The 71,681-nt window shown below is 48.7% G+C and overlaps 1 protein-coding gene across 1 annotated transcript; it reads right to left on the bottom strand.

Moving 5' to 3' along the window:
• Nucleotides 1-25,667: 25,667 nt before the first annotated feature.
• On the bottom strand, nucleotides 25,668-28,220 carry ZIC3 (Zic family zinc finger 3). Its single transcript, XM_086470181.1, has 3 exons — nucleotides 27,173-28,220; nucleotides 26,363-26,526; nucleotides 25,668-25,850 (listed from the first exon to the last, which is right to left on the bottom strand). The coding sequence occupies exons 1-3, from the start codon at nucleotides 28,218-28,220 to the stop codon at nucleotides 25,668-25,670; spliced, it is 1,395 nt and encodes a 464-aa protein (XP_086326307.1).
• Between the last annotated feature and the right edge of the window lie 43,461 nt (nucleotides 28,221-71,681).

Genomic DNA, 71,681 nt, shown 5'->3' with positions numbered 1-71,681 from the left:
GAGCTTCCCAGAGAGCGGGACAACACTGTCTTTTCTTCAGCAGGAAAGGGAAGTGATCCAGACAGATCACACACCAGTGTAGAGACTCCACCTGGGACTTCCTATTTTAACTCAAATGCATGCACAGCACACTGCTCTGCTAAAACAACCCTACCTGAGTGGGGTTGGTTTTTTTTTTTCTTTCAAGAGAGTTGTTTATTACCAAGTCTCTCAGGAAGAGCAGGACCCACGCTGTAACAAGGTCTCCAGCAACACCACAGAGTGCTGCTTTAAGCAAGTAGCCAGCCCAGGGAATCAGGAACCATTAACTATGTCACAGAAAAAACAGGGAGTACTTGTGGCCTCTATCAGCTCGAATTTGGGATTGAGCTCCTTTCTACACATTCTGGCTACTTCACTTACAGTACTCAAAAGGAACAAGGGATGCAAGGGCTTAGGGATGAATACCGTTACTCACCTTCTCCAAGGACCTGCTGGATGAGACACAACATACCCCTTCCCTTCTATTTTTCAGGTTTTCTCCTTCTGGGCAGTGCAGACACCAAATCCTTTGCACAGAGCTGGCTTTGTCAAAGGAAACAGGCAAAGCACAGAGTTCCACATTCACCCATTGCCACCCTCACAAGCAAACCTCATCTGACCCTCTGCCCACCCTGTGTGGCCTGAAAAGACAGTTGCTTGCTTCCAAGGAACTACAAAACAGGAGAAGGTCCAGCAGAGCAAGGTGCTGCAGGTCTGTGTTTCCAAGATGCCCCTACAGCATGACTACTGCAGTCATACAGCCCACTTACCAGGGATGGATATACAATCCCAACTGACATGTTAAAGGGGGTGCACACGGGACACACACGCACACACCACATCCGACAGTGCCAGTTGTGGAAAGGAAGGAAACACATTTAGCCTCTCAGAAATCCCCTCTCTGAGTTTTTACAGATAAAAGCAGACACCTTGGTAAATACAAGTATCTTCAGAGCCAAGGTTACCCTCATTGTTCATTTGTCTGTTGGATGATTATGTAGGCCCAGAAGAGCATAAATCCCATGACAGTAGGACCACAGGTGTGTGAATATGCAGTGGGAAAGATACATAGCAAACTGTAGCAGTTCCCTCAAAAGTGATCTCCTAAAACCAGCCCCTTAGGCCACTTACTGTTATCCCAACAGAGAAACATTAAATTGCAGTTTGAGGGTGGAGGCAGACATGCAGTAAATACCCTATTTTTTTTGTTTCTTTCATGATGCAAGTCACAGTTTGTTTAAACAAAGAACATTTGTCTTTGGTAGTGTCACTGATTCAGCATCTCCCCTTCACCTTATTTCTCTGCTAGATCTGGGCACTCAAAAGGAAGGAGGCTATTTGCAGCAACACAGTTGTGAACAGGAGGCTGAATTTCCACTTCATAATACGATATCCTGAAGTGACAGCAAAGGATAATGAGTTGCTACTAAAACAGGAGATCAGGTCCAGTTGCCTCCAGTTCACAACAACACATGAACTCTGACCTCCTCTGGATGAGGTAGGAAGTGGTACTTAACTCTCTGGAAGCTAAACTACACCCTGAAGTTGTGTCCTTCTTAGCTATTTTAGGTTGCAGACAGGATCACTCAGGAAAGCCAGCCAGAATACATTTAGCATTCACACTTTGTTTCCCTTCCAACAGAGGGGGGGCACACACAAGTCCCTTTTAATCAAATCATGGAGATGTTCCTGGGCCTGGAAAGGTGAGACTCCTCCACAGTCCCACCAGCATGAACAGAGCAGAGCTGCAGGTCCAGTGGCCACCTCCTTGGGATAGTCACAAGAAGCCACTGTACTTCCATCCACTTACAGATCGGCTGAGTCTGCCATCACCCTACTATTACCATCCTGCTTATTGCAATGAATAAATATATCAATAATTAACAGCAAGTAAGAAGATGATTTGCACTTCTGTAGGGCCCTTCCTCCAAGGAGCTCGTTAACAGCACAACAGTCTTGCAAGAGCCATTGTTCACTCATTTCACACAGAGGCCACTCCACGTCCAGCAGTGGAGTGCACCTCCTCCAAGGGCCCTGGAACAACCCACCAGCAAGGAGAGGCTGATGCCAAATGCCCATGCTCTACCCACTAGGATGCTCTACACTTAGACGGAGAAAATGCCAACAGCACAGTCTGCATTCCCAACCACCTTACAAGCAGTGATTTCCTTTAAAGCCCCTTCCTGTGAGAGAAGCAGGTTACTTTTTGTTGTGAAACACTGAAAAGACAAGATTTTTGGGATGATGAGCAAAGTCGAACACAAGGGGAAAGTGGTTATTTCTAAATAACCATATAGCCATGCATGGCTTGTGAACCATGGTTAATTTAATACCCACATGTGCTCATTAGAGCTATTCATACGCCCACTGCAATCAGCTTGTTTACACACTTATCAATGACAACTCTCAGATTATTACTTTAATTAAGAAAAGCCCTTCATTCGTTGGGATTGTATTACCAACACACTTTCTTTTCCACTGGGGGAAAACCAAGCACTTACAGGAAGACAAGAAGCTAGCCAGTACAGCTGCCAGTTGCTATGTGGAGTTCATGCTTCAAGGAGAAAGAGACACAGGGAACCAACATCAGATGCCTCCACCACAAACAGCGGAAGACAGGACTGTGATAAACGAGGACAGGCCAGTTGTCCGTTATACAACCTGCAGTCAGGGCCCAGTTAAGTTCCACAGCAAATCCTGTGGGACTCGCTCAATTCTGAAGGAGTATCCTGTCAGGAGAGGGCCCACAGCATCTTTATACCAGGCCCTGGTGCTGCTGGTATTTGCCAGGTGCCCTACAGCAGAGTGTCACAGAAATGCTATGACTCAGGTACCCCACGGCCAGGCTACTGTCCCAGTGTGCAGGTCTGGGCAGGACACCAGGGAGGTGACAAGAGGAAGCTGCCCTTAAGCACAGTCACCCTTGAGGCAGAGGCCCCACAGTGCCCTCACGGACCAGGTGGCACAACACCATTGGTCGGAAGGGCACCACTGGCAACTGGGGATTGGCCGGCCAGGACAGATGCTAGCATGGGATTGGCCAGGCATACCCAGCGCCTCTGCAGGGCTCAGAGCCTTTGGGCCCAGCCGCCCACATCCTCACTGGCTCCAAGCGGAGCAGCTCTCCCGTATCCCCTCCACACCCTGCAGAGGGGACTCATCCCAGACAAGTGCCCACAGGCGTGTGGGAGCAGCAGTGACCCCCAGGCCTGGCCAGACCCCGTCACCAGGCTCCCCACAGCATGGACACGCTCCCTGCCCTGTGGGGCGAGGAAGCAGAGACCAGGCCAGGCCCAGACCCCATGACCTACAGAAGCACCTCATTCCCACCAGCCCCACAGAAGTTGGTATTGGAGCAGCAGATCCTCAAAATCTGTTAGAGATACTTCCCAGAGGTCTCATGCCCTCCAGTAATGGCAACAGCATCGGGCCTGTGAGGAAGGCGGCCTGCAGCCATCAGTGCCCAGCACCAACCAGGGCTGCTTGCTCAGGCCCCACACAAGCACCTCAGCACCGACTGCCTAGTGACCTGCTGGTAGATTAAAGTTTATTACAAGTTGACCTCATTTTACCAGAGTAATAAAGTAATTCCTTACAGATCTCCTTAGACACCAAGATCACAACAAAATCATCTGCAAATCAAAATTATCACTTGATTATCTTCAGTTCAGCTGCAGCAAGACTCAGCTGCAAATGAACAACTGATTAACTCCACCAACATTTCATAACATTCTCAAGTACTACAGCAAGACATGTGACATTATTTCCCGGGGGGGATTTTAAAATTGTTACCATTTTATAGAGCTAAAAAGGCTGCGTTAATAAAATGCATAATTGAAATTTACCCCTCTTTTAATACTAAGAAGCTATAAAACTTTTGCACTGTCCTAAATATTTTTTTTGTATTCTACAGCTATAACTGTTTCCCCAAATAGGTTTTAAACTGAAACATAAATCAGTATCTCTTTAGCAGCTATTTCTGTAAAGGCAATCAAGTTAATCTAGGTTATGGCATCTGACTAAAAAATATCCTACAGATTACTTTTATACATTTGCCAAATACTTTCCAAAATGTTGCATGGAATAAGTAACAGATAAAGAACATAAACTCTGAAAAACACTAAAAAATAATACTATTTGTCTATTTTTTTCCAGCTCACCAATTCTTCTCTGTGTTTTTTCCATACGTAGTTCCAATTTTCCAGTATTCATCTGAAAATCCACTTTCACCCGCCCTTCTTTTTTAAAATTAAAACCTCAGCTAGTGACATAGAGGAGATTCTCTCACACTCTCAGCAGACTGTAATAACAAGTTGTTGAAAGAAAGAACCTTGTACAAACTGGTGTGAATGAAGGCACCCAGCTCTTAGAGCAGGCGCTGCACAGTCTGCGTATGAGCAGTACTCCAGCCAGCCACCAGTACCTCTTCTGTCTGATTTTCCTCTACATTATCCAAGGTTTGTTCTACAAGCTAAGGGACAGAACAAGCTAAATAACTTACTCTGTTTCCACCCCACCCCCCCCGTTTAATTTCAAATTTGTATTCACCTCTAATGCTGGCACAAAAATCATTGAACTGTCTGGGCATGTCGTGCACACTGCTGTCCCAAACCACAACAGCTTGGGTTTGGTAGTAAAACAACCCCTGATTTCAGCAAGCCTCTATTTCTCTCCACACAGAGTCACTGCTCCAAAAAATTCACATCCTGAGGGAGTGAGCTAGCGCCCTCAGAGCATCAATTTCTGGAGCAAATAACTTTGTATTAATAAGAATCACATCTATTCTCTGTACAACCAAGTCCTGTCAAAACCCCATTCTAGGTTACTAGTAGGTGGCCACAGAGTCATTTGTAAATACATGTCTACAGGAATAATTCTGAAGAGGAGATCCTGAAGAAGCCCACCAGAGATAACAGGTCTGTAGCAAGGCCCAGAGGAGAGGCAGTGCTGCCTTTCAGAGCCAGATCTGACTTCAGGAAGCATCCTGGACCTATTAGCTCTAGCCTATGACCCAACCAGATATTAAAAAAAAGTTATTTTAATTTCAAGGCTCTGTCTCCAAGCACCCATTCCTGTGATCAAGGCCTTGCCCTGTACATGCAATTACACATATACCCCCAGGTTAAGGAGCACTGAGTAGGGGCAGGAAACCTACAAAGCCATCTCCCCTCTGCAAGGCAGGAACTTTGCACTGAAGATCACCTGCCTGCTCTGGCATGTGCTGCCGGGAGGGCTGGCACCCAGCTCTCCTGCTGCCAAGCTGCTGTTCCTGCAGGAAAAGGCAAGAGTTTTGTGAAAAGACAAGATGCACTTGCTGGTATTTTATGCCTACAGAGTCCTCAGTAGATACAGAACTTAAGCATCTTCTTAAAACTTAATTCTTTGTCTGCCAGGTGGGAGAGGAGGAGGGATGGGTTGTCATGACCACATTACAGGAGTCTTGATAGAAAAATCCTTCTTTGGGGAGTTCACTAATTCATAGAAAACAGCCCAGGATCTGTAATTCTGGTATTGTAGCTTCCAAAGGGTGAAGAAATACCAGTATGAAGACTCTGATAGACAGAACAAAACAAAACATAAATATAACCGACATTCCACAACAGAACCACCCAGAATAGCCTCCGTTGATCCAGCCTGCTTCTCTCACTGCCAATGGGAGCTCCGCCATCCATTTGGATGGGATTAGGGCTGAGCTCTAGATAACTAGCTCAAGTGTAAGCCACAGAACATTCATTGCAACTGGAATTACAAGGCAGATATAGAAAGCTATGGGCCAAATTCTGTCACCTTTATTCAACCCTCCTTCCTCCACCTCAAGCAAGCACAATCCTGGCCACTAAAGCAGCCTGTTTGACACCTGGACGCTTGATACCCAGGATTTACAAGTCATGTTTAGACACAGCAATCAGTCTCTAGATAGGATCACACAAGGGCAGCCCAAGCAAGGCAGCCCAGTACTGATGACACCGATCAAGAAGGTTTACTCAGAGGAGAGAACAAGCAGGAGACTAAACCAGTGCTGGCACAGCACTGGCACCAATGCCAAATGCATCAGGAAGACTAAGACTCAGTGAGCTCCCCCAGCATGAGAAAGGTTAGATGCTCTGGGCACTTGCAGTGCCCCAGATGTCAGAGCAGATCAGTGCCGGGGGTAGCAGGGGCGCTGCGATCCTGGGGTAGGGCTGGATAACAATGCAGGGCACAGACAGAGCAAGGGCTGGTCATTAAAGCTTGAATAGGCAGAAAGGAAAAGGAATCTCCTAATCATTTCCTTTAGCCATCTCAGCTCCCCTCCCATCCTTTCCCCCCTCCTGGCCTTTTGAAGATGCTTGCTAATAAGTGTTAACGAGTTGCCTTACAAAGGAGGAGGGGGGGAGGTGGAAGACACTAGTGAAGAAGAAAAGGGACCAGACAGAGGTCTGTGAATGCCATGGTGGATTCTGGATGTAAAGGATCCCCGGGACAGGACCCCCACCCCTGGCAGGCTCATTTCAAGACCTGACCTCTCTGACTGGGGTTTTGGTTTTGTTTTTTATTCATTTTTCTTTTGCACACCACATGTCTCCTTTCCTTTCTTCCAGCCCATCTGAGACATGCCCGCAGCACGCACACACCAGCTCACCACTGTGTCAGTGCTGCCACCTTCTCCAATTCCACCTCTTGTTTTCTCTCTCTCCCTCCATTTCAGACCCCTCTGATGTGAGCCAGGACACAGCTGTGCACACTAAAACACCCTGGGCTGCCCTGTTTACCCTGTCCTTTCTGCCAGCCACAAGAAGAACATGACTCTCCCACAGCCCAGGCAAAAGACTCCCAGAATACTTTCTGCATTTTCCAACCATGTCTACAGCAGATGCTCTTTTCACCTTAGAGGGTTCACCATCTTTGTCAGATTTACCCCTTGCAGCCTTAAAGGCTGGTATTTCCATTCACCACAGCACTCACCCTTTGTACGGAGGGGCTGTACCTCCCACCAGAGCTTCCCTTTGGACACAAGATGCTGCTATTCTTCTGCCCCTCTGGGAATCCTTCATATACTCAGTATTTCACATCACTTTTGCACTGGACTAGCAACTACAGAAAGCTGCAAGAGAACAGCAAATCAGGCCCAGCATCTCTTCCCATGAGAGAGTTTATCTCAGCCAGCTTCTAGCACGGTGCCATCACCCAAGCTGACTAGCCTGCCTTCTCAGTTGAGAACTGCAGCACCGAAAGGGGATGCCACACAGCCTGAGGACCACAACCACTTCACTCTCACCTTAAAGAGGGCAGCCCTTCATTGCAGAGCAGTACCTAGACCCTTTTGGAAGTACCACTAGGACTCTAAAGAAAGTGCAAAGCATAGCTTGCCTCACCCAAGCCTCTAATAACAGCCTGAGATACAACTCCTTGTAACGAAGACCCTCAAGCAACAAAGCCGCCTCTAGGGGGCTCTTCTGCTAAGGCAGTCTTTTATACAGCCCCCACCCCAAAGCAATCAATTAATTTCTCCCAGCTGGCCCATCTCTACTGTCCTACAAATCACTACCTGCTGCACAGGCCTTCCTTTAGTTGGTACTATGGGGCTGATTAACTCCTTCCCTACCAGCCACTGGAGGTTTGTCTAGCTTATCTAGCTCCCTATCTGTATTTCCTCTTCCCAATGCCTCTAAGATGAAAAAGGTCCCTCCCTGCCACAAACACATACGGGGTCCTCGTCTATAGAAGAAGGTCATCTGGCTGTTCACTTCATTAGGAAAATCATTGCCCTTATTTATATTCTTAAATGCAAATCTGAGCTTCCAAACATATGAAGTGGTTCAACTTGAAATCTCAGCCCTGAGGAATCTCGCCCACCTGCAACCGTCCCTATTGACTACAGACTTCTCCCCATTTCTTGTGCCAGTGGAGAGAACGTGAAGCCAGACTCACCCCTACTATAACGCCATCAGGAGATATTTGTGCCAGCTGAATCCAACTTCAATGGAGTTACAGAGTAAGTTAATTTGACCCATAATTTTGTTTCCCACAAAGTACAACTGAGACCCTCAACATATGGGTATTTCTTAAGGAAGTTATTTTCCGAGAACAATAGTGAACTTGAAGAGACTGACAATGCCTCTTTAGCGGTTTGGCTAGTAGAGGAAGGTTATCGAGTCATCCCAGGGGAAAAAAAAAAAGTGAACTCTGAACTAGACATGCAATTTTGGAATTGCCAGAAAACCATTGATTTAATATCTAATCAGATCATTGTGTTTTTACTCATTCATGCTCAATTCATCGAGAAAAGCGGTTCATTAATCTAAAGAACTAGGCACAAAATTTATACATCAACTACTCTGTTTTATTGCCAAAGCCTACTGTATTATACTTCAGTTTTATGTGTGTGATAATAAAAAGCATGTGTGAATTCTTATATTTTAAAACAGTTGTGCATCCGTGTGGTTTGAGTTAATGCTTTTGAAAACATAGCCTCCACATGATGCTATCTGAAAATAGAATCTGCCTATGATAAAACTTTAACTCTTGAGATGTGGTACAATAGCAGTTTGTGGCAAAAGGAAATCCATCTTTGGAAAAGGGACTTTAGCCATGTGCTCTCAAAACATTTTTAATTATTTTTTTTTGTAATTTAAAAAAAAAATTCTAAGGAGGCAATTCACTTCAGTACAAAACAATCTCAATTCCACTGAGGAGAAGAAATACTTCGGACACTACAGCATGGGAAAAAAATTGGCAATCCCAGCCAGGTTGAAAGGCTAGAGAGTACATCCGTAATTAATTCTTGTATCTTACCCAAGAGGGGAAAAAAGAAAATTTCAGCCCAAGTACAAGTTAACATTATTATACAGTCGCATGTGACTACTATATACTGGGAAACTAGAAACATGCTGTGGGCAAATGGGAGAATTAACCTCTGTATTCTTCATATATAATGAAGTCTGCAGTTGCAGGAGGATTATGAAACAAACATTTATTCTCATTGAACTGAGTCTATTTATCAACAGTAAATATCAGCAGCAGAGATAAGAATAACATCCACTTTGTATTTTCCAGGACACCATCAGAGAACAAGACCTCCTGCGATTAACGAAAAGAAGATGAAGGTAAATGAAGCTCTAAATATTTGTGCAACATAACATTCACATTACTTACGTGCTGAAGAATAGTACTTATGTCAAATGATGGTATGATTTTAACCATTTGTATTCCCATATTTTTTAGATGAGCTCTGTGTACTTCAAGGATGTGCTAATGCAAGAAGCAGCATGTTTACAACGCTTGGTGTCTGTCATATAAATAGAAGTGATACACCATCTTCGTTTGCTTCACTGGTAACAGGTGCTACCATCTCTAGTCTTCACCAAAGGTCAAATGCAGCTTTCTTAGAAATACTGAGCACTATTATGCTAACAGACTTAAATGCAAATGGTTTTTCTGCTAAGGGAGAATTCTGTTTAACAATCAATGTCACAATATGGCCTATTGTTAGAACAAATTACCCAGTGCATTAATTACACAGCTCTCTTTCCAACAGCCAGAAAAAAATACCCCCAATTACATACACATACTAAGTAACCTGTTGTTGCAGTATGGGCAAAATGAATGGTGATGTAAAAAAATCGCGTAAGTCCCCTGGCTCTCCTGAAGTTAAATCGACATGCTTTTGGCCCATTTGTCTAAGGAAGGCAGCAGTCTTCTTGGGTGACTGACTTTTGGTGACAATTCATAAGTAGTTGTCATATTCGGAAGTTGCTCACCCTGCCCTCCAGGGACAAGAGGCCTGCTTGAATTAGTATTTGTGGCTAAGCAGTGGGAGTCTGACTCTGTTGCCCTCCTGCCCTGGGGTACAGAACGAGTGCCAAATCACCACCCTGATAAGCTTGCTTGGTTGTAGCACCTAGACATTGTAGTCATGGACGTCCTTCAGCCAGGCCTCTGCTTCTTAACTCTCTTTGTACGTAAAACAAAAATTCCTGTAATTAAGGACCAGAACCTGGAGCTTCCCCTTCCCAAAAGAGACACCTGGGCTTCTGACTCCACACTGGATCACACCCTGAGGCTCCAGCAAAATTTAGAGGTATTACATTAATGAACTTCTTAGCAAACCATCCATTGAATGGTGACAGGAACTCCAGTCCCTGGTGACTTTGTGTCAAAGCTTCAGTATGCTTCAAGTGGGTCAAAATGACACTCAGCCGTAGAAAACACAGTCACAAAAGAAATAGCTAGTACCATACAACCTTTTTTTGTTTCCAACTGTTAGACTTCATTATTCTAACCAAACAGCTGCTAAAAGGAACCTAAGGTTTTGTATAGAAAGAGCAGCACAGAAAGTGGATTACAATCATTGGAAGAATGGGGACCTCATGAAAAATGAAAAATGAGTGTATGGTTCCCCCTGTGACAAGATTTGAGAACTAAAGCAAAGCCTGTAAACCCTTCTGTCATATCTGGTTACCTCTGCTGCATAGTATGTCCCTCAAAACACGTTCCTCTTTTGTGCAAATGGGAAATCTTTACTCCTAAATGAATCTAAGGCAGTATCTAATGACACAGTCAAGCAAGCCCAGCACTCCGCTTTCCACAGAGCATTCAGAGCAAGATGAACATATCAGTGGTATGTCTGCAGGAAGAGGCACAGACAGACACACCTTCTCCTACCCTTCAGACAAGATTACTAGCTGAGACTCAGCACCATGCTATGTTAACTCTTCCTGACCAAGGCTGTCCCAGTTTTAACCAGCTCAGAACAGGTGGCCGGAAATAGGGCTGCCTGCGTATGCCCTGAGGGATACAGCCAGTTTCTAACAAAGACTGCAGACCATATCAGATCTGCATTCATGGGACTGGAGCTTCCAAAGCGGCAATGGAGAAGCAACACCTTCCTCAGACCATCCTCACCTGGGCTCACATTAAAAAAATCAAATTATGAAAAAAAGCTACAGAATATGATGGCTCTGATGTTGGTTCCCTTTGCAGCCTCTCTGGTTAAATCCTGCTTTTATGGTTTGTTGTTCACGATTATGACGCAAATGATTTGTGGGTGTGTATTTCAGCCAATCCATTGCAACAATTATATGAGAAGATTTGCTGTTCACAGAGAACTACTATGCAGTGAGTTTGGAGACATGTATCACAGCACACTGCATCATACCTGAGCAGTAAAAATAAGCTCCATCAAATACCTGGGTTTGTCTTGGTTAATACGCCAACTCAGCAAAGCAAGGGCCATCAGGGAGATTTAAGCATATACATAAAACTAAGCATACATCTAAGAGCTTTACTGAACACACGTCCCTTGCAGCCTTGTGATAATCATGTATGTATCTTCGCAGAAACAAAATGTTAATGAGTATTCATCAGAATCCTTTTTGCTTCACATTAAAAATATTCTTTGTGCAAGTGTTCCCAGGAGAGCAAGGAAGAGAGGATGGAGATTTCACAGCTCTCTGAAGGCTTTCATACAGCATTCATCCTATTTTGTCCAACTCAATAGCGGCTTCTGCCTCAACCACAAGTATACGTCACCATTGGCACTAACCCCTAAAAAGGCAGATATGGATTCACACTAAAAATGCCTGTGATGAAGACAAACTTGGCTGAGTATCATCATGTAAAAGAGGGACAGAATAGACTGAGTGAAGGCTGTAAAAGAAAAACAGTGGGTGACCAAGAGTACAGGCACAGAATAAGAGCAGAAAGCCAAACCCATTTAAATCAGCCCAAGGACAATCTCAGATAGCGATTGCTATTGGGTGGGGTCTGGCTAAGAGGCTTGGAGTGGGAACAAAAACTGACTCTTGATGTTTTGCTTACTGCAGTGTCCAGGAGCTGGTGCATCTTCTTGGTGAAGATGTAAAATCACATCAAAGTAGTTTCTGTTTCCCCTCTTACAAGCAAACAATCTGCATACCCCAAATTTTGACTAACCACCTGATTCAAAAGCAGTAAGGCTCCAGAGCAGGCAGCCAGAGTGGCTGTTTTCCCTCAGGGAGCAGAAGTGACATTATGACTGAAGTTAAAGGCACTGAGGCCAAAGAAAGTCTGCATCTGGACTTCAGGTTCATGCTCATGCTTTAACAGGTTTCAACGCAAATTTAAGGACACATGGTGTCCTTGACTCCAGGGAGTCAAGTTTTACGAGATGGTCTGTAGTGTGACACCATCCCCCAGCACTCAGCCACATCCTGGGGCTTTTCAGTTCTTCTCAGACATTTGGGTCCCATAAACAAACAGAAACGCTCATTAGCACTGGCTGTGGAGGCTCCCTGGGGAATGCCCTCCATCACCCCTCCCATGGTGGGCACCCTGCACTTTTCAGCTCCCCCAGCCAATGGATCTGGAGTTTCAGGCTTTGGGTTTGAATTAATGGCCATGACTTCCCACTAATTCTTCTGTGACAATCACTTGGGGAAATGCACCACCGGAGCAAACACTTCCCCAAATATTCCAAGGGCTTTGCAGCATCTCCTGACAAGCATTAAAAATACGGAAGCTTGAAAGTCAAACTGTGCCCTCAGAAAGAGTGGCCGTTCTGCTGTGATAATGCCATGCAGGCAGAGTCTCTCCATACCGCCTTTCATGCAGTCCCAGTGGTGAAGCAGGACACAGATTCCCATTATTAGCAGCTCTCCAAAGCACAAGAGACAAATTATTGCCTGGTAATAATTATTAACGAGAAGAGTATTTTGTACTGTAAGATTTTTGTTTACAATCTTGCATTGAAAAAGAATTTTGAATAATCTCCTAGCCAAAGGAGCAGAGACACAGGTACTAATGCGGCACCAAAAAGCGCCCGTTTGAGCCAGACACAGCTCAGATCCTAAAGGCTGTCACCATAGCACAGTGCAAGCAAAGCCACCAACTCACTTTGTACAAATCTGCTTTTCAAACACAAGAAGCCCTGGCAGTTCAATGGCAGCCACCACTGGAGTGATTTAGCAGTGCTCATTTGCTGGTTTACGTCACTCCCTGAAGCCAGGGCTTGGACTTCCCAGGCCTGTCTCCTAACTGCGGGAGCGCGGTGCCCTCCCGAGCCCTTCCCACCCCTCTCTCAATGCCCTAAACTGACTGACGGAATTAGATTTGTGGAGTGAACCCAGTTGCTTTTGATCTCTATTCAAGGTGCCATCAAGGGTTCTTAATAGGTAGTATCTTAGCAAACGCTTTAAGGCCTGAAACCGTCATTAAAGAAACTCCTGATTCTCACACTTGTCTGAAAGAATAGAGGAGCAAGCTGGCTTCAAATGCCAGTTGACAGATGGGAAGACATATGGACTATAGGACTGCTGATCTAAAGAGTCAGACCCATGGTCAGGCTGAGGAAACATACATCTTTATTTTGATGTTGACCTCAAAGGGAAGCAGTCTGAGCCAACAGAAAGGGGAAAGGGCAGAAAATATCACAAGTCTGAGGCCAGGATTGCTTTGAACTTGAGGACAAATATACTAAACGGTACCAAGTTGACAAAAAGGCTTCCTGACACTCCGTGTCTACACATTTAGCAGTCTGACCCATATAGCTGCTTGATGCATTTTCAGTAACGAGCCGAGTGAGGATCAGTAACGCTGATGCAATCTCTTGTGGCACCCAAGAAGTTTGTAATTTCTTCCAGCACCAGCTATTCACAAAGCCCCAGCATGGAGCGGGACGGAGGCACATGGGGGCACTTTGGGTTAAAGCCCCCGTGATCCTTCTGCCAGTCTTTGGAGGGGCTACAGAAGCACAGGATTACCCCAAGCCACAGATCATGGATCCCTGCAGATCACTTCTCCTTGAGTCCTGTATTTGTTTCTGTACTGGCTCTATATGGAAAAACGTATGACCCCCATCCCAACCCATTAACATTGCACATAGCATTTTCTATAAAACTCCCCCTGGGACACTTAACTGTATTCCTTTCCAGCACTGAAAAAATGCTCAGGATAAAGTTCAGACGTTTGGAGTCTTCTGCTGAATTTAAACGGCTGTGCAAGGAATCCATGAAACAAATGAAGGGACAGATATCCTATTTTCTTCCCAGAAAAAAGCAGGGCCTTTTAGTTCACTGTCTTTCTTCATGTCGTCTTTTTATCACAAGTGTGCACTGATGAAACTACTTTAATGCAGTCTGTTCCAAGAGATTAAATTGAATGTCTGTGTAGAGTTTCAGGGCTCAGCAGCATAGCATGGCAGCTTCGTTTCACATCTCCAGGACACTGGGCAGGCATAAAAATAATTGCAGACTCTGAAACGATCAAGGAATGTATCCCGGCTGCAACAGATGCTGTATTAAAAGGAAAGACAAAAGCCAAAGTGCATAATGAATTTTAAAAGATTTCTTTATCAAACATGTCATTTGTTTGAAGGACTGAATTGCTGGCATCAGATGTGGCAGATCAGCTTGTTACCAAAGTGAAACATGAGGACTGCTATGCAATGGCAATTGATGAGTCAATTGAAATCACTGATGTTGCTCAAATGCTCATCTTCATTTAATATGTCAATGGTCAGAAGTTAACCAAAGACCTTCTGTTTTTGTCGCCACAGAAGCAAACCAAAGGCTACAAAATATGGTGTGCTAGCACTGAACCTCAGAGGCCCTAATATATTTAATGGGAGCTGACACTCCAACTACAGTTGTCTGTGAAAAATAATTTCTGACATACCCCTAACAACTGAACTCAGGCTCGTGAGCATCAATGCCTTGTCCATCAAACTGTTCTCTGAGCTCCATTAAAAGCAAGATATTTAAATGGCATTAGATTACCCAGAAACACAGTCGTCTGTCTAAGGCTGACACCTATTCCTTGTGCTGATTATTTCAGCTTTCTCTTTATTGGAATGTTGTTGAAGGGAACAGTTTGCTAAGTACTCATGTGGTTTGTTGATTGATAAAAATACAAGTAATGCTTGGTAAAAAAATAGAGAAAGCTATTCGTAAAACTCTTCCCTACTCCAAAACAAAACAAAGCAAAAAAACCCCAAACCCAACTATATTTCCTTCATCTTTCCTAGCCATTTCTCAGCTACCTGGGCAGAATTTCTTGGTCTTAATACAAGAAATCTAAATAATCTTGTTGAAAAATCTTTACAAGGTTGAATTTTCATACTTCTGAAACCCAGAGGGAGAAAGCAGAAAGGGTGACTTTATACAAGCCAATTTTCAACAGAAGCACCCATCTGGATTTTTCACTAGAGGAAATAGCAAACTGACCAAGAGAGTGTAAAATCTCTCACAGGGTCTTTGGGACATATTTTGAAGATTTTACTGGCAGCGAGGCAAGTCTCCTCTGAGCTTGGTAAATAAAGCCCCGGCTAAACTTGCTGAGAACATGCAGGCAGATTTAACTAGTCGGGAAAAGTTTTCAGCGTGGTTTGCTCTACGGGCTGCACTGCTAACTGCTTTTTTCTGCCCTGGTATTTCCATCTCCCCTGCCAATGGAGGCAGATGGGAGTGAGAGGTGAGCAGCCTGGGGGTCTCGTGCTGGCACCCACGAGGCTGACCTGACAGCGTGAGAAGTTGCTCAGTGCCTAACAAGACGGAGAAAAGGCCCCACGCCTCTGCCCACGACCAGCACGCAGCCTCAATCCAGCTGCAGCGTGATGCCTAGTAAACACTCTGGGATTTGTTAAAAATTAGGCTTTTCTAATACACTGAAGACGACAGACCTCAAGTTGTCATACATTAAAATGGTGCATACATTCCTTCCTCCAAGTAACCAATAATGGGACAAAAATCCTTGCCAACTCCAGTTTGTCCCTCCTGCCAAGGATTGTTTGAGCTCGGCTCATCCTGAGTACCCCCATTGGGATCCAGATATAGATTAACACAGTTTTGAAATGCACAAGGGCCACAATCATGCAAGGCTTGATCCAACCCAGACTGGAGTCCATGGAAAGGTCTGCATTGACGTAAGCAGATAGAGAGCAGCACCATCATGCCTGCTGCTGAGAAACCAGACCCAGTCCCTCTGCCACGGCTGTGGCCTCCAAGAACAGAGGGGAGCATGGGAGAACAGGAGGGCAACAACAGCTCCCTGAGGGTCCCTCTGGTCCTCAGCCCAGCGGGCACAAAGCTGTCTGCAGGAAGCCAGACTACGCCTTCCCCCTTGCAGCTCAGGTCCGGATTGCCAACGGGCTCCGTCACCAGCCATGTCCCAAAGCCCCAGCACAGGACTGGCACCGTGGATGCCCACACACTGCACCCAGCCGACAGCCATGCACAGCTTTATCTCAGGAGCCAAAACTTAGGTAGCATGGAGGGTACCTCACCCCAAGCATCAAACGCTGCTTCCCACAGGACAAGTCCTGTGCATGTCTCCAGAGACTCACATACTTTTGTGGGGGCTCTGCCTGAACAGCCTGCAAATGCAAAAGGCTCAGCTGGACATAGTCACACACAGGAACAAGGAGCAGCTCCTCGCTGCTGCACCAGCCTGGCTGCCTTTCACTCCCCTATTCCTCCTTCGCCAATCCACATCTCTTTTGTTTGTCTTTTCCTCATTCCCACGTTTTTGTGCTGCCCTCCCAGGCATCCCTTGCTTTACCCAACAGCCTGTCCTTCCACCCTCTTCTCCAAGTTTACTTCTCAGCCATCATTTCTGTGCAATTTGCTGCAGTCGCAGGAGCAAGAATCAAAATGGGGAAATAGCAGCCTTGGGGCCCTCTCCCTGGTACTGGTATAGTACTAGTAGGAGACAGTACCAAGGCAAGGGGGGCAGCATTCATGCATGCACTAGCCCCCAGCTTGGGGCCTTCTACTCTATCACGGCAATAAAAAACTGCCCATTCAAGTCCTTTGTCTTAAAGATTTCCATCCTGGATACAGCAAGTGCAGATTTATTGGTGGGAGCAACTGCAGGAGGAATAGTAAACAGCACACGCGTGCGTGCCTATGTGCCAGCGCATGGGATGCCGTGCCTCTACTGAGCGCGGCAGAAACTCACGACAGTCAAGATTAAATATGTGACTAATATAAAATGGGTCTCTTGGTGCACTAAAAAAAAAAAAAAAATCATTTGGCATCTTCTTTCATAATATACGCGGCACAGTCAGAGCATTGTGGGGATGCACTGATGGGGGAGAACCGAAGCCAAGGGATGGCTGACTATGCTGCATCTGAGGAATCAGACACCTGCCTTATTATGAATAGTGATGCACAGCGTGGCCTCTGCTTTCTCACAGGCCTCCACTCACACAAGCTAAATTGCACAACCTGTATCCGCTGCTGCCTGCTACTGTCCTGTTTAAAGGCACAGCCTCACACCCGCTGCGAGAGCCCAGCCAAGGGGCAGACCCCAGCCAAGGGGCAGACCCCAGGCTTCCCACCCCAAACTTCCTACTGCAGCGTCCCAACCCTTCCACAGAGGCACACAGAACGCTTTAACACTTGTTGACACGTCAAAATAATACGTTAATAATGATAAAATCAGCAGCTGCATCTTTCGTTGACTTCTGTAGGAATTTTGCCTCAGAAAGGATGGCAGGACACGACTCCAAGCACGCTGAGTGACATCTTACGTTTTCCAAACCATCCTTAGATTTTTCATAATATCTAGCAAGCAAGTTGCTGACAGAAGCAGGATGGTTGCCTGTTTGTTGAGCAAGAACACTTTGCGATGCAGTAGAATACCAAATTTGGTAGAATGTCTTCCACTTTGGTAGAAGATATTACAAACAACTGTGCATTTTAACACGTTTTCGCATTACACATCATTCATTCTGGGGAGGGGGTGGTGATCATTTTCTGCAGGCAGCTAGCAATGCTTCCAAGAATGAAAATGTTCATCGAAAGATAATGAAAACCAGACATTTAGTAACATTTTCATTTTGCATGTTTAAATATTTATAACTATGTTCATAAAACCACATGTTTGCTCTCCTAATGCTCTAGTGATTGTGTTTATGAAATGCAGTATTTCTCCAATGCCCCTTCCTTGCGTCAGCTTCTCTGCCGAGCGCGATTTACTCACGCTGCGGCACTGACGACTAGCTTTTATGTAAAAGACTGTCCGAGATTAAGAACAGAAAATTACTGAAAAGAAGAAAACATATTTTCAGGACATTAATGTTTCACTGATGCACATGTGATTTTAAACTTTGTAGGGGGCATTTATGCTGGCTTAATTCTTTCTCTGCAATTTATTGTCAATCTGGAAGGAAACTATTTCTTAACCTACAGCAAAACAATGAAATCTAGAAATATAAGTGTGATAAAACTAAGATGCTGATATAAATGATTGTTCTCTCTAGAACACTTTTTTCTTTCCCTAGCTTGGATGAAAATCAAATGACAACAAAGAATTTTGCTTTAATACTGCAGTTGCTTGAATTTGTGTTATGAATTTCTAAAAAGCTGATCAAGTGGCCACAGCCTGAAATTGGGACTATTACACTTAGCAGACTCAAATGTGGGCCCACTGTATTCTTCTCTGTCCTCCGATTACAGACATCATGATACAGCTTACATGGTCTGTTCTGGTGTATTCAACGTACAGAAAAAACACAGCTGCAAGGCAAGGCTTGCAGAGCGCAGCTGTACAGCTCGGGACCCAGTGCAGGACCCAGTAAGTACTTTATCAAACTGTAATTCTTAAAATGCCTGGTGTCAGCTTGCTATTTCGAAAAGGAGCTAACGGGTACATAGGTCTTTTTTTTTTTTTTTTTAATTTATTTTCCTTTTTTTTTTTTAAAAAAATATCTCCAACCTGAGATTTTTGAAAGGGTCAGGGAACTCCTCTGAACTCAAGTCCTCATCAACATAAAGTGAGCACCAACACCGTGTTTTTATTTTAATCTCAGCCCAACGTCCTCCCAAAGGTACAGGGAGTATCTTCGAGGTGCAGTTTCAAGTCCTTTGGTCCTTTGCCTGCCTTCTCCTTCCACATCAGCAAAGGACGAAAAAGGAAACAGAAAAAAAGTAACAGATTGCAACATCACAAGGGTATCTCATTTTAAAAACAAAATGATGGTGCAAAGCCATTAAAGTAAATCACTCCATTTACTGCATTATTTTAAAATACTTCTACAAGCCACGATTAAAAATTAAATACATATTTTACTGCTGCAACATTGCCAACTTGTACAGTATTATCAATAGCCTCATTTTTAAAAATATAAGTCAAGTTCCAGAATCAGGCAATTACATGAAAACTCGAGCTCCACTTTAAAACACAGGTATATGCCCCTTTGGCCTTACAGCTGTCACCAAAAAAAGAAAGGTAAAATAAAATCTGGCCAGTGAAGCTCACAGCACTGAAAAAAAATAGCAGAAAAAAGAAAAAAAAGTATTTATTCACTTTTTTTTTTCTGAATCTTGTCAGATTAAGCAAGTCCATTTCAGGGGTGCCTGGAATGTGATTTTTAAATATTTATAATTGATAGTGTCAGCAAGTACCTGCAGCATCTTCTTTCTAGTAAAAATAAATATTATGGGAAAATTGAGTATTCTGGGGAACATCTGCCTTCCTCAGCACCAGGAGCCCTTGCACCAGCGAGGTGCAATCAGAGTCCAGTCCTTGCAAATTCCGCATGCATTGGGGGAACTTTAGTCACATAATCTGCTGCACAGAGATTTTTCTCTTAATTAAAGATAGTATTCGAGTCCAAATTCAGATTTTTCCTATAGTTACAACTGAGTTTCTCTCACTGATCTCAACACAAGTTTTACTTTTTTCTTGAGGTTATCAATAATTACTAAGAAGCTCAAGTCCGTGGATTTAATAGGATGCTAAATGCAAACAAAGGAAGTGTTTATTTTCAGTAAGAACACAGTGAAGTGGTAGAAACCCTAAATTCAACTGCATTCTACTAACACAGGTAAAAAAGCAAACACAAAATAAATTAAAATAAGGAAAAAGGTGAACAAAAAGAACAATATCATCTTCTTGCCCAAAACAGTAAAAGAATTATGCTATGTAAGCTACAGAAATCAGCAAAAATACTTAAAAAAAAAAAAAACCAACAAAAAGAAAACAACAAAAAAAAAACCAACAAAAACCAAACACAAGATTTTGTACTGGAATAATGTCTTAGTGGAACTGGGAGGCATTTAAAGAAGAGATAAATAAGTAGGTCATTTTATTTAAAGCAAATACTATACGCTGATTCACTGCCTCTCAAGCCTTTCTGGCTGTAGCTATATTTTCCAAAGTGGTTATTCTCCGTGGCATACAAATGCAGCAAGCCCACGGCCAGCAGAAACTAAAATCCTGACATTTTCTACCCTGCTGTGACCCTGCCAGCTCAAGGCCACGTCCCAGCCTGTGAATAAAGCGCAACACTCATCTCTGCTCCAAAACCCCACTCCGCTCCCACTGAAGCACGGCAAGCGGTGACAACCCCACACCTGCCTGGGCATAGCCCTCCGCACAGGCTGCAGAGCAAAACACTTTTTCCCCCCCATACCAAACCCTGCTGACGTTCCACTTTTTTCTAGCCCACAGACCAGTTTCTGCCCGAACACCAGAGACGGAGATACTGGAAGCCAGGTAGGGTACAACCTCCTCAAAAGCTTCGGGATCTCTGCCCAGCCCCTGGCTCCACTGTGCCAAGTGCCCAAAAAACCCCGCCTAAGAGCCATTTTGTATCTGCGGGACTACCACAGGCCCAAACTGGGATTCTAAGACACTCTGAAAAAGGACAAAACCATGGGAATAGCCCTATTTGCACGCATCCTCTGTGCTCCTCAGCCATTAAGCCTCTCCAGCTTCCCCAGCCTCTTTCCAGCCTGTAGGACAAGTGGTGACTTTTCCCCTCCCTGAGCTTCCCAGCTGTCCCAGATCAGGCTACCTTGCCCAGCATGCACAGGAACAAATCCCCAACACGCAGGCTGAGTATTCCTCCAAAGGACCTTCACGTATTGCCCATTCAACCATTTCAAAGTCAAGCTTTGGCAATTGCAAAGCTGCCACTATTGAACAAGTTGCCAAAACAAAATCATTCAGCTAAACTCTTTTGCCCCCCCCAGCCATTTTTATTAAAGTTTCTTTTCACACAAACGTTTGAAATGGAGAAACATTACCAAAGTGTCAGCTAAAAGAAAACCTAAGCAGCATACAACCTTCTTTACTGAGAATAAAAATTAGCATGTTAATATTAAAATATATCTGTGCCTCCTTAGACAACTGCCTCCCCCAGTTTCTGCAGAGGGTTTTTCCACGGCCAGTACAAAACAGATGTCTGTAAAGCCATCCTAAACCATCTCCTATCAAGTCTGCAGGGCAGGTCCTTGCTTTGCCACTCTCACTCACAAGCTCTTACACATGCATTTTTACTGCCTGCAGTTACATTCAGGTGAGCAAGCACTTGTAAGCCACAGATTTAGTATTTTTAACCCATGTAAACAGCATGGCCAAGTTAACCAAACCTTTTAGTTCAGGGCATGTACAGATTAGTCAGTATGATAGAAATTATTTGCTTTTGCACACTCCACAATAAAATCAGATTTCTGCAATGAATTTAAGGCTTTCTTTAGGGTTTTACCTCTCCAAAACAAGAGCGCTCTGCAGAGATGTTTTCCGCATAGCTCAGTCATACTAACAGCATAAATAACAGGAATGGATTATCAAACAGTCATGAAAGTTACCCTCAGCTAAAACAGCTGGTGTTAGCGTGTGGTGCTTTTAATCTGGGAACATTATATTAAAAAAAATGCAAACACATAATACTATATCCTATCCACTGCTTGGGAGCTTTACAGCCAACAGAGTTACTATAGGAACTTAATTCCTGGTGCTGTAACACGGAGACACTTGAACACAACCTGATCAAATGCCTTCAGGACTCTACTTTCACACTGTGTGCAACCACTAGCGGCTAATGGCACACACAAAGCTTGGAAAATAAAATAGTATTATTTTCATAGGATTACACCAGACACAGAGACAGATATGCAAAAACAATGACACCAAAGGAATCAAAATATTCATGGCTCATAAAGCGTGGTAGAGAAGGAACAGCTCCAGCTCACTGCCTGCCTCTGCTTAGATTCCTTATAAAGAATCTAAGCACATTGAATCAACATTAGCCCTTTTAGAAAACCATCCAGAGTTCTGTTTATTTGGGGACAAATCCACCTAATCCCACTCATACAAGCAAGCACAGAAACTTCAAGGGAGCTGCCAGTCTGGAAGAGGACAGCAGAATACTGTCCCTTTTTGTGAACAGTCCTGGGACTCTTCTAGGGTGCAACACAAGACCTATTATTAATGACACACTAAAAGCTGAGCTAACATGGCACCTGCTCTGCCAGCACTGTCCTGCCCTAGCCACCTCTGTAATGCCCAAGCTGCAAGCACAGGGAATGCCCACAGGTCCCCACTGCCAGGCCCTGGCATTGAAAATCAAGAGCTGTCTCACGCCGACTCACAAAACCAGCCTAAGAAATGTGAGAAAAATGATCTTCCCCGCTCTAGGACTCACCACACCTCCCTGCAATGGGCAAGGAACAGAAGGTTTTGCTTCTTTTTACAGAAAAAAAACCTTCTTATTTGTCCATAGCAGCAGGTCTCGGGGCCAGCAGCAGCCGGTGGGGCAGAGGCGCTGTGGGAACAGCAGCACCCACCAGCACAGCGTGCCATCCACAGGGCACACGGCTCTCCTGCCCTATCCCACAGTGCTAGTGCTGGCCCCCGTGCTCTGCAGGCATTTCACAGCCAAACAGCTCCCCAGCCCTTTTCACACCCATTCCTCCATCCCAAACCATACACACACTCCACCTCCAGCTGCCCCTGTCCCATCCATGCTCCATTGCGGGGGGGGGGGGAGGGCGGGGGGGGGGGGGGGCGGCGATGCAGGGTGGCCGAGGAGGGCTCCTGACCTCAGTGGGGTACAGACAACAGTTTGCTCCCCCTTTCCCCACACTGGGTGCAAGCCCCAGCCGGATGGGGAGGCCATAGCATTGGGGCCCGGGTGGTTACCCAGGGAAGCCAAATGATCCAGGACGCTGGGTTTAAGCTCTAGCTAAAAAAATGGCTAGGGCTGTGCTGCCAGCCTAAGGAAGCAACTGCGGGGGCAAGCAGGAGGGCAGGTACGCCAGCACAGCCCGAGGGGCCGGGGGACCAGCCAGAGCCGCTGCGGGGCCGGGAAGGGCCCCCGTACCCAGCCCCCGGCGGTGCGGCTCCTCCAGGGGCCCGGAGATACCGCATCCTCCCGGCCGGGGCTCCCCAAGCCGGCCAACCCCGGCCACAGCAGAGCCCCCAGCTCTGGAACGGCGTTTCGGGGACCGACAGTAGTGGACGCCCCGGCGGCACCCATTCCGGGGCGCTCCGCCGCCCAGCCCTGCGCACCCGCGGAGCCCTGCGCACCCCGCGCCTCCCCAGTTCCGAGCAAAGCAGTAACGAAACCGAGCCTACCGGCACGTTTCCAAGCCTGACGCTGTCCGGAGCGACGCAGACTTGACCCAAGTGCGCGTCCGAGAAAAGCCCGACGGCCCCCGGCGGCTCCGCTCCTCCTCGCCCGCCGTGGTGCGGGGCGGCCCCGCTGGGCTGCCGGGAAGGGCCGGGGCCGGCAGCGCTCGGCGTCCAGCCCCCAGGCTCGGCTCTGCGTATAGCGAGAGAAAGACTTCACAGCATAGAACAAGCGGAGATCCATGTCTGGCCGGGGCATCTCGGAGGGAACTATTTTGAGGGGCCAGGCTGGGCGGTGAGGAGCGAGAAACCTGCCTGCACCACTGCGATTGGGTTTTGTTTTTTTTTTTCAGATGTGCAGGCACAGAGGCTGCAATCCACCTTTCTCCTGTCTTTTTGTGCCCGATAAACTTTTTTTTTTTTTTGAGGGAGGAGAGGGTACCTTTGTTTAAACTTAATTTTTAAAGCATGCATGATTTTTCGGGTTGCTCGCCCAAGCGGGCCCTGCCGCAGGCTGGAGGGGATAGGCTGCCCCGTCCTCCCGCACTGCCTCAAGTCAAGTTCAAGATGAGCCCGTCTGGGGTCTCTCCTGGTCAGCGGAGGTGCGGAGCCCGTGGTGCGGGTCCCTATCTCCCCCCGGAGCTGGGGCCAGCCCGCGGTGAGGTCCCCGCGGTCTGAGGGGGGTTGCCGTACGCCCGGGCTGGCCGCGCTCCACCGGGGCAGGAGGCCGACTGCATCCCCGCCGGCGCTCCGACAGGCCCGCCGGGGCCACGGGCGTCTCCCGTCGCCGGGGGCACGGACGTTTGCCGAGGCGGGGGGATGGGGTGGGGCGGTTTCCACCGTCACTCCGGCTGCTTGGGGCTCCTGGGCGGCGCTGGAGTAGAAGTTTCTCGGGTGAGATGTCTTTGCTCGACCGACCCCTTTTCCCTCCTGAGGACGGGGAGGCTTTTCCGCATCCTAGTCAGAAATAAAGGGGGGGAAAAAACAACACACAAAAAAACCCAAACCCACAAAAGCAGACGATAACGGAGAAAGTCCGGCACGCCGCCAAGTCGCCCCCGGGCCCCTCAGCAAGCAGCCCCGTGCTGGTCCGGCTCGGCTTGCCCGGCCCCCGCAACCCCGCGATGCATGCAAGGGGTGCCGGGCGCCGCCCCGGTACTCACCGTCGGGGCCTCCCCGTCGAGGTGGCCCCGCTGCCCCCGGCGCTCCGCTCCCTCGGCGGCGCCGCGCCCCGCACTCAGTCCGCTCGGGAAAGTGGCAGGGGAGCGAAGCCGTTGGGCGGCGGAGGGCGGGGACAAAGGGACAGGGGAAAAAGCAGCGACGAGGAGGAGGTTTCACCCAGCACCGCCAGCCCGAAAACAACGGCCCATCCCCGGCGGCAACGCCGAACCGGGCCCGCGGCGGCGCCCGCGGCTGCCCCGTCCCCCGGAGGAGGTCAAAAACGGCTCTTTCCAAAACAATAAACTTTTAATGCTAAAGCGGTTATAACCAAAAGCTGTACAGAGTTGGATTTTTTTTGTTGTTTGTATTTTTTTTGTTAGAAAACAATTTTTTCTCCCCCATAAATACTGTTCAGTTCCCGGCACTTTGTATCAATAATTAAATTACGAACGATAAATATGGCATCATGGATATGTATTTACAAAAAAAGTTATTACAAAAAAGGCAACTGTTATACTAAACGTCACAATCTGGGTAGAATAAACACCACATCCTCATCCTGAAAAATACTGACCGACCCCATCAGACGAGAATACATTCACAAGTGTAATGCTTGGAGAGAGAGAAGGAGAAAGAGGAGAGCAGAGAAAGAAGCAGCAGAAGAGCTAGAGAGGAAAGTTCAAGACATAACAGGACTTTGGCACGGTTTAAGACTGTAAGTTTTAAACAATCACCACTAAGGCGAAAGAGAATTTTCATCCTCATGTCAACATCCCACCGAAAGAAGGAAAACCGAAACAAATTAAGAATTAAAAAAAAGTGGGGAATCGGAGGAAGAGGGACTTGGGCAAGGAGGGGAAAAAAAAAAAAATCAAAGAAACGACTGTGACTGCAAAAAATGACGATTAAAAAAAAATCCAATCCTGAGAAAAGGACATGGCGACATGGCTAGTCCAGCATCTGGGCTTGCAAAAAATAGTAATAATTATAATATAATAATAAAAGACACCCCCCCCTCCGGATCCTGGCAGTTAACTAGGTATAGCCCTATGCGGTCGTCGATGTGGAAACTCCATTTCCGTGGGAGCAAGCTGCCGTTGGCTTGGTTTGTCCTTTTTTTAATCTTGTTCCCAACGTGTTTGGTCCAGTCTCTGGCAGGGCAGCAGCTGCCTTCACACATACCACTCATTAAAATTGGGGGGCAGTCCAGGGTTGTGGCCAGGGTTACTCTGAAGGGTGGCCGGCGGCGTTTTAGTGGAGTCCTTACTGCTGGCAGAGCCCACCGCAGGGGGGGTGGAGGACTCGTACCCCGAACTGGCTGCAGGGGAAGAGTCCGACCCCTGGGATTCGTGCACCTAAAACCAAGAGGCAGAGATGGGAGCGAGCTCGGGGTCCCCACCACCCCGCTGAGCTGTGCTGGGATGCCCCCCATATAGAAGGGACACTGGGGTCCAGTGGGCTCGACCCCTGCCCAGCAAGCAGGCAGTTCATGCCTTGTCGGCCACCCTGAGCACCGGCGGCAAACGCCTGCCTCGGCTCCCAGCCACTTCGCTGCAGCATCCCAGCGTGGGGGGGCTGCAGCCACAGGCCAGGCTGCATTTGCCAAGCCCTCCAGCACCGAGCCACGCTCTGGAAACCGGGCAGCACTTGTAGCAGTGGGAGCACAAAAAGAAACTACGCCATTTCCCTGGGCTGTGCTCCAGCCATGGCCTAGACACTGGGGACTGCTCGGGCCATGCGGGGAGCGCAGAGCGCTGCGGCAGGCACCGCTCAGCTCTGCCCTGCCCCGGGAAAACGAGCCCTGAGCACGCCAGCGACTGAGCATCCTTGCTCAGGGAGGAAAGGGCTGGAGCGCAGGGTTGATTACCTTCATGTGTTTCCTAAGTGAGCTGGGGTGGGTGTAGGATTTGTCGCACACCTTGCAGATGTAGGGCTTGTCCGAGGTGTGGACGTGCATGTGTTTCTTCCTGTCGCTGCTGTTGGCGAAGCGCCTGTCGCAGCCCTCAAACTCGCACTTGAAGGGCTTCTCACCTGTGAAATTCAGAGAGGGTGAAGGAGGGCCATTCCCCTCTCCATCCCCACCTGCCTCCTCCCAGGACAACCTCTGCCCCGCTTGCCCCACCTTGGGGATGCACAAGCATCACAAAAAATGAAGGGAAAGACGGTCACCAGGGTTTGTTACGTATCGGATAAATTTGGGTCAGCCTTTATTATTTTTAATTCACCTCCTGCCAGGCCCGCGCTGGGGTCCAGCAGGGACGGCGGCTGGGGGAGCCCTGGGAGGAAGAAGACCGGAGATAAATTCAGCGGCTCGGGCAGTTTTACAAGATGTACTCGAGGACACAAGCCAAAATACGTTTGCTTCCTGCCTTCCCCCTCTCTTCCCTCCACCCGTGCGGAGGGCTGAAGGGAAGATGGGACTGAAAATAAAAATACTTTGACAAAAGTATCGTTGATTTAATTAGGAGACACGCCAATCAGGCCTAAAAATAAAATTAAAAGGAGCGGAAGTCACCGAAAACGAGATTTCATTAGCATTTCTATGGTTCCCTCCGCAGAGGCGCGCAAGCGGCCGAGCGCGGCGCCACCGCCGCGCCCCCGCCCGCTCCGACAGCCGCCGGCCCGTCCCCGCAGCCCCACGGAGCCCCGGGCGCGGCAAGGGGGGCACGGCCCTTACCTGTGTGCGTTCGCTTGTGAATCTTGAGGTTCTCGGAGCGGGCAAAGATCTTGCCGCAGCCCGGGAAGGGGCAGGGGAAGGGCTTCTCCCCCGTGTGCACCCGAATGTGGTTCACCAGTTTGTATTTCGCCTTGAAGGACTTGCCTTCCCGCGGACACTCGTCCCAGTAGCAGATGTGGTTGTTCTGTTCCGGCCCCCCGACGTGCTCCATGGTGACGTGGGTCACCAGTTCGTGCATGGTGCTGAAAGTCCTGTCGCAGCTCTTCTTGGGCCGGCTGAGCTGGCTCTCGTCGAGCCACTTGCAGGACAATTCTTGCTTGATGGGCTGGCGCATGTATCGAAAGAAAGCCCCGGGGCCGTGGTGGTGATGGTGGTGGTGGTGGGCCGCCACGTTCATGCCCATATTCATGTTCATGTGGTTGTAGTTGTGGAACTGCGCGCCGGCGTAAGGGTCCGTGCGGGGGCTGGAGACGGCCCGGTAGGGATCCGGTCGCCCGAAGAGGTCCCCGCGCAGCCCCAGGTGCATCTGCCCGTTGTCCACATGCCCGTTGGGGGACGTGTGGCTCGGGCTCTGCTCGTGGAGCCCCGGGAAGAGCAGGTAGCCCGGGGTGTCCGGGATGCCGCCGGGGCCGTGCAAGCCGCCGGGGGAGCCGCCGAAAAGCCCGTGTTGCGTCGTGCCGGAGGCAGCGTCCGCGATGCCGGAGCCGCGGTTGCGGAAGAGAAAGTCGCGGGTGGAGTTGAAGGCAGCGGCCCCGCCGTAGGAGGGCACCTGGCCGGCGTGGTGGTGGTGGTGATGGTGGTGGTGGCCCAGGGCGCTGGCGTAGCCCGGCGCCTGCGGCGTGAACGCCGAGCTCTGCCCAGCGGCGAGGTCGTGCGGGGCCGCGTTCAGCTTGAAGGCGGCGGCGGCGTGCGAGGAGTCCCCGAAGGGGCCCAGCCCCATGCCGGCGGCGGCGGCGTCGCGGCCCGGCATCTCGTGGTGGCGGGGCGCCGCAAAGCCGCCCACCCCCAGCGCCGGGAACTGCGGCCCTCCGTCCAGCAGCATCGTCATGGGCGCGGGGCCGTCGGCGCGGCGGCAGCCTGCCCTGCCCTGCCCCACCCCCCCCCCCCCCCCGCTCCCGCCCCCTAAAAAGTACGAAACCACCCCAAAACGCACCCCCCGCTGCGGGCAGGCGCGGCCCCCGGCCGCGGGCGGGCAGACTCAAGCACCCCCCGTCCGACACAAAAACAAAACAAAACAAAAAAAAACCCAAACCCAGCCCCAAAAAGCCACCCGCCCCCAGAGGCGCCCGCCCCCCGCGCCGGGCCGGGCCGGGCCGGGCAGGGCAGGGCGGCGCAGCAGGGCGAGGCGCAGCGCGGCCGCGCTCCCGCTCGGCGCCGTCGGGGCACTGATGGGGCGCCCGCCCGCGCCTCGCACATAAACCAACTCCGGGGCCAGGCCGCGCCGCGCCAATGGGGAGCCGCCGGCCGCCGCGTCACCTGACCCGCCGCCCGCCGTCCCATTGGCGGCGCGCCGCTTGATTGGCACTCGCCCCGCGCCGCCAGGGACGCTGATTGGGCGCGGGCGCCTCTCAGGTAAAACGGAGGGGGGGACACACGACACGACACGGACGCGACACCCACACCCCACACGGGACGGGACGGGAGGGGAGGGGACGGGGGGAACGGTGGGCCCTGGCGGGGCGGCCGGGGGCCAGTGCGCCGTGCGAGGAGCTAGCGGGCACCCCCGTGGGCGCACGGTGCGTATCCCCGCGTCCCGCTGCGGGGTCCTCCTGCTGCCACCGCCGCCCCCCCCAACCCCCCCCGCTGGGTCGTCTCCCCCTCACCTCCGCCGCCCCACGCCGCGCCGGACGGTCACTCTGGGCGGCGGGGCGGGGGGGTGGTGGCGTAAAGCCGCTGCAAAGCCGCCGCGCTGCTTCAAAAATAAAACCCCGTTAAAACTCGACCTGGCGCCTTTGGGGTGGTTTGTCTGTTTATTTTTATTTTTATTTTTTTCTATTTCTTTTTATTTTACCGACCAAACGCGGGGGCAGAAGCGCCCCGAGCCGGGCGGGCAGAGCCCGTTCCTGCCCCCCAGCCCCGCGGGAGGCGCGGAGCGCAGCTCGCCCGGACCGGGGCTAACTTGGCCGACCCGAGTTCCGCCGCCCCTCTCCTCCCTCGCTCCCCGGCAGGGGGTCGCACCCCGCTCCGCGGGCAGCGGGACTCCGTTCCCGCCGTCCCCTCTCTCCCCGCCGGCCCGCGGAGCACGGCCGAGCAGCGCCCGGCACGGCGGCTTCTCCGCCGTATTCTTCGTACACTCGTTTATTTTTTTTTTCCCGCCTTCTCTTTCTTTCTTTCTTTTTTTCACCTCTCCTTTTCTTTTTAATTTTATTTTGCAAAGGCAACGTTCTGCCTTGGAACAATTATCAGTTGCAGACAGCGCTATAAATCCACTCATTTTCTGTTCTGGAAAGCATTTGCAAAGAACTATGGGGAGTAAGAATGGAAATAAAAGGCAGAAAGAAAGATGGCTGTAATTGTAATATCCTGAGATTTGCTGAGCCCCCAAGTCTGGCTATTGGGCAGGTCTCAGGCTCGCCGCCGGCTCTCTGCAGGAAACGTAAAATCTGATCAAGTTCAGAGACGCATTGAGAGCCCGCTTCAAGCAGGGCTTTATAACCGCGGCCCTTTCACATCATTCCCCCCAATGAGCCCCGGGAAAGGCTTCGCATTCTTTATTTTAGGGTTTAAGGGGGGGGGGGGGGGGGAGAGAAAAGAAAAGAGAAAAAAGGCCACCGATATAAAATCTCCCCGAGAGGTAACACCGGTGCCCGTCAAACACTCAAATTTCCCAGGCCACGGCCGCCAAGAACAGTCCCAAAGTTGGAAGGTGAGTCCTTCGCTGCCGTTAGTGCACGATCGCAGCAGAACTACACGAGGCGGGAGCGGAGGGTGCCTCCCGGGAGGGTCCGGGGCTGCCTGTGCTGCGCCCCGCGGCTGTTGCGCGGGGAGGAACCGGCAGGATTGTAGCCCTGGAGCTCGGGGGAGCCGGGACAGGGCCGGGGAGAGCCGGACACCGAGCTCCGGTCCCCGGGGCCGCGCTTCCCCCCCTTCGCTGCTCCGCGGCGGCTCTACCTGCCTGTCTCCGGAGGACAGCGGCGGGGTAATTAATTACCTTCCGCACGTGTTGGGTTTTCTCGGCAACAACCCCCCCCGCCCCGGAAAAAAAAAAAAAAAAAAAAAAAAGGAATGAAAAAAAAAAGGCATAATTCAATTAGCCCGTCAGCTGAGCGCCGGGGAGGGCAGAGCCTCTGAAGTCGCCGACCTGGGGCGACCGAGGGCGACTGACCCCTGCTTGTGCAGGAGGCCTCACGTGTGGCATTGTCTGTCCCTAATGGGATGCGCCGGGGCCGGGCCGGGCCGGGCCGGGCCGGTGGCGGGGAGGCGGCAGGCAAGCGGGCGCCGCGCTGCCCGCCCAGGTGCCCACGCCACGGGGCTGCGGCTGAGAAACCCTCCGGCTCAGAGAGAAGGAGGGAGCGTGGCTCCAGGGCGGGAAAAGCTTTTTAAAAAAAATTGAAAAGAAAAATTAACTTGTTTTTTTCGCTTAGAAAAATCCCTGCGCGCCGGCGGCGGCACGGCGGGGCTTCGGAAAAAGCATCCCGGGGGGGGGGGGGGCGGGTAAAAGAAGCGATCGTAGCTTTGGCCGAGGACTCGCCGTTTCGGGGAGGGCTTGGTGGCTTTGCAGCAAGCGGCGCCCGCAGCCTTGCCATGCCGCAGTGTACTTGCGGATCGGGCTACACCAATTAACCTATAAATCTTATTTTTTATACGTTTCCCGTTTCTACTCTGCCAACTTTGCCTGAGCGTGTGAGCCCAGCAATATCCGTACGGGCGTACGGGCACTATTTACACCCGCTCGCTTCCTGGCTGGAATTTGCCGGTTCCGGGACCAAAAATGGCATAAAACGCGTTTATTCTTTTTTAAGGGTATTGTCGGTATGGCCTATGATTCCCTCGCCCTCCGTCCCTTCGTAATTAAAAAAACCCCCGTATCATATATTTTATACGTATTTTACTGCTTCAGTAATTTCCATTTTTATTCAGCGGTATTTCTGGCCGATCCCAAGTTATTTTCCAGAGGCGGGAGAACATCGCATCTCTCTTCCTTTTTAAATCTATCTCAATTGCAAACGTGCAAACAACAGCAACTGAAAAAGTAGTCTCGCAGGCTCTCCTTCTCCTGTCGTGCTCCCAACGCGAGGGGAAGGCGGAGAAAGACCCCCTGCTTTACGTCAAGAACAGATACTAGTGTAATTCCCCTCCACCACCTTTTTTTTTTTTTTTTTCTTTGAGATTATTTGGGAATTTAACCTCCACAAAAATGTAAAACCCCTGGAAAGCGGTGCCGGTCCCTCCGCGCGCGGAGCCACGCCGATGCCCAGTTCCCGTGCCTGCCTCTCACGGCGGCGGCCCCGGACCTCCCTGCCGGGACCTCCCTGCGGGTTCCCCCGGTTCTGCCCCCCGCCCTGGCTCGGGAACTCCCGGGGCTTAACTCTGCCCCGTACCAGCACCCCGGCACGGTGCCGGGAGTTTTGGCAGGGGGAAGACCGCAAGGTCTGGGCCCTGCAGCGTAGGAGGAAAAAATGGTCCCCAGTGGGTGCCCACCCGATACGGCGGATTTCGCAGCGAGGCAGGGGCAGGTGAAGTTTCGACAACGGCCCCAGGAGCGGGGAGTCGGCGGCTCCGCGGGTTTCCCTCGTCCCTTCCACCGAGGGTGCGAGGAAAAGGCGAAACAAACCCCGGGAAACAGCAACAAAAATCCCCCGCGCCGACCTGCGAGCCGGCCGGCGAGGGGAATATTTCATACGCTCTAAATAGCTTTTAAACGGCGTCGGATCGCGGATAAATGAATATCCCTAACAAGCGTAAAGACAAGTAGTTTTTCTCCTGCCATAAACATATTGCATCTCCAGTGTAATTAAATGCAAACCAGGAGCGAACGAGACATTTCCATTGTAGCTGTCACTCAGCGGAGGGGGAAGCACATGTACATTTGAACTTCAGAGATACGGGCTGGAGTAAACAGGTCTGAACTTCGGCAAGGGGAGGGGGTGAGCAATATCAAAGGCTAGGCGGAGGCAAGTCGAGGAAATGTAGGTTCCAGAGGACACCGTCCTGCAGCCCAGGGATCTGGGCCGGCAGCGGCGTCCTCGCCCACGGGCCAGTGTTTATCGTGTGTTTGGTGGTGATGGGGAGAAGTTCCGGAAAAAAAAAAAAAAAAAAAAAAAAAGAGAGAGAAAAGTGAAAATCACCATGCAGCTGCCATGGGAAATGCATCGGGCTCGGAAACGAGTAGGAAAAACATGAGGATGAGTTAGAACTCCTGCAGAATAAATGGCCCCTGTTGCCCCAAAGGGGGCCGAGTCAAACCCAGGGGCAGGGGACAGCGGACAGCGAGGGGGGGGGAGGTCGCAGCCCTGCGGGGTGCCGAGGGATCCCCTGCACCCTGAGATACCCACGCACGTAGATGGCCATGCACCGCAGTGACCCCGGGGAAGGCCAGTCTGTGGAAGGGGGGAAAAGCCCCCTGCAGAGCGGGCACGGTGCGGAACCGGGAGCAGGCGGAGGAGGAAGCCGGGCCTTAGGCACCCCGGCCCGGCCAAGAGCATCCTCTCCCTCCGGCCGCCCCCTTGAAAGCTCCCCGCGCCTCCGAGGAGGGGAGGGGCGGGGGGGGGGGGGGAAGTGGCGAATATCTCAATCAGCGAGGAGGTGACCTGTGACCCGGAGGGTGGCTCTATTGTCCCTCTCTTGCGGGGGACACAGACTTTAGTCAGCCTTTCTGCGTGACTGAGCCCTGAGGGGCAACCGCAAGCCCCGGGCTCCGGGGAGGCATCCCGGCCTCGGCAGCCGCCAGCCCGGCATCAGCTGCCGGGGCAGAGCCGCTCTTTCCCGGCGTACCGGGGCCGCTGCCCCCGCGTCCCGACCGTTTCCGAGCCCTCACCCGGGGTACCGGCCCCCTCTTGCCCCGGGTCTTTCCCTGGGGACCGGGCAGAGCCTCCCCACCGACGGCGAGCCAAGGCGGCGGCCGGGTGTCTCCGGCCGTGCTCAGGCTGGGGTTTGACCTGCAGCGAGGACGGCGAAGCTCTGAAGGGTCGATGGGGATAACGGAGGGGAAGGGCACGGCTTGTGCGCGGATCCCCGGAGAAACCCCCGCCCCGCCGCCTCAGCCCCCCAGAAACCTGCCGGCCCCGACGAGCGGGGCTGGGAGCGGGGCTGTGAGTGCCGCCTCCGCCCGTGCCCGCCCGGCGGAGGCTGCCGGCGGGGCCCTCAGCGGAGCGGGCACGAGGCGGCGCTGCGGAGCGGCCCGACCCGGCCCCGACGGCTGTCGAGGCCCCGGGCGGCTCCGGACACCCCCCCGGTGCTGCCCCGCGCCCCTGCCCGGGCACGGCGAGGTCCCCTGCACCCTGCCCCGTAGCCCCAGGCGCACCGCGGAAGACGGGGCAGCCGGGAGACGTGGGGTTCCGTCCCCAAATCAACCCCGGTGCAGCCCGTCCCGGAGTCCCGCCGCTGCTCGCGACATCGCTCGCCTCTCCCCACCCAACCGCCCTGGGGCCTCGCAGCAGGTGTAAACCCCAGTAATAAACCCCTTCCCCAGGTGCAAATCGTCCCGTTTGAACCGGCACCCTCAGGGGCCGGAGACAACGGTCTCTACCTGCCGAGGGCCAACAGGAGGGAGCTGCTGGGCCCTGGGAGGAGGCCTCGACCCCGCCTTGGGGACATACCCCAGCCTGCAGCAGGTCCCTAGGGCGGCTGCGGGGACACCTGCGCCCGCGACACTGCGAACCCCGGGCTGTGCCGGGCCTTGGGCTCTCTCTCCGCTTCGGGGAACCCCGGGGGGGAACACGGGGTTTCCTCTCGCTTCCAGCTCTTCTTCAGCACTGGGCACAGCCGCGGCCCGGTGCTGGAGGATCGGCAGCGAGAGACCCCACGGCCCCGGGCTGGGAGCTGAGACGGGCCGGGACTCCCCGAAGCGACGGCGTCTAGTGCCGCCCCGGCGGCGGACTGCGGAGCAGAGGCCCTCGGGGGAGCCGCAGGTGGGCTCTGGCCGAGGGGGGCTGGGTCGCTCGGGCCCTAGCCCGCGGGGTCGGGCCGTGGCCCAGCATCGGCTCCAGCAGCGCTGTCCCGACGGGGACACCGGCGGCGACACCGGCGGCGGGCACCGAGGGTGTCTCCTGCCGCCTGGCATCCTCTAAAGACGGCGGGGACACGATTTCGCCAGCCCCTAGGATGTATTGGAACAACGTGTTGAACGATTTAAAGTCTCTATTAAAAAAAAAAAAAAAAGAAAAGAAAAAAAAAAAAGCAAAACCAAAACGAGCGCTGCGCCGTTTCTACCGCTCGCTTTTCACCATCCTCTCTCCGGCCGCATCGCCCACCGACTCTTCCCTCGGCCACCAGGGGCTTTCCTCAAGGTGCCGAGGAGAGAACCGAGTCCCCCTCCGGCCCGGGGACCCGTCCGTGCTGGTGCCTTTAGAGTAATCTGCCTGTTCCCTGTTCCTCTCGCCTTTTTTCTCCCCGGGAAAAGTAGTGCCGCCTCAAAGCAGCGGGGTCTGACCCGCGCCGGCTCCTTTCGCCGCCTGCCCCACTCCCTTCCCCAAGGCGGAGAACGAAGCGCTCCAGCGGCGCCTCCAGCCCGCAGCCCCGACGGGGTCCGGCCGCCCCGGCGGGCCGCGGGCAGCGCAGGCTGGGCGGCTGCGGCTCCCAGCAGGAACCGGGCTCAGCCCTCGCCCGCGGCCGTGGGTTAAATGGCCCCGCAACGGGAGCCGCTTTCGCCGGTAAAATCCCGCTCGAAGCCTTGGGGACAAAGCGGGGTGAATAATAACAGCGGGGCGTGGGGCGGGGGCTCCTGCCCAAATGCCCCCCCCCTCCCCCCCCATCCCGGGGCCAGGTTTGCCCCAGAGCGATTCATCCTCTGCCTGCGACCGCGGGGCTCCGAGGAGAGCCAGCTCCTTTCTTGCTGCCGAAATCCCCAGGTTTCGGGCCGATAGACGACCCCTCGCTGGTCTGCTCCCCGCTTCTGTATTTTTGCTATCGAATACCCCGAGGCAGCGCTTTTCCTCCGCCGCCCCGCGCAGGCCCCGCGCTACGGGACGCGGGCGCGCAGGGAGCGCACCCCAGGCGCGGGGGGCAGCGACGATCCCCCCCCCCCGGAGCAATTAACCCCCCCGGAAACGGCATGCTTGCCACGGGGTGAAGGAGTCGATGCCTTTTAAAGGACTTTTATTCCCCTCCCCGGAGGATCAGTTCCGTAATGAGAACATTGTCGGGCAGAGCCGGAGGAGATCGAGGTGGAAAATGTGCCTCAAGTGAGCAACCCCGGAGCGGGGGGTGCCGGGGGGGGAGGGAGGTCTTGCGGTAAGCTTGCCTTCGATGGGGACAGCACTGAAAAAAAAAAAAAAAAAAAAAAAAAAAAAGAAAAAGAAAAAGGGGGGAAAAAAAAAGGATAAAAAGAGAGAGAAGACAAACCAAACCAAATCCAAAAAACAACCGAGCAAACAGGAAGCCCCATCGCAGCCCTTCAACTGTGGCTCCCAGCTGAAAGCAGCTATGTGCCCTCGTTCCTTTCAAATTCCCTCGGCAGGGCTGCGAGCCCGCGGGGCCGGCGGGTGAGCGTTGCGGGCAGGGCTGCGGGCAGGGCTGCGGGCAGGGCTGCAGGCAAGGCTGCCCGCGGGACTTCACATCCTCTCAAGTTTTCAAAGCCAGGAAACAGCCATTTCCCGCTACCTTCGCCCATTCCCTGATAGCTTTCAAGGCGTCCACGTTTATTTTAAAAACTCTTCTGAGAGCTGCAGCAAATTGCGTTTGCTTGTAGCTACAAAGGAGAAAGTTAAGCATTTGTCTCTGCTGTTGTATAGGCAGCCGGTTGTTTTAATTAAAGGGTGGGGATCCGTGATATATACACCAGATAAAAGAAAATGCACAGAATAAACTAATTAAAACATTGTGTTTGGAACACATTTTATTTCTTTTTTTGATCTTAGTTGTGTTTTAAAGAAATGTCAGCGCACTATAAAGCAACCTTATTTCCCTTATAGTGTGCGGCGCTTTTCAAAGGCTAGTGTGATATATTTTAGAAAAGAAATCCCGCTGTGAAAGCTTGCGTGTCTTCTCTTTACCAAACTAAGCTCTTGTCAATCATGCCAAGGCATATCCAATCACCAAGTCCCTTTTTGGAAAGCAGCTCATCCCGCTGTGCTTTTATATATCACACCGCAGCATGTTTAGATGCATTTTTACTATCACTTCAGGAGCGGTGACTGATGAGAGCGCAGTTACAGTACCGGCTTCCCCAAACGCCGGAGTTGCTAACAATTTGCCTGGCTATTGTGTGCGTGTCTTTTTCTCCCTCCTCCCCCTTTCCTGTCTCACGTTGCCTCTATTTGTCATGGACACCAAAGATGCAGGGGAATATCGGGGCGCGGGGGTGGGGTGGGGTATGAGCTTCCGAGGTGCTCATCACCTGCCTGGGACACGGTGGCAGGAGGCTCCGTGGCTGCCCCCGGGGAGGGAGAAGCCCCGGCGGTTTGGGGTCCCCCCGGTGGCACTGCGGAAAAAACAATTGAGGGCACCCCACCTTGCAACGACCCCCTCCCGCCCCACCACCGCACCCCCGGCTGAGGTCCGCAGGGACCCGCGCTGCAAAGCGCCCCCCCGCGCGCTCCCGGAGCCGGGTCTCCCCGTCCCGCCGCTCCCCAGCCCCACGGGGTCCCGCGGCCCATCGGGGGTCCGGCTCCGGACGGAGAAGCCCTTTCAGGAGCGAGGGGGACGCGGCGGAGCACGGCGAGGTGTGTGCCGGGGCATGAGACACCGGCGGGGCGGGCGCGGGCGCGGTGACCCGGGCCGCGCCGACATAGATCGCGACAATACCGCCTGTGTTTTCTCTCTCCTTTTAACGCGAAGCCCTGGGCAGGGGCGCCGCGTTTACCTCTTGATCCCGACGGCAAGTGAGGAAAAAAAAAAAAAAAAGACATTTTTTTCTTTTTGCTAAATTTCTAGACTCTAATTGAAGACAAGTGGCAAATGGTTTTTATTAAAATCCCCCTCCATTTCCTCCGCCTCTTAACTCCGGGTGTTTTCAGACAAACTGTGCAAACCTCTGGCGACGCACACGTACAGAAACACTCAATATTTCGTCGTTCAGTAGTATATTAATATCGCCTGGTTTTGTCTCCCTTCCCAGGCGCAAATTTCGGGGAAACGGCTGTGCACAGACCTCCCCGGTGGGTCCTTTGATGTGATCATGTCAGAGACCACAGAAAGGGCAGCCGGGAGGGATGGGCATCCCCGACGCCCTTCCGCCTTCCAAGGCGACCTGGGCACAAAGGCTCCCGATGCTCAACCTATTTACAGAGGTTTCCCTACCACCACCCCTTTGCTCCATCATTTTATCTCACAAGATCGCGCACCCCTCGTTTGCAGGAAATTGAAGGCTGCAAATTTTCCCCATACGTCGGGGTGTCCCTACGGTCCTCGGGCAGATCTGGCCGGACCGGGCGACACGAAATGATTTTGCCGTTTGCCTTAAGCACGGGACAGATTGCGGACATTTATTTCTATTTTATTTCCTGTTTAACGCACAGGCGGCGGCGGCTGCTGCATCGCAGCCCGCCCTGGAACAAGAACTAAAGGTGCAAATGAAGCCGGGGCAAAATATATATTATATACATGTGTGTATATAAATATCCTTTAAATCCCTGGCACTTCGGATGCCGGGAGCCACTCCGTCCCCACCCCATTTGCCCTGCAGGAAGAAGCGCTCGGGCATCCGCGCTGCCGCCCGGCGCCCGCGGAAAGCCACTGTGCGCATCCCGCCCACCCGCTGCAGCACGACTGAACACAACTGGGGGACCCCCCCCCCCAGCCCCAGAAGCACCCCATCCCAGGACAGCCGGCATGAAGCTTGGTGGAGGTGAGGGGCGAGCAGGGGGTGCTGCCGGCACTGCCCCAGCTCCCCGCCCCTCTCCGCTCCCCCCCCCCCCCCCCCCAAGGGGTCTGCAGCTTCCAGCCTCACCCTAGAAGTGTCATGTCCCTGTCCGCCCCTCCCCATGCAAGCGGTAATTAGCTGTTTTCTTTGAACGCCCCTGGGAGTTTTCCTCCACGCCAGGCAGAGTAAAGGTCTTCCAGGTCCAGCATTTGTCCTGCATTTCACCCCTTCCTCCAAAAATCTTGTCTCTTTGACCCTCCTCAAAAGCGATGCTTTGACCAGTGTCTCAGCGCTCCTGGCCCCAGCCTCAGGTTGCACAATGGGACCATCCGGAGCCTCCCTCCTGTGCCAGAGCTGCTGTTGCATTCCCTGGAGGCTCCTGCTGAGCCGAGTTGGAAATTCCTCCCTCCCTAAACCTCCCCCAAAGGGGACTTTCTGCCTCTTCACCCCAGCTGCCAGGAGGCAGACTTGGAGCCAGTGCTGCCTGGGGTAGGGACCACACTGAGAGGAGGCAGCTGGAGGGGCAGAGACCTCCCAGCTGGAGGTCAGTCTTTGGGGACCGGGGGCCAACCTGGGTAGACACATGTCCCAGGGGGTTCTCACCCATTTAGGACACCAGAGGTCCTAGCACTGGAGAGCAGAGCTCTAATGAGGCACCTAGGCTGGGGCTGAGGGGTGGCACTCCATGTTGAGGCCAAGCCTCACTTGTGTGCCAGTGTGAGCCTCAGCACAGCCCCCATTGTCACATGCCTTGAGTCAGAAACATTGCCACTGTCACCACTCCCAGGGGCTCTGCACAGGTGTGACACAGAGGCTTTGCCTGCTCAGGGGAGCAGCCCCCCCCCCCTAGCTTTTTTGGCAGAAGGAGAAGAGACCTTGCTGGGATTGCAGCAAAATAAGTACAGCTGCAGATGCCAGGAGAGCTTCAACATTACCTGCACACGCCTGCTGACGGTAGAAGTCATTACCAGGTCTCTGATATCAAAGAGACTCACTTAAAACACCGTTTTCAAATATTGGTGTTTCAGAACAACACTGCTGCTCGATCCCTTCCCCCTCCACTTCTTTGCATTTCTTGAACCTTTACAGGGTACAGAGATACATTTACACGGGATTTTCTCCTCTAACTAATCAATTTAGCAATTGTTAAAAAAACAAACAAACAAACAAACAAACAAAACCACCAAAAAACACAACCAAAAGCAAAGGTGAAAATAAGCATGCAAAACTAAACCATGATCTGGAAAAAACATACAAAACAATCCAGCCCAAAGATGCAAGTAGTACACACAACTCAATGCTAAAATAACCCTCCTCAAATGCAGGGAAAAAAAAATCCATCTCCCCAGTCAGAACTAGAAAACTTTAGACATGACCAGTTTTATCAGCCTCCTCCCAAGTTGCCAGCAGGTCACTGTGTAGGTGCTCCTTGCCACTGCTGTGACTCCCTGCAGCAGGCAAGGTGAGAGGTGGCCAAGTGGGAGGCTGAGCGCACTGAGGTGGTTGTCTCCCCAGCCTGGGAGCCCATGAGAGGAGCCAGCAGGTTCACCCTAGAGACGGACATAACATATCAGAGCCATGCTCCTGCAGCATCTTTGCCAGCAATATGGACAGTGGGATTGAGTACACCCTCAGCATGTTTGCCAATGACACCAAGCTGTGTGGTGCAGTCAACATGCTGGAGGGAAGGGAGGCCATCCAAAGGGACCTGGACAGGCTGGAGAGGTGGGCCTGTGCAAACCTCATGAAGTTCAACAAGGCCAAGTGCAAGGCCCTGCATCTGGGTCGGGGCAATCCCAAGCACAGATACAGGCTGGTGGGTGAGTAGATTGAGAGCAGGAGAAGTAGATTGGGAGAAGGACTTGGGGGTGCTGGTGGGTGAAAAAATGAGTATGAACCAATAATGTGTGCTCACAGCCCAGAGGGCCAATTGTATCCTGGGCTGCATCAAGATAAGCGTGACCAGCAGGTTGAGGGAGGTGATTCTGCCCCTCTACTCTGCTCTGGTGAGACCCCACCTGCAGTGCTGCGTCCAGCTCTGGGGCCCCCAGCGTTAGAAGGACAGAGACCTGCTGGAGCAAGTCCCGTAGAGGCCATGAAGATGAACAGGGGGCTGGAGCACCTCCCCTGTGAGGACAGGCTGAGAGAGTTGCTGTTGTTCAGCCTGGAGAAGAGAAGGCTCTGGGGAGACCTTATAGTGCCCTTCCAGTGCTTAAAGGGGGCCTGCAGGAAAGATGGGGTAACAGACAAGGGGTAACAGTTTCAAACTGAACAAGGGTAGATTTAGATTAGTTACTAGGAAGAAATTCTTTACTGTGAGGGTGGTGAGGCACTGGCACAGGTTGCCCAGAGAAGATGTGGTTGCCCTCTCCCTGGCAGTGTCCAAGGCCAGGTTGGATGGGGCTTGGAGCAACCTGGTCTAGTGGATGTTGTCTCTGCCCATGGCAGGGGGGTTGGAACTGGATGATCTTTAAGGTCCCTTCCAACCCAAACCACTCTATGATTCTGTGATTTCACTTCCAGACAGTAACAGCGGTATTGATCTCTCTAAATGGTAGGATTTGTGCCTTAAGATCTTTAGCTCATTTTTCCACGTGAAAGGTTTTTCCACCTTTCCCCCAGTGCCATGCTGGGGAAGGGAAGCATCTGCCAACTGCAGCAGCTCTCTGCTGAGTGTGGCTGGCAGGAGCACACACTCCCCATCTTGAAGCAGCAGCAGCCACTGCCTGAGTTACCTACAGGTTTGCACCAATCCCACTCTTGGAGAAACACCAAAGCTGCCCATGCAGCACAGGCAGCTGCCCCAGCAGGGATCCACTCACCAGGAGAGACACAGCAAAGTCCAAAAGCAGTGCTTAAATACCTTTGAAAAAAATCTGCATTTCAAATACTTCATGGAAAGCCTGATGCAAGTCCAGCAAAACCAGTGCGTTGCAGTCACGCTGAAGATGCAGCCATCCCCTTGCTGCCCTGGCCAGCCGCATTCAGAAAATTCACCCACACACACTGCAAAACTCACTCCATAAGACAAAAGCCTAGGCTTAACTTAGTCAAGTCAGTGATGCTCCTCACCTGCTGACAGCTAAGGCAGCACCGAGGTGCTGTGCAGGTGTGAAGTGCTAATGCATGAGCAGTACAGGGCTGATTTGGCTGCCCTTGCCCTTGCCCTTGCCTTTGCCCTTGCCCTTGCCCTTGCCCTTGCCCTTGCCCTTGCCCTTGCCCTTGCCTGAGGTCAGAGCCTCGGCAGAGGTAAATCCCCCAACCCCACAGTGCCGCCAAGCCGGGTGGTTTGTGCCCGTTGGCTTTAATGACGATTTGACTTGAGGAAAGCAGGCAAAATTTCAGCCTGGTATCTGGAGAGACAGGAACAGTATTTCCTGCCTTACACTGGGAATTATATCCATTTGGTATATCCATTTTGAATTTTCAACATATTCATGTTAGATTGATTTGTTCGTAAGCGTAGATTTTGTTGTAGTAAATTATCTTACACACATTTTTAGTATGAAGATAAGAAACCAGAAGCTCCCAAATCTATTCACCTGGAATAGTGTGTCAAGGGAAACACACAAAAGGCTATGTTTGCTTTCTTCTTTGTGGGGTGTAAAATGATTTGGGGTCCTCAAATCCTCGCTTGGAAGAGAATAACGTGTAAATAAAGTGCACAGCCTCAGCTCTTTGGCAGTTCCTAACTCCTGCTCATATGGATGGCAATTAGATGCATAAATACCTTTGGAAACAGGGTCTTGGGGTCCGGACCATGAGGCTGTGTGTGCTCTCAGCCCCACCAAACCACAGGGAAGGACGAGGTTTTTTGGACGTGTGGATGTTGGCATTATTTTGCTGATATTTTACAGATGCTGCTGTAGATTTCTTACACGATTCTTCATAAATTCAGCCTAATTTCATATTTGTTATTGAACTCCAGACAGCAGATAGAAAAATTATTTGGGTTGGAAAGTTTTCAGGGTTTGAAAGCAGATGATACCCAGACCAACTGTCGTATCACTATAATAATATATATCATTATAATAATTTCCACCTTGAGAATTAGTATGTGCATAAAATAGCAGCACAAAATTGGTGTTTAGAATATAAACTCAGCACCAAGTTCTTTCTGCAGCTGCTGCAAAACTGCACACAAATCTTATCAGAGGAATAGTACTATTGTTTTTAATGGATTACATTTTATTAGATTTTGAAGAGTGTTCACATCATAGAATGCATGCAAGAACTACTGTGTATGTAAAACACAGTCACATTAATTATGAAAGCCAGTAAATTAATCATATATTACTGCAAATATATTATGCATTGCTTACATCGCTTTGCCATGGCATGTTTGCATGATAGAAATAGAAACTAGAAAGGAAGGTTGGAAAAAAAAAACCAAAGAAAAAATAACAACATTAGCTGAGGAGACAGGAAGGAAGAGGGAAGATGTGATACTAGCATGACCTTATTTTTATATGAAGCCAAACTAATGTGATATTTGAATAACTGGGCACTGCAAACCCAGGAGTTGAAGAGAACTCGTTGGGTGATTTCTCTGACAAAGTTACGTGTGATTTTGATAACAGAATCATATGGTCTATCTCACAAAGCATTGCTACAGCTCACAGATTTGTCTCTATTTTTCACAAAATGACTTTTCGTGCCTGTTCGCAGATTCCACCAAAGAGTTGGTGGCGCACTGTATATGGAGGGTGAACTGGCTTTTTAAGATGATGACTTATTTCCTGCCAAATTTGCTTTAAGAAACCACTTCAGTTCTGTGCACGAGACTTCATGTTGCTTTGATTTATTACCCAGGATATAAATGGAGAGCTGTCTGGTTATAGCGGAATTCAGAGCAAAATTAAATTTTTCTCCTATAGGAAGAACATAACTATTTCATGCAGCCAAAACACATTATCTTGTCCGTAAAACTCTCAATGTATATTCATATATTAGGTGGGGAGGAGAGGCATACCATCAGCCTGCCGAGATAATACACATTCGGCTCAACTTGCAGCCAAATCACGATGCGATGTAAGGCTGCTGATCCATCTTAAAAACTGCAGAGCAGGCTCCTTCAGTATGAGAAAGAAAACCCTTCTGGCACCCCTGAGCTCAGTCTCCCTCCACTCGCTTGGGTTCATGCTGAACTCAGAGCCTCTCGCTCCCAGCAGGCAGGGAAGGCAGCTGCCCGCTGAGCCAACACTGGCAAGCTGGGCTTTTCCTTTGGCAGCTTTCTCTCCTAAGCAAAAGGTATTTTCCCAGTTGATTATCCCATTGCTTGTGTTCCCCCTGAACCTGCCAGGCTGCTTCGGTGCCTGCTGGTGGAGAGGGGAGAGCTGGGCTGGTGGAGCGGGGCAGGGGCTGCACACTCAGGAGCAGCAGCAGGAACTCTGCTCCTGCGAACAGCGTGGCTGGCCTTCCTCCTCCTGCGGCTTTTGGAGGGGCCCCTCTCTCTCATCTGCATTGCACTGCTGTTGGCACCCGACTGGTCTCATTTGTCTTCAAGGTTCCAGTGCAAACTGCAAAAGAAAAAAGAATATTCAGTTGGTATTGCATTAAAACCTTGCCAGGCTCTGCCCAGGCAGCGGGGATCCGATCCAGCAGTCTGTTCCCAAACACAACCTTCACTGGATTTTTAGATGCATTTTATTTTAGGCTCAATTTGGCATGCATACATTTAACTGAAAGAGCTGCTCCACCCTGTCTCTGCTCAGCCCTCGCTGCCATGCCATGCTGCTGCAAAATGCTGCAGGGACAGAGAGGGGTTGGGGTTTATTAAACCTTACTGAAGATTTTCACCTTTGTCCTATATTGAAAGGGCCTTTCCATTAAACAACTCATGTTAATGAATCCTATGGAGATGTCTGCTGATTTTTACTAGAGAAAATTTTTTCAAAGACGGAAACTTGAAACAGGGAGTTTGGGATGAACTAAGCCCAAGGAGGAGGAATGCCGAGAGCAGACACAAGGGCAGGCGCTTGCTGCTGGCAACCTTTCTGATAACTGCAGCAAACAGCACTGTTCAATAACCGTTTTGCACAGCCAAGCGACTAGGACTGTTTTGGCACCTCATATACACAAATAGTTCTGAGAAATATTCAGGTTTTGATGTCAGCTCTTGCTGTCTTCCAAGCCTGAACACCCAAGAAACCAGTTGCATATTCATTTTGGTGTTAGACATCACATCTCTGAGATGTAATCATGGAAAAACATTGGTTGGAAGGGACCTCTGGAGGTCTTGAGTCCAAACCCCCACCCAAAGCAGGACTAATGTCAACCATAATAAGCTTTACAGTAGGCAATCTGGAAAAGCCATGAAGGAATTACATTGGACTCCCTCTCCCCAAGTGACTTTGGTGAGATCTTCCATATCAAATTCTACCTTTGTCTCACTTTTGGCTGGATAAACTATTCTAGGGAAATCTCAGGGAATGTACTGAGCACAGGATTGGATTTTCAAAACCTATAAAGCTTTTCTTGCCCCAAGTACAATTCACCACCCATTCTTAAAACCTGAAACACTGACCTAAGTGGCTGTCCTGGAGAAGGACATGGACCACTGTGTTTAAATGGTTTGGACTGGGAAAGGGCCATAGTCCACCGAAATCTATCTCTGCTGATCCCAGCGTGTTTTGATCCAAGCCCTGAAGGAGAATGATGGGGCCAAAACTCACGGTGCGTTTTGTACTTGGAAAGCTCTCCCTCTTTGTGCCAGGCTGCCATCCAGCCCCTGGCAGATGTAAGGACACAGCCCAGGTCCCTGCACAGCCTGCCCTGGCAGCAGACAGCCCTGCCCATGCTCTTTCTGAGACATAAAAGCAGAATAAAATGCAAATAAACATCTAGATCAGTCAAATCAAAACCTTGGGGTTTCAGCTCTTGCTCCCAAACCTTTCAGTGTCACCCACACCAGAGAATGTCTGCAACACCAATGCTTCAAATTTAGGGACCTAGGACCAGCGTGAGAAGCTCAGCGAGCAACTCTGGGACCTGCAGGACTCCACAGAGCTTCTCTCTTCCTCGGGATGCAAATCTGTCCTGCTTACCACGGTCAGCTGGAGAAATCCACCTGACGGGGGATCAGTTCAGTGCCCTTTAACACCATCTGGCTCACGTTAAGTTATTAACATTGCAAGGAAAAATTCTGGGGTGTGTGGCAGGCAGGGACCAGACGATGGCTGGCACATCATGCACCAGCAAGGCGGGCACGTGGGCTGGCATTGGGCTCCATCCCTACTTGCTCTGGGAGGCTCCGGTGCAGAACCAGAGCTCTGCTCCCATCTGTCTTGTATTTCCACCACCTTAGAGCCAGTAAGAAAAATAAAGCCTTTGGATGATTTCTGCTGGGTCCAGGCAATCTAGAACCTTTGCCAAAGAATTGCAGAGAGGCAGCATTAAAAAATAGGGTTGTCTCCAAAGTCTTTTAAACACAGAGGTTGCAATCAGCATCGTTCCTGGCAGGCAGGCAGGGAGACCGACCTACCCATCAGGACCCCATTTTGCGACTTAGAGAGCCTGTCAGGAGAGATCGATAGTTGGCATGGTAACAAGCTCATTTCCCAAGAATAGAGCTCCTTTTTATTAAATTTGGCTGGCTATTGATCAGTTCCTGATCCACGTATCAAAACATGACAAGCACTTAATGAATCACAGATTTTTATTGAGGTGAATTTAAAAAAAAAAAAAATCGCGAGGCAGCTGGGGACCGTTGCCTGCTTCTGAGGGCAGCCCACTGGCTGTGGCCAGAGCCAGGCATAGTGCAGGGGCTCCCAGGCTGGGGCAGGGATGGAAAACGAGCACATACGTAACCTACTGCTATGGCAATTTCAAGACCTGTTCTCCCTGCCATTGACATCTCAGAGCAGCTTCCCCATCAAGCAGCTTTTTGTGCTGCATGGGATTTTATCCCTCCTCCCCACTCACTCTCCGTGGCTTTCTGTTGTCTGTTAATAAACAGTGAAGGTGTGTGGTCCCTCCCCATCTCTCCTGGCCCTCCAAAGCCAGCAGTTTCCCAGAGGTTGCTCTTTAGACCTTGAAACTTTTCCCTCCCCAGCAGGCTCCCAGTTCCCAATGCATCTGCAACCTGCAGGCAGCACAGCCGCATCATGCTGCAACAAAGCGATTGATACGGTCAGTCCATGCAGATTTGCTGGTATCATCTCTAAAGTTTGTGTTAAACTTATTTACCTTTGTCCTCCCAAACGAAGCTGTTGCTTTTCATCCTTAAGTATGTGGCCAGCCCTCTCAGCAGCCTGACATCCCTCCATTTGTCATCCTGGGGTCCGACGCCTCCCGTTTGCCATCCCAGAGGGCAGGTAGGTCTGCTGTGGCACAGCACAAAACCCTCAGCCTTTCCACAGGAGTGATATAGTCCATTAAGAAGATGATATGCCTGTTCAAATTGCTTTAACATGCATTTACATAAGAGATAATAACAGCTCCAAAAGCTTCTTCCAGCCTATTAAATAATACTCACTTAAAATAGTGTCTGAATTCATGCTGAAATGACAGACTGTAATAAGCCAGTCATATCCATCTGGAGTACACAGTTGACTGTAGATGCTTAGAAAAATTGCAAGATGTATTTATTTACATGATATGGTATATGATAGCTGATTTTTTTCACATCATCTCCTGTGACTGATCTGATACAGAGAAGTTGCTCCAAGAGGTCTTTCTATCTCCCTCTGTCAGATACTTTAACAGGAGAGAAAATACCCTGACCAAACACATGGATGTGTTAAAACTTCCAAAACCGTCGTGGCTCTGCAGACTAGGATAAAAATTTCAGACACAAGCTAAATACCCCAGCCATGTCCTTGCACCCTCTGAGGACAGGTGCCACATCATACCCAACCAATTCATGGTGAACCATTTCAAGAAGCTTCACTTAAAAAAAACACCAAAACTTTTAACAAATCAATGTCCAGATTTCAAGAGGTCTCAGGCTCTAAGGCCAGGTAATTTGTAAGACTTCATTTGGCACCTGGGGAGTCTGAACCCCTCTTCCACTGTCTCTGCAAAGAGCAGGAGCCCAATGCAATGAACCACGAGGTATGTGACAAAGCTCCTTTGAAACCGAAGGAGCTTTATTCCTAAGCCCTCCATTGCTATGCTCTACGTGGGCTTGATAATGTCTGTCTCCTCTCCACCCATGACAGTTCTGCTCTGCACCAGCAAAGATGGACAAGGGCAAGTCCTTGAATCACTGAGCTGAACACAGAGCAACTCATGAGGCATCTTATAGCCTTCAGCAGATTAAGCTTCATACAGTAGTATCACCATATATATTATGCAGCCAGCAATATCCAGTCTGCTTTACAGGTGCACTAGAGCCCAAATGATTTATCTGTCTGCAGCCACACCAGTGATCCTGCATCATGGATAGGACTCAAAGTCACCGACACTCAATGGTGTGCTTGGTGCATGATGCACAACCCTGCCTATATATACATTTCAGGGTGCACTGTTATTGCTTACGTTCCTGCAGGAGCATCACCACACATCATCTAGGCTTCCTGACACTGCTTGAGTACCAGACTGAAGGTCACAAGAAGACAGGCCAGGAAGCAGCAGTTGCTTTTTCTTGGGCTTTTGAGACAAAATGATGCCTGGAGAGCAGAACAGAGCAGTCCCCACACTATAGCTGGGGATGACAGAGTGCCCCAGGTTTGCAAAGTCACTGACATTCTCCTCTTAAACGCAGAGCAAAGGATGAACTTTGTCATCATATTGCTCATGTTTTTTCCAGATGCTTAAAGAAAAGGAAAAAATCAGGTTAAATCAGTAAGTAAGTGGACAACAGTGATTCTGTTTGTCATCACCTCCCTCCAAGGGCAATTTTGGATAAGAAAGAAGAGTGCTGACTTGCCCACTTGAAAGCTTAGCAAATCCTGCCAATATTTCCATAGGAAGGGCATCAGGTTCCTATCTGTTCTCTTTTTTCAGACTGTGCTCCCAGCCCTGTGTATTCCCCTCCTGAGAACATTCCACCCAGACGAAGCTACTTAAGCAGCCTAAACACCCAAACATACCTAAAAGAAAACACTGCCAGACAAATCTGGAGATACATCAAATCCATCATATCATTTAGCTGCTCCTGAAGTCTGGCTCTCTAAGGCTCTGAGTTGCAGTTAAGCATTTGATTGTGGAGCACTGGGCATGGTTTACCTTGAGATTGAACAGCTCAGCTCCATGTAGAGCCTGTGAGCAGGGCAAGCCTCACAAACCGCAGGTGGTTTTTCCCCACACAACCCCCTGCTACCCAGTCACAGACCTTGCCCAGCTGCAGAGCTGAAATTCAGCCAAAACAGCTCAGCAATCCCCAGGTGCAGAGCTGCGGAAAAAAAACCAAGCGTTTCCCGTTGGTGGCTTATCCCAAAGATGCTCAAAATTAAGTCAGTAAGGGTGGCACTTCCTGCTTACAAATTAACATCTGATTATTCAAGCAGCCAGCAAAAATTCCTAAGGAAAGTGGTGGTGTGTGTTTATGGGAACCGGCCATTTGCTGCTTTGAACTGCTTTTGTCGGAACAGTGGGATTTCAAGAGACCCTGCACTTGATGCCAGCGGGAGGCTCTGCAGTGCCCACCAGCTCTCCCAGCAGCTCTGCTGCTCGCTGCAAGGGGCTGGGGAAACCCCATAAGCCCATGAACCCACCACAGAGCATCCTCACTCTCCTCTAAACTTTCTAGGGCAGGTAAATTCGGTGACAGGAGAGCAAAGCGGAGGGACTTAACAGCCTGATCTTGCTCTAGGGTTTAATTTAAGTTAGAAATAACATCACTCTTTCTCATCTAGATCATATTAGGATTTTTAAAGGGCAGTCACGCAACTTCCCCCGGCAGTTATGGCAGAACCGTGCTCAGAAATGAATGGAGCTCGTGGAAGCATTCAGGACCGAACAATCGGATTTATAATTAGGCCTAAAAAGGGAAGAACGCTGAATAAAAGCAGCACAGCCAATTTTAGAAGAAAAGGAAGTTCTGGATGGAATTCATTGGGGTAGAGCACTGAAGTGGAAATGGAAAGTGTTCAAAGATAAATGAGTTTAGGCCTAAGAGTTTGCTTGACATCTAGAAAATGTACTAGGAACACAGTGTCAAGAAAAGCTAACGTGAATAACAAAGAAACACAAGAAGTGAGAGAAGAGAGGAAAGAGCCATAAAACTTTGGGACAACAAAGACTTGCAATTATAGAGGGAAATGTAATGAAGTGTAAAAAATCATAATGAAAGCAAAGATAGAGAATGAAAGGATGATTGCATATTTGCTTAATGCACATCGGAGAAGTGTCAAAGACATGGGGAACAAGAGGTCACTAAATGAGAAAATAAAGCCTCAGAGGAAAGGCACTGAATTTATTGCTTTAAATACAGATTTATTTGCCTGGGATTTACCACTTGAGGGCCAATGATGGAGGCAAGCACAGAAACGCTTTCCTAAAGGAGAGGAAAAATTTCTGAAGGAAACGGAGCTTTTTTCTTAGACAGCCAATCCAGCAATGCAGCCTAACTCATGGGCAAAACACTGGGATCTAATGGGGCCTCAGAAACAGAGAGGAAAACTCAGTCTAACTGGCCCTTAAGTAAGGGAGCATTGATGTTTGCTTACTGATGGCCTTTACTGGCACCAGTCCTGTCTCAAAGTGGCTCAGCTTTGCTGGTCATCTGCATCAGAGAGGGATGTCTCCTGTCAGCCTTGATGAGACTCCCCTCCTTTTTGGGATTTTTTCTGATAGGATGCAACTGGTGCACAAAATACCTGCCATACCCTACTTATCACCTCCCAATACCCTTGCAACATGGGAGCAGCATACAGCAGGTTAACGCTGTAGCCCACAAAACCTTCTTACCAGGTCCAAAGCAGCAGGACAAAGTGTGATGAAAACCATCCCAGGTTCTCCTGTGCCATGTCCCACAGTTACTGCTGCCTCCAGCACCTCTGTGGTTATTAAAAGGCAAACTCAGGGTTTCCCAGCTACAGGGAAAACTGAGCTTTGCTACTGAATGAAATACAGACAAAACTCTGTTACCTGAGAATATATCCCTTCCCCAGCACAAGTCACAGCTGTGGCTCTGCATTTACAGATCTGTGGCTGTTTTTTGACTCCAGCAAAAGAAAAAAGCTCTTTCTGTAGAACAGCATCCCCAACTGTCCCCTCCCACACCTGGGGGCCCGCAGGACTTCAAATACCCTTTTCTGCTCTGAAATGAGGAACGGCCATGAGTTGGGGGTCCTGCTTGGCCAGGGCAGCTGGGAGAGGACAGCACTGGGGGAAGCAGCCAGTACCCTGCAGGCAACAGGTCAGTTCCCAAAACCATAGCAAAGGGCAGGAATCAGAAGCTAATGGAGAACACGGCTTAGACTGTGCCATCACAAGCAGCAAAGAGAAGCACTGGATGGGACATGAGGAATGGGTTGTCACCTTGTCTGTATGTCCCAGTGGTGGAAGCCCATGTGGGTGCTGGATCGCCCCAGCTGAGGGGTTGGAATTCCTAAGGAAGCATGGGGTACCCCTGGGCTGGCTCAAACTATCCCTTCCTTCCGGGACCTCCAGGGCTCGATGCCATCAGGACTGGGACCAAGGAGGAGCTCACAGCCCACAGCAGTCCAGGACATCCATGGAAAAAGCAAAAAGGGAGTGGAACAAGGCTGCCAAGTGCATTTTCCCTCAAAAAACCTATGAACAGCAAAGTGACACCCTGGGAGCAGGATCCTATTGGCATATTTATCAAGTGAACGATATCTAGACAATTAGTTGTTTTCTTTAATTTAGGACTAATTTTGTCCCACTAGTTTAAATTAAAGCCCCCAATAGGATAATTTCCTCACAACCATAATTTTGTTACAAGCTTTTCATTAATCCAATCCCAACTTCTATAATATTATTTGGCAGATGATTGAGACTACAGTAACCACAGGGGTTTGCCCACATTGTCTCATTTCTGATTAAAAAATAAGTAAAATGAGTCCAATTAAAAATTCTTTTAGTTCCGTCTAATATGTGAAACTCCCCAAAGCCAGGACAGAAACATCATCATTCCAGCCACGCAGCCCGTCTATGGGTGACAGCAGAAGCCACATGCTAATGTCAGCTGTCCGTAAGTGTCTGCCTGTCTGTCTAGCTGTGTGTCACAATAATATATTTAAAGAGGATTGCCAGGGTGGAAATATTCATATTTGGAAATATTTGTCTATGACTTTGGGGAATTTTCTCCAGAGTATTTTGGCTTGATCTCAAGTCCCTTTCAGTTCCTGAAGTCTTACTTGCAGCATCCTGGGCTATGATGCAAATATTCAGCACATGGCAATTCCCTGCAAATCTCATATTCATAGCAAGAAATAGAAGAGAGAGAAACCCAGTGGTGGAAAGGTCTTGTGGCAGTAATAACGTACAAAGCATTATCAGATAGGGAAGCTTCAGTGAGGAGATGCGTTAATTTGGAGGAAAAAAAAGAATAGAAAGCAGTGGGGATTTTAAAGTGAATTCAGATCTTAAAAACTGCACTTTCTTCAAGTCATACACAATCACTCCTGACAGAAATTTTTCAGGCACATTGAAGTACAGAATGGAGGTGACAGAAATCCCTTGAAATAAACACAACAAAGGAGTCAAAAGAGAAAATCAAAATTAATCTAGGCTGTATAATAGAAATACTAAAGCCAATGGGATTGGTTCCCTTCCTCTCCACGAGTGAGAGCCCCCAGGCATGGAGGGGCAGCTTCAGCCTCGGGGGGAGAAGGCTTCCCTCTCCCCTCTGTAAGCAAAGCCTGGACCAAACCACCAGAGCAATCGCAATGGCCTGCACCTTTGTGTTGTGGTGGGGTGAAGCCCACCCGGAGGCATGGGAGGGGGTGCTGCAGCTGGCAGGGGTGCAGGCAGGAGGAAGTCAAGCGGCAGCGGCTGCTGACCAACCCACACTGAGGGCATGGTGGAAGGGGATGATGAAGGAGGCACAACAGAAAGGGCCTTTTTTCCCCCAGCAAACAATAAGTGCAATGGCAAAGGGAGGGGGACAGGTACCAAAACACTCTTGAATTTGGGACAAACATGGCAAATGTTTCTGGAGAATAAAAGAGAAATATTTTGTGTGGACATTTCAAAGACAAAACACTCCTACTTCCCACTTCAAGGTTGCATTTGCATTTCAAATTGACATTAGCCCGAATGAGAAACAGACAAAGGTTGAGAATAACCCAGGGATGAACCCAAACAGCTTGGTTTCTCCTGGGTGAAACCCTCTGGTGTTTGCCACACAGGCTTTGAGCAGGTCAGGCCAGGCTGCCCATCAGCATGCCAGTCTCCAAGCAGGTCTCCAGATGAAAAAAACCTCTAATTTTCAAGCTATTCCCCCACCGTGCTGCTTGGAGGAGGAAGGGTTCTCTGCCTTTGTCCCCACTCTGTCCACAGCATGGCCATGCAGTGCCCTGGCTCCTCTGTCTACAGCATGAGTACATGAAGTCTTGGCCACCACTTTATTGAAAGAAGTTGGCATCTGCGTCCTTCCGTCACCAGTGAACCGCTTGATTCCTAATTAAGCTCTCATTAAGAAGCATACCTGCAGTGGCCAGATGCCAGCACAGCACAACTGGTAGGAGCTTCTAATCCTTCCCTGGCTTCTCCTTGTAGGCAGAAGACAGAACTGAGCAATGTCAGAATGTCTATTCTGTGCAATAAATTCACATTTTGAAATGTGCTTTCCACCCAGCCCAGGAACAGGCCAAGATCCAGAAACTACCCCAAAATGAACATAAACACAAAAATTTCTCTCGGGGCTACCCAACTACTTCCACACAGGTGAGTGACCCAGAGCATAGAGAGCTGGTAAAACATGAGCCCATGGGGATTCCCAGCTGTTCTCATTTTCCTCATTTTTCTGCCCACACTCTCAGGGTAATTAATCTGTTTCTGCTAAACAGCCTGTCTCTGACAAATCTGCCTTTTTCCAGGGAAAACCGATTCTGCCAGAAAATGTGGAAGGTGAGCATGCGAGCTACAGCCATGCCCCTGCTCCTGTGACCACCCCGGCTGTGCTTGAGAACGATGGGAAAATCAATACCCCTGGCCCATGCTGAGCACAGGGCAGCTTTCATACCTGAGGATGGCGGCATGGACAGAGATAAGTGTAGTGCCCTTTCGTGCCCCCTTATGCTGAGCTGATAAGCTTGGGAAATATGTCTTTTCCACCTCAACAACACATTTTTCTGGTATGTTTGTTGTTACTCGGTTTCTACCCCAGGTTAAACACATCAAATCTTCCTTGCTCAGAAGTGAACATTGAACAACTTCTGCCTTCACAGAGGGTTAGGAGGGGTTACCCTTACACAGCGGCACAGATCCTCTTCCCTGCTACCCAAGCAATCCAAGCAGATCTTTCATTTTGTCATTCCAACTTTCCTTTTGTGTCCTCAGCTAAAAGGAATTGACTTCTACCAGGCTTGAAAATGGCAGGAGCAGTTGATGAGGCTTATATTGACAATTATGGGTTCAGAGGCTTCATTCTACGGTTTCCACGCAGCTCAGCCAACAAGGATAGGAAGTGCCCAAAGAAGTGCTGACTTTCTTGCCATGCAGGGAGCCAATCAAGCCTCATATCCAAGGAAAGGAGTATGATGGAGATCAGTGGAGGTAAGGGGAGGTAAGGGGAAAGCAACTGGAGTAGCATGTGAGCCAGGCACCTAGGACCATGGGCATATATACAAAAGGCAGTTATCCTGGTCTGATTTTTGGATTGAGAGGTGCCACTGGGTGCTAGGATACCCTAAAACCTGGGAGAATTTAATCCAAACTCAAAACAAGAGCAGCCACAGTTTGTTGCATGGAACTGTGCAGCTTTGCTGGATCAGGACCTGGGTGCCGAGAAGAGACAGTGGAGCTGGAAATTCAGGGTCAGAGCAGTTCATCCCCGTATTCAGAGGGACTCCAGTCCTAGTCCTTGTTGAAATTAGTCTTTGCATGGGTACATATAAATAAATCCAGGGCACTGCTTGCGTAACAGTAACATTTTGCAGTATCTGGCATTTGCCGCTAGTTGAAGGCTAAGCAAACCATGCTTCAGTGGAGCATAAAATTGCTTTTCCTTTGGAACAAGCAGGGCATTGTAGTAATAGGCAAAACTGTACATTGTGTTAACGGCTGTATTTTCACATTATTGATTTACATTGTGTAATGCCATGCAAGACCTGCTTTCAATGATATGTGCATCTGTCATATCACAATAACCGCAAAAGGCTGGGTGCTGCTAAGAAAATGAAGTGCTGGGGATCCCAGGGCATATTCACATCCATGTGCCCATCATGCAGAGGTGATGATTAGGGGGATGTTGTGGTAATGAGCAGGTCCCAAGTGTGTGCTATGTAAATCAAGGCTGCTCGGGTCAGCTTCCGCTTACTGTGCGCATCCAACTTTTTCAGCCTGCTTACTTTTCTGACAAGGAGAGCGTATGGAAATTGCTTCCCCTTGGCAGCTCCCCTCAGCTATACACATTTCAAGGCATCCAAGATGGATGGGTTGCATTTTTTTTTCTCCTATCCTTTACAACTTTTTTTTCTGCTGGAGCCAGATCCCTGCAGCCCTGGTGTGGGGATGTCTACAAGGCCATTGGGTGAAAGAAATCAGAGCAGTGTGACAGAGAGCCTCTAAAGATGAAACTGGTGAGGTCTGTTACAGGAAATGTAATCACTAAATACACCTTAAAATGAGAGGACAAATACTCTGCAGATACAGTGTTTTGAATCTAAGGGAGTTCACCTCAAATATGCAATAATAAAGTGTTGATATCAGTCTGAAACATTTTTTCAATCACTACATAGTTAATGCAAAGCTTTGTTTTATATTATCTAGCCTGGTAGTAAATTAGGTAAGCTTTCATTAATCTATAATATCTAACTTCATTGCTTACATTCGCTCCAGGTGCTATATATTATGTCAAGGAATATTAAAATAATATTTTTCTTCCTTTTTATTTCATTATTTCTAAACAGATTAAATTGTTCCATTGCTTAAAGTGGAAGGACAGTACTGGACCCAGCTCGACAGACCAAGAACTGAGCAACCAGGCTTCAATTCCTTCCTCAGCTACAGATTTCCTGTTCCAGGCAAGTCACTTAGTATCTTTCTGCATCACTCCTTCCAGCTGCAAAAGGACTTGGTTTTCCCTGGAGGATGCTGAGAGCAACAGCACGATAACATCTGAGAAGGGCTCAGCCACCCAGAGCTTGCAGAGAGCCGTGGGACACCAGGACAGATAGACTGCCCTAAAATCAAGTGTCACTTAAATATTTGTGTAGAATGTGTCAGATTTAAGAGAGGTTTGTTGGGGGTTTTTTTGTCAACAGGTAGTGACAATTAGGAACATTTAAATCTTGGTATAAGAATCAGCTCTTTCCTCCTATGCTTCTAGAGCCATAGAGATGCCTTAGGCGAGGAGCGTGGGGTGCCCTGATGTTCCTGGACACCTTGACCTTCCATCCACACAGCAACACATTATGGCTTTAAACACCAGTATGAACCAGCAGCTTTGAATCCAAAACACAGGCAAGAAGAGCAGTGTATCAACATACACTACCCATGCAGGAGCTAAAGGAAAGATATTTTACTTCTACTGAGAACATGTAGGTGTCTGTGCTGTGATGGACGTGTTGATTTTTATTTATTGCCTTCCTCAGTCCGGAAGCAGCTCAGCTCTGTCCCTTTGCCAGCACCTCATGGAGGAGATATAATTCCAGAAAATTGCTTTTGACCCCAGCTACCTACTACAATGCAGAAACATTTTTAAAGCTCAGGCTGATGTACTGTCTATCTGCTGCCTGTCCCTGCCTTGATGCACTCTTATCCACCATGTGCTTGTCACATTATTGAAATGGAAAACTGGGGTTAAATGGCAGGTCTCCTTTTCAGTTCACCTTTAACTGGAAATGAGGGGGTTTCTTCCTTCCTTTCTTCCTTCCATATTTCTTTTTTTTGCTCTCTCCCAATCTTAATCTCTTCTCTTTGTTTCAATTGAAAAAGTGGGGGACAGTATACCAAACCCTTATTTCACATGGTCCAAGGTAAAATCAAAGATATGGCATGATCTTAATATTACTGCCATGGACTGAAAGAAATTATTTAAGTTAGGGGAAGCTTTCACTCTTTTATCATTGATGTTTTCTTTACTAATTGCTCTAACACATTTGCATTGATTGCTTTCAAGCCTGTTCTGTTCTCCAGATCTGCAAGTCATTAATGATCAAGACTTTAACATTGAACATTGTTTTAAATGTTAGTTGTGTCATCAACAGCTAATAGAAGCAATGCAACTCTGAACTTGGGTCTCAGAAGGTAAAAGTCTTTTCAGTTTGTCTTTAAATACTCAGATAAATCCCGTTAGCTTTCTCCACACCATCAAAGCATTTGGATAACATAAAGCTACTGAATACATAAAAATGTATCTAAACACCTTGTAAATCCCTACACAGAGCTGTTGCCGACACTACTTTTAACCCTAGGAAAACATTTCACCAATTACTGATCAAATACAATACAGCTAAATTTCACTGCCAGCACATCATTTTGATAATGGGTATGGAAATTATCCATTCAATAGCTATTCAGAAATAACTTAGAAAGATTGGTTTTCAGATACTTCTGAGAATCCTAGAATAATCCCCTATAATCACCGTGGTGAGAATCCACCAACATTTTTCCCTTTGAAAAAGGCTGTTTGGAGCGAGAGTGTTGGTGGTCTCTGCCTGTCCTCCGACGAATGCGTTCAAACAATATATCTGAAATCACCAGTACTTTGCAGGCAGAGGACTGAGAGGTTTCATGCTCTTACACAACTCAGTTGAGAAAGTCTGCCAGCAAGGGAAGAGACTTTAGCTCCCCCCGATCAGCCTGGCTTCTCAGGTGTACCTCGGCAACCTGTCAACATAAATTTTCTTCCTTTCTCACAATGCAAACTTGCATAATTTTCTATCCAGGGTCTGGAAGAAGCAGAACAAACCAAACAAAATTAAGTACCTAAAATAAGCAATAACTACACTTTGCACTTCCCTGCTGCTCTGTGCCAGCTGCTAAATGTGACCCAGGAGTATTTTAAAATGTTTTGATTTTATGATCTTTCTTGCTTCTTGATATGAGGCTGAAAGGATTCATTCTTTCCTCTTTTGGGGAAGACACTATTTTCTGATTTACTTTACTGATTTCATAGATGTAAAGTGTGGTCTTTCCTGCCTCGCTAGAGAAGATGAAGCAGGAGAGCTGTTGGATGAGAAATGTTTTCCTTCTCCAAAGTGGTAATTAGGCACCGGACATAAGCATAACAAAAAGAAACCCCAGATATTTCTAAAATTTTCCTGTCCACCTCAATAACTAAGCTTTTGCTCCCTTAAGAATTTTATGCTGCCCAGGTACCACAGAGTCCTCTAGCCCAAGGAGAACTACATTTCTCTGTACTTGCCTATAAAACCCTCTGGAGACTCCCCGCTGTTGTGCTCCCCTTGCCACCCCACAGCAGAGGCTGAGGTGTCCCTGCTCCTGTACCACCCCGACCACAGAGGCTTTCCCCAAAGGGAGACACAACCTGTCTACAAAAAGCAAAGGGCAGCTGCTGGCCAGCAGCACCTCTTGCCCCATCCCAGGGTCAGGGTGCCTAGTTCTATGGGTCATTATGCAAGGGGTTAATTTGGGGCACAAAAGCCTCCCCTGGGAAGCCCAATTAAAGACTGCAGCCCCAGCTTTCATCCAACAGGTGAGGACTGCAAACACACATGTGGGCTATCTGAATCACTAGTCTCTGTAGCAGCATGCTACCATCCCAGAGCGGAGGAAAAAGAAATGCATCACCAGTGAGGCACCAGCCCAGGGAAAGGCTGCAGCACCACCAGGACCCATGTGCTCCCAGTCCATGCTAAAATGGCAAAGTCATCCTTTCCTATCCCAAAACTGCAGGTTTCATACCGCAAAGAGCAGTGCACACGGGTAAAAGAAGGGTTAACACTGCAAAACACTAGTCTGAAAAAAACCTTTCTGATAGCTGCACAGTGGGCCAGTTTTCATTCACAAGCAAATTCACAGAAAGTGAAGAGCAGCCACAAGAGTAGGGGCGATGGCCCTGCACTGGCCAGCCTAAAATCTCCACAGTTAGAGGAAAGACAAAACACCATCACCTGGTTCATAAGCAAAATGATTTCCTGGTGGCTTGTGGAGCGAATCACACACCAAACCCACTCACAAAGAACATGCTGAATCCCTAATGATTTGGGTAGAGACTGACAGTAGCCCAGGACTTTCACACAGTGTCACTGGACAAGCCTTCAGCTAGCCAGGTTTGCCTGCACATCACTCAAAGCCAGGAAAAGGGTTAATCTGGGCGTATGTGCTATTTGCTATAAACACTTATGGCAGCTCTATGGTAACAGGATCAGGAATGTTTTGGGGGGTGGAGAGGGCACATACAGTCAAGCAGAGCTGAGAGAGGCTGCAGCACCAGGACATGAGATGGAGGGGCTGCGTCCTCCTCTCTACCTGCTGGGCTGAGCCTTCAGCTGCAAGAGAAGTTGGACGTGAAGAACATACAAATTCCCCAAACCTCTGGGGTTTCCTTTCACAGGACGAAGCGTGAACTTCAGCAACAGCACCTGGAAATCCCCAGCAGCATTCATAAGCTGTGCTCTCAGCCAGCACGTAGGGCATGGGGCCGTCTGGGAGACCCACCAGCCCTAACACTTGGGTAACCCTTTGAGCAGCCTGGGCAGCACTTGGGACAGCCTTGCTGCAAGGCTTTTTTGTATCAGCTTTACCTCCAAGACAACATTATTGACACTTCCAGTCCAGTATTTAACAGGCCTATCCATCCCCACCTTTCCTTTTCCTTCCACTTCGTTCCCTTTGTTGCTCTGTAATAGGAGAGGCAACAGGGCACATATTTCCGCAGAAGAGAGCATTATCATCCTAATTATAGTTTCCTGGTGTTTTCTTCAGTTCTACCATTTTATTAAAAACAATTAGCTGGGAAGAACCATCTTTTTTAATCTCTACCCTATTGTTCTCTTCTCTCTCTGAATCCAAGGAGGTCTTTTCAGAGGCTATTTTATTCATAATTACATATGTTGGAACAACTGCTCAAAAAGAGAGCCCAGAAAGGATTCTGACAATACTTTCCTAGCAGGCTTGGTCCCGCTGCCTCAGAAACATGTAATGGTAATGATTTAATAAAATGTATGTGAAAACAAGGGCTTATTTTCAACAGTCTGTGTAGATGATGGATGCAGCCACGCCATGAGAATTGGCCTAATGGACTGAGGAGGAGTTGGAATCACAGCAAAATCAGGAGCCAAAGACTTTTGTTTCACTGCCAGACTTGGCTCCTCCCAACTCCTTTGAGGAGTCCGGCTGCAGGCAGGTATGACCATGAGGATAACACAGCAAGGGACGGGGACTTTACAAGACAAAGATCCCAGCTCCATCCACTTGAAATTTGCAGGACTTTGTTACTAGTGTAAACTGGAGGAAGGCTGGTCTGCGGTCCAGTTTGGTCCTGATGCTCCAAACCTGATTTAAGCAGAGACCACTCTAGCTTGAAAGATTCCTGCTGGATTTTTTGCGTATGTATAATTCTTATTCCAAAGCTTTCTCCCCAGTTCTGTTTACCCTATAGGCTTTTATTCAAAATAGTACAGCCAGAGCACTACAATCTTTCATTTGAAAGAGGTTTTTTTAAGTTATTTTATTTTTTACATTGGGGAAAAACATTAAAATGTATCATGAGACTCGTCACATTTTTTTCAAGTTTCCCCTCCACCACCTTTGTTAATTACCCGCCATTTGAACAAGGGTCTTCTGCCTTGATCCTGCCGTGAAATCACGATGCTATATTTGTCTTTCTAACATCAAAGTCATTTCCATGGTCACCAACTGTGATGTCATAAACACATTTTTTAATGGCTTGTTTACAGCAGGGAACAGAAGGAGAGAAGAGATTATGAGTGGAAGGAAACTCTTATCGATACACAACAGTTTTAAGCACAACTGTGAGGCTGAAGCATGCAGAAAACTTCAGGCCAAAAAAAATTCCTTGCTGAAATAGCTTCTCTTCTGAAGCTTATCCCAGCACAAACCCCCCTTTTTAAGTTGCTAGAGAACAAGCAATCCCAATGGATTACTATTATGTCAGTAAGTCCGGAGTTGTGCAAGGTGCTTTCTAAGCTTCGAAGACAGCAAATCTGTGCCCAAGTCCATCCAGCTTGCTGTATAAATGAACACACAAAACACATCCTCAGCAACTCCTACAGAAGGGCTTGGGCAGGACACAGTAGAACCTCAGCACTATTGGCCCATATAGTTTTACTTGTCTCAGGTCACAAGAAGAATCAGAATTCCCTCAACAGACCCACACTTTGGTTGGACCAAAAAGTTATTTTTTGGTCTGGCAATGGTTGTGAGACCTCCTAGCTGGTCCTCCCTCTATATGGCGAGCTACCACGTGCAGTCAACCATTCATAAGAAAGGTTTATCTTCTGGCAAAGAAAGGCAAACGCCAGGACCAGCTTGAGCTTTTGGCCACAGGAATAGCAAGGCCCTTCAGGCTGTGTGACCCCACAGTCCAGTCTAGCTCCTCAACAAGCCAAAAGCAAGGTGAACTCCTCCTAGCCAGCTCTCTGCTTTGGTAGCAGGGTTGGGACACAGCCAGCTGAAACAGGGACGTTGTCCAAGTGGAAAGAAAAAAGCCACATGTCCTGCATTCTTCTCCCATGGGGCACACATGGAGACATTATAACAGGAGTCCACAACCACATCTCGCCTCTGGCCACTTCCATGTTTCTTTGCCTTTCTTAGTTCCCAGTAGCTCAAAGTTCCCAAAGCCAGCTGTTGCTTTCCAGTCTCTCTGCAAGGCAACCCTACTCAGGTGCTGCCCATTCTTAACAGATTAATTGGGTGGACTCAGACACGCTCCATGTTGGAGGCTGGCTGAGGCAGGGCCTGGTGCAGCACCTCTTGTCCCACCCCAGGGCAGAAATAAGCTCCTTCAGCCTTAGCCAGTCACAGCTCAAGAGAGGGTGGGGAAACCAAGTCACATATAATTCCTCTTAGAAGTAATGCAGATGTTTCCCATGGTCTCCAGAGGCCAATTGCTGGTTCAGACATTGGCCAGGGAACTGAGCACTCCGCTTCTGTCCTGGAGGTCATTTGAGAGAGCCCTGGTTGATGATTTTGAGATAGCCCTGGTAGATCCCTGGCAGATGGAGATTGCTGCCGTCAGACAATGAAACCAACACTGAGCACAGCTCTTCAGTGTAGGGAAACACAAAACCTTGCTGCTGCCTTCTCAGGGGATGTCACAAATGTCCAAGGAAGGGCTGACACACTCCTGGGTCAGCAGAGGAACTGCAGCAGTCTCTGCTTGGAAAGGGTTTCCCAAACTGGGGTCCTGGCCAGCTCTAGGTGGTCCCCGCTCTCACAGCCTGACAGGACCAGGACCAGGGCTGTCCTGCTGATACCCCTGGGTGAGCTAGGCTCTGCACAACCTGCTGGCTCCTTCCGGACCCAGCCTCTTCCAAGCAAAATCCTCAAGTAAAACTCATCCCAGAGCCTACAGGAGGAAGCATTGGGGCTTCTTGAAGATGCGGAGCTATCACTGGCACTTGGCTGTCTTAGAGACATCATGACAAGACATCCCTGTACATGTGCTCCAATGAGATTATCTCCCTCCCCTACCCAAGAAAAAACAAGAGTGGAGGGGAAAAAAACTCACTGGATGATGAAATTCCTAAATCCTCATCCTAAGAGAAGAATTAACGTGCTCTTTCCCTGCTCCAACACCAGGAGCTCCCCAGTAGGAGACCCTATTGTATATCACACACTAGCAAGGGTACATCTTTCAGCAAGCTCTTTTCCAGAGCAAGCACCGTCCCTGGCACGCAGGAGCTGGATTTCACACACCCTATTCATCACTGAGGCACAGAACAAGCAAACCACCATTTTGTTGCAGTCCCACAGCAGGAATAAAATGGTGGCATAGATGAAAACTGCCAGATCAAACACAATCCAGTTGCCTGTCACCACCTGCAGTTCTTCTCCGCCTTGCATGTAACACTGAATTCTTAATCAGGTTAATATTTGATTTCTGGGTGCTTAAACAAACAAAAAAAAAACCCACCACAAAAAAAAAAAAAATCACAACAACAAAAATCTAGTACGATAACAGATGATTAATGTTGCAGCCATGAAGTATCGAGATGCAAACTATCAATGTTAGAACTTACATTTCTCCCACAAGATGGCAAGTCTGCAGCTCTGGTGTTATTTGCACAGGTGACTGGCTCACCCAAAGCCACCAAGAACAACTAACTGTACACATGTTTAACATACAAAGGGCTCAGTCTCTTTCCTAGTATCTTTTGAGAAATGTTTCAGTGGCTGAGAAAGACAAAAGTGTTCACTTAATTGCTCTGAAACAGCCCCTTCCCCATGTTACACCAAATTGCTGCTTAAACACAAGGACCTTTTGAAAGGCATTCCTGGAGGATGGCAGGAAAGTAGGCAGGCACAGGGTTTCTAGGGAGGACAGATCAGGCAGGAGAGAGTTTGCATTTTTTCTTTGTGATTTGCACATTTCTTCTGCTCACACACAAGCTAAACTTACCCTAAAGCCCAGCCTGAGCACTAGAACAAGTCCCAAGTCCCTTGGACTGGGGCAGACACACATTCCTCACACTTAATGAGAGACCAGCAACAAAATGAATTTAATTTCTGTCTGTGGAGAATCCTGCTCTGTATTTGGCTTTGAGTTTAAATAATAATTTCAATATACTGTACAAGGATTACTACAAACAACGTTTTCCAACCAAAATGAAGCAGTGTAACATCTAACAGCATTTCTTCCCAACAGCACAGATTACCTTCAAAATTAAAGCATACATCATCTCTCTAGAGCACAGAGCACACTTAAATTCCTTATTTATTTCTTTCACAGTCAGTGACTGGAACAAAATATTTCTTGGCTTACACTTTTTAACCAGTTTGATTTGTATAGGCTGTAGATTTGCTGCATTCTGCTCTTCTAAGAACACATAACTCAGTAGTGGAACACATGTTCTGCTAGATTCTGTTTAACAATTGCTTTTTGCCTTTATTTCTAAATACCCTGAAAATCAAATGTTGCAAAATTGATTTTTTTTTTTAAAAAGCCGTTTGACTAATTTGTAAGACATCTGTTGATAAGTTAGAGATTTCTTGTTCTTTATCTCATGTACATTTTTACATCTAATAGTTAAACCATTATTAAAAAAAAAAAAAAAAAAATACCCAAAGACTGCAGAAACAGCTCAAGGAAAAAAAAAACAAAACTGATTGAATGAATATGAAAAAAAAAATCCCACCATACTTTTATTTATTGGAAATCCTTGACTAACCAGATGAAGCATCCATCATGCATTGAGTCACCGTACTCAGTACAGTATTTTAATTCAGATTACCAGGTACTGCAGATCACTGGTGACCAGCACATAAATCTTACATCTTTTCAGCTTCCCATCCAGAAGAAATCACTATATAAAATGCTCAGTAAAAGCAACAGACCTGGTCTTTCCCCCTTTTTAATCATGAAAAACCTTTTGCTGGGTTCAGTAATGTCAAAATCTGGCTTTAGAGAAGCTCTTCGGATGTCCCAGAAACAGGCACAGAAAAACCTTCCCCCCTTCCCCAAAATCCCCACGGGTGCCCAGCCCCGACACCATCAGAAAGAGCAAAAAAAAAAAAGGGGAGTTTCCATTGCCAGCACTGCCACTTTTAGGGTAAAGATGAGCTTCCTTAAACACGAGCTTAAAGCTTAAAGATGGGGGAAAAAGTTCAAGTTGGATCATTTCACAGCATTATCTCTGCTGGAGAAGGTACAATGTGAGCTGACGGGGACTTTTCACAGGCAAGAATTAGGAGCAGTGCTTTTTCAGTGGTTGATCTTGCAGACTACAAAAGCCCAGTCTTGCGAAAGGGCAGGCATTGCCACCGTATAATAGTCCAAGTTTAGCCTAAAACATAAATGGTGCCTATACAGCATTAAATAGGGAAGCTGGTTCTGATGTTTTGTATCCCTGCTTTTCACTTTTTTGAAATACAGCAAAAATGCCAAATAAAACAGCACATGTGAACAGCTCGTGCCCACATAGAAGACTGGCATACAGGTATTTACCACAGTTTTCAAGAGTGAGGTAAAATGTGGCTGTAAAGTGAATTTGTATGAAATAGCTTAAAGACACTAATGGAATTTTGTCTTTAGTATTAATCAACGCTGAGGTTAAAAACCCTCAATAGATGTAATCAGCTACAGGATGCCAGGATGGACAACACATAACTGTACCTTAACTAGCAGCAGAGGCTGCTGTGATCCGAGTCCAGCTAAAGAGCCAGCAGGATTTACCCTAAGCTGGGCTTGACACAACCACACCAGTTGGGATATCCACGCTAGCAGAAGACCCCTCATTTCCCATTATGTGCTGCTGCCTTTGGCTCTCCCTAATTTTTGCTATGCATCTTTTACATCATTCCCATAACATCCCTAAATGAGTCTGCTGGACTCTTAACATTAACTCAGGCTTCCTGACCCAGCTTTCCTTAAGGATTTCAGGTGGAAGAAAAGAAAAAAAAAAAAAAAAAAAAAAAAATAAAAATCAGACAAAAGGAAATTCTGGCACCAAGCAGCCCTTCTGTAGAAAACATCACACAGTTGGGTTACTGTCCCAGACTCCTTACCTCTCGCCCCAGAGACCCGTACGATGCTTTTGGGAGCAAGCAAGAGCTAAGAGAGGCAAAGGGGAAGGCAGGAGGCACAGCAGTCACCCAGGAGCAGGAAAGGTTGTCCCATCCTGCAGGCACCAGGGCTCACTTCCACTTTATTATTCATTTTAGCCTAGCACTTCCACATACATCTGCCTGCAAAGTGCTGGGGGAAAAACATGTTTTAAGGAGAAGCTTGAAGGAGAAAGCAATGGTGGAGAGGGATGGAGGGTGTCCCAGGAGAAGGTTATCAGTCATTAGATACCACCCACAGGTGAAAACAACTGCTCATCCTGAGCTTCTGTTTCCGAATGCAATGAAGACGTGGGGAAAAAGATGCTATTGTATTAACATTTTTCACAATAAAACATTAGAAATAATGTTTTGGAGCATTCAGTTTATTAAATAGGACATTGGGCTTAATATAGTGAGGCCAAAGTGTCAGTGTATTGTTATGCTGGACGTAACAAGGGGTGATTAAAATTCTCCCGTATATTGAGCAGCACCAGAAAACGCCCATTGCTGGGCAGCTGGGCATTTACACCGTACCCTGGGAAAGCAATCAGATGGGCAAAATTCAGCAGTAAAATTCAGTGGCAAAGAAAACACCCTCTGATTTCAAAGGCAGAAGGATTAACCCCTAAGTTATTAAATTAATAGGAACCATGAGGGAAAATATTGAATGTCTTTGCTTTGGCTTGCTGTGTTTTTCTGAGAAGGCTGCAAAAGGAAATTTGTTGTGGGAAACAGTTTATGCTGCTCCTGGAGGCAGCCATCTGGGATGCTGAGATTAGTATTTTAGATTTCTATTATCTGAAACTCCACTGGCAGACTCTGTAAAAAGGAGTTTATAAATTCTGTAGTGGGGTTTAAGTAAAACTATTTTATCTAGGGACTAAGAAATATGTGTAATTACCATAGGTGGATAATGCTTTTTCATTGCCATTCACCAAAATTAGCTTACCAGATATTATTCCTAAGAGGTATAATTAAAATCAACATAAAATCCAGAACACAGTGAAAATAAAACATTAGGAGATAATGTCTTTAAAATTACTAGACCAAACAGTCCTCTGCACTGCGGTACAAACGTAATCACTCTCTGGCTAGTAGTGTTTGTTTTCCCCGATGCTTTGAACTCCCAGGCTTCTCAGGCGAGCTGTTATTTTGCAGCCCATTGTAAGAAGCAGTTATTTAATAACAATCTGCATTAAATTCCCTCTGTAAAAAGCAAATGAGAGAACTTTATTGAATGCAGGGTCTCAACACCGTGCTCTGTCTCTGCATTATTTCTTAAGCTCCCATCAAAAGCAGACTGGAAACCTCCACAGCTTCTTAGGCAGGTTCAGATCTGGACCCGTGTACCTATCATTAACTCCTGCCCTGGCAAAATGTCCAGGGATGTAAACGGGACTCATGCCAGGGGAAAAAACAAATGTTGGATCCTACATTGAGTAGCAGGAGAGGCATTTTAGAGCTACGTACTTGCACCAGATGTTTAATCCTGTTTTCTGCTCATACAGAAGACATAACCTGATGTTAGATGCCACCTCTCATTATGAATGTCTGGCCACCTTTATTAATGAAAGACTTTGTTTTCTTTTGCAAACATTATTAAGCAAAGAACAAACTGATTGTCTAAATTGATTAAGTAGATTCATTCCAGTGAAAAATTTATTATTTGCCTAGCTCATTTCATCAAATCAATTCACAGGAAAAAGGCTCCATGAATTAAACTAATCACAAATATGTATTTTAAAAGCCAGCCGTCACTGGCAGGACACAGTTAGTGCAGTCAATCACTAGGACAATGACTGAATTTTAAAGCAGCATCTTGCATTGCTTCTCTGAACCTTCTTTGCTTTTTCTTTCAGGAAATCAGTGTTTGGGGGTCAAATTCTGCCCCTATTTAGTCGTATACATTTTCATTACACTTCTATAGGTGCCCAGGAGTCATTCTTGGGAAAAAAAAGAGTAATATTCAACCAGCATTTCCTACAAAATAGCAACTATACACTAATTAGAAAGCTAACTGATAGATTAATAAGAATTTCTGAGTGTTTCAGTACAAGCTCTTGAAGAACACATATTTTTAAAAACAAAATGTCATTCATTTATTAGACTGAACACACACATTCATTAGGCTCCCTCACATCGCAGTCAGAGAAGGTTCCTGTGTAATCTTTTGTAGGACACAGATGGAAAAGTCAGCCTAGAATGCTAATATTCAATTTGGTTAAAAAGAAAGACCAACCATCACATTTATATTTCTCCAGGAAATTATAGACAGGGTTTGGGCTCTTTGTGAATGGATATGTGTACACAGACACACACATATTTTATAGGTACCTTTCCTACAGAGGTAACTTTGAAACCATCACTCAAGAAGATCTAGATCTTTGCAAACAGGTTTGTCACCAATGGCTCACTAAAAGCACCAGGGTCTCACTTAGCAGTTAATCGAATAAAAATCATTCTCCAACTTTTTCTTCTTTATATCCTTTGAGCCCAGAGGTGCAGCAGCGTCGCTCCCAGGATCCCCTCTCAGTGTGGCTTTAACTCCTGAGCCGTTAACAAGGGTTAAGCAAAGACATTGTGAATATGTGGTGCGTGGTACAGCCTGGAGATACCTCTACCACATTTCCACTCCAGTCTCAGGTTAACAATTCAGAATAATATTTTCCTACCAAATGCTTATATTCACTCCCACAGCCCTTTGATGATGACAGTTTCAAGTAACTCCAAACTGGCCTGTCTTGTGCTGAACTCTCTGAGAGCAATTTGGCTGGCACCCATGCTTCAACACACAGGCACACATACACAAAAAGACACTTTATAATTACAGCTCACTGGTCTCCTCTTCCTTTTTTCAGTAGCTTTTCTCTAAAATTAAGGGGAAATGCTGCTTTTGTCTGTTGTACCTGCTGAGGGCTGAATTTGTGGGGCTGATGCTTGGTGGCACAGCCAATGCCTTGGCACCCACGCTTGCCATCAGCTAGACTTTGGGATCTTAAACAAAAAAAAAGATTTCACAACAGCGTGGTGTGAGAGCAAAAGCTATAAACACTGTGGCATAAGCAATAATCTAAAAGCACGTGGCACAGGCAAAAAGCTCACAGCTAAGACAGTGAAAGTCACCTCATATACAAAACAGCATTACAGAAAGAATTTGGTGCTTTGAAAGATGCAGTAATGACAGCTCTGAGGACTTCATCCCTTCCCTTCCCACCCAAGGGGAGGTCTCCCATCCCCACCCTGCCGGGGCAGGGGGAACAACAGCATCACATCAGGAGTGTGCTGAGTGCTGCCAGCGTCAGGGACGCTCAGGGAAGGGAAAGATTTCCCCCCTACCCATGGCTTCACCTGGAGCCCCCAGGCCACCTCCCTGTTCCCCCTCGACACGGTGAGGAGACATAGCCTGTCCACCAAGCAGAACTGCAAAAAGCAGTGGAGAAGGGCTGAAGCTGCCCAGATGAGGCTGTAACCCATCAGGGTTCACCACAGGGCTCCCCACTAGGGCACAGGGAGGTTGGGGAGACGCCTGCTCCAGCAGCATGTACCACTGCCCCATGAGCTGCCTGCACCGAGAGTCACAGGACCCAGCATCGCCTGCTACCACACTGCCCATTGAAGCATTCATGAGCCTCTTCTCTGGATAAGCAAATGTTTTGATTAGGGACTTTGAAAAGAAAGCAAGCAATGACAGTTGAGAAAAAACCCCAAACGCTCCCAATAACAGGAGTTTCCTTCAAAACCCTTGTCTGTTACATCATGCTAAACGCCTGCAGCACATATTTACACTGTCACTTTCAAGTGTTTTCCCAATCTTGTACTGAACTGGCATCTATAATGTCTGTTTAATGATACCTGGTACGCCGCCATACCCTCGCTGTGCCAAGTGGCTAATGCTGGAGAGTGCTAATAGATGCGTCTGAGACGGCACCCACAGCACAGCTGAAACACCACGGGTCAAGCACACCCATGCCGGCCACCAAGGCTCCTGGCAGCTCCGCAGCTAAGGGAGCCTTCCCGGAGTGTATTGCAGCAGTTACCTGGGAACACATCGTCTCATCACCCCTTTATTATATCCCCTCGCATTGCCTCCCTGTGGGTTCAAAGGATCCAGAGAAAATCAAACCCTGCTCCAGGGTTTTTTTTTCTTTTTTCTTTTTTTTTTTTTTTCTCTGTTTCAAGCTTTTTAAGCTATTCCCGCAATGTTGCACAGCCTGACTTGCGATTTTAAGGGCAATATCAACTAGTTCTGGGATCAGCGCAGTCAGTGAAGCCTGATGCCTCTGATTTATGGATTCTGACTTAGCAGCAGCCACACACCTGCCCTGGGCTCCCTACGACTCTGTCTGGGCAGTGTCCCACAACACATTGGGTCCATCAGACCTGCTCCAAGAAGGGTGGCATGATGGGAGGTTTCAGTCATAGGCTGGAGCTCACCATTCCCACTGCCAGAATGGCTGCTGCCAGGAGATGCTGACGGCCTTAACAGGTATTTGATGCAACTCCCTGTGCTCCATCACTTCAAATTCAAATCTAGTCTCAGCGGAGGAAAAGCAGATTTATCTGGGAATGTTTAAGTAACTGCCTTATCCAGTGACACAATGCTCAACTTCTTAACTGCTCAGAGTGAAAAACACTTCGCTAGGTCTCTTCATTTAAAAACCTGTGTATTTGGCATTCTGATTCTCTTTAGTATCCCAAGGAATAGAAAACATTTTTCAGACCATATTTGCCAGCTAAGTCAGCCTCCCCTTCCTCATGGCATTAAGGACCAGGGCACTTTTCTGGAAGGCGGTAAGGATGGAGCCGCCGGTATGCAGTACTCAGGTTTCCAGGGGGCTGCAGGCAGGGCACAGGGCAGAGCAGAGATGCCAGGTAAGAGCTCTGCCAGCTCACACCACGCTGGCTGACAAAGCCTGCTGCCAGCTGGGAAGTAACACAAATTGGGACTGACAGAGAAATGTGGCAAATTCATTATTAATGGCACAACTATTTTTTAATACGTAGAAGGCTGTACTAGATTAATAAAACCAGGCTTTTATATTCTTATCTGACAGCAGTGATGGTGTGTGATCTCCAGAAAAGTAAGCGCTGCCGAGGCCATATCTGGCTCTGGCTGGCATCAGGATGCTCTGGCGGATTCAGCAGGGACAGGATTTGTCTCCAGGACATTCCAACTCCTGCACGCTCCAGAAGGTCACGCAGGATGACTTTGTGGCAGGGTGAAGCACTCGCACAAAAGGTCAGTGTGCTGTGGAAACCCGCACACAGCTCCTCCTCGGGGGCTGCAACCCTCTTGGTGGTCATTAGCATCTGCCTTGTTTTATCTCAGCCTATAGTGGGTTTTAAGGGAGCTTGTTTATTTTTTAAATAAAGAGCAACCTGTGGGGTGTATCAGGGACAGAGGGAGTTGCTCACTCCAGCTGACCCATCTGTAAATCAAAGCCACAGCAGCGCACAGGTGGATTTCTGTCTCTCTCTCCACCTACCTGTACATGCAAACACACATCCTCAAGCCATAAAGCAATCTATACCTCAGTCTACATATATATACATACATTTATATACATACATATTTACTTTTATTTTTACTCCACATGTTTTTACTCCAGGTATTTTTACTCCAGATGTACAAACGAGACCCATCAGCATGTAATATAAATACTTCATTTAACATCTAATTAGCATTTATTCCCTCTCTCTGCTATTTTTTTTTACTTGTTCTCTTCAGAGGAAAGAAAACACAGTGTCAGGGAAAAATACTTCAAACAAGTCTTGAAAAGGATGAGTAATTAGGCAAAATGCATTCACTCACTCTTACTCTTGCCCCCTTTAAATCTAAGCATAGGTGCATTGCATGGGCTGCTTACAAACAATCCTACACAGTTTCAGAGGAAATATGTGGCCACAGAGAAATACTACTTGACTTCCCAGATTTTCCTTTAAGAAGAAACACTGGTTTATTTCTTTAGAAAGAACTATTCTGATAACTGACTGCTTTTTTTTTTTTTTTTTTCAGCCTCCTTAACATTTTCTGCAGTTCTCTCACATTTACCGGGGGCAGGTTACACCACCCCTTGCTGCCTCCCTCACAGCCAGTACTAAAGGTCTCAGCATCACCTGTCTCACAGCATCCTGGCAGTCCTGGGGCTGGGAGGACAAGGGATGTTTCTGCCAACCTCAGTACAGACACATGGCCGCAGCCTGGATCTCCCCCCAGGACAAAACCAGGGCAAGGAGTGTGGCTCTTAGAAAAACAAATCTGAGTTGCAACAAACGTTATCCAGACACCCTGCTCCCCCATCCCCGCTCCAAGAGGCGGAACCCACCCGTGCACCGGGATAGCTGCGGGGTGTGCTCGGCTGAGCGTGGCAGCTCCTGAGAGCAATCAGAGGCTTCCTAGGAGGGAGAGGAGCAATAAAGCGTGTGGCATGCTGTCACCGCAGGGGAAAAGGGGCGACGACGCCTCCTGCGAGAATTGCAGCTTGTGGGATTTGGGGAGGAGCACCCAGGAAAGCCGCTGCCGGGCCAGCACTGGGGAAGCATGGGGTGGGAACGAGCCACCGATGCACGTTGTCACCTGCTGGCCTGCCAGCACCCGATCCTTGAATGGAGGGGAGTGCTCCTGGCCCAAGGAGCCCAAGGACGAGCCCCCTGCACAGCTCATGGGGATGCGCTGGGAGGCAGGAAAGGCCAATTCCTAGAGCTGGGCCACCAGATCCTGCCACACAATAAACAGCAAATTCCATACACTCAAAGGAGAAGCTCCCACAGGAAAAT

This window comes from Leptosomus discolor, chromosome 9 (genome assembly GCF_034619465.1).
Source record: "Leptosomus discolor isolate bLepDis1 chromosome 9, bLepDis1.hap2, whole genome shotgun sequence".
Taxonomy (NCBI): Eukaryota; Metazoa; Chordata; class Aves; order Leptosomiformes; family Leptosomidae; genus Leptosomus; species Leptosomus discolor.
This window is presented reverse-complemented; position numbering and strand designations above follow the sequence as displayed.

Coding starts and splice junctions, on each gene's coding strand:
- ZIC3 (XM_086470181.1), bottom strand. CDS start 28,220: ATGACGATGCTGCTGGACGGAGGGCCGCAGTTCCCGGCGCTGGGGGTG. Junction 26,527..27,172: donor TCACAAGCGAACGCACACAG/GTAAGGGCCGTG, acceptor TGAATTTCACAG/GTGAGAAGCCCTTCAAGTGC. Junction 25,851..26,362: donor CACTTAGGAAACACATGAAG/GTAATCAACCCT, acceptor TCTTGGTTTTAG/GTGCACGAATCCCAGGGGTC.